We start from the raw sequence: 72,089 nt of genomic DNA on the forward strand, positions 1-72,089 counted from the left end.
TAATTTAAATAAAATAACCTTTATTGTTTTATAGTCAAATAAAACACATTTAATGCGTTTTTCCTTTAGCACTGAAGGGTTAATAGCCGAGTTTATGGAGCACAAAAGTAGCTGAAAACAATCAATTAATTACATTTAGCTAGCAATTAACTGTTAAATATACAAAGAATATGCACAGCCCCTTCCCAAATTGCCAGTGTAAAATGTTATGTACATGCACTGGATGGTGTTGACATTTCAACACAGCTAAAGGTTATTCAGAAATAAAGACACTAGACCAGTCTCCATAGCAACCACGTCCATTGGAAATGGCTCATTCTTCTTCATGGAATCAATGCAGTAGGTCTACGTGTATACAGTATAATAATATACTCCTCAAGTCATGATGCCTTTGGATGTATCTCTTATTGGGATAGCTGTACATAGAACAGAAAATCCCTAAACCCTCCATATGTAGAACCCTCTCATTGCTACTCAGACCGATTCAATATACGGCAGTGTTCTTGATTTAATATTGAACAACTTAAACTGGCATATATATCAAACTGTTCTCAAATCATCTAAAATACATATAAAAATCTATGACACAAATGAAGTTCAAGCCACACAATTGCAATAGTCAATTTGATGTTTTCCTTGGTTCTGAATTTGATAATCCAGTTATGGCCATATCTCACCACATTGATCTTCTCACAAACACAATTGTATACATTCTTATTTTACCAGTTTTATGGAAACTTAGTTTTATGCTTGTATAAAAATTACTTTGTTTTTTTTTACAGTGAAGGCAATCTCAGTCGGTTTCCACAACAGCAAGGGTATAGTCTATCACCTTTCCATACTGCTTTTTTTTTTAATGGGGCCCTTGTCATCCTTTATTCTCTGTGTTGACATCAGGCCCCTCACTTTGTCACCACTCTCTTATAGGTTATGACTACCTGGGTAACGCTGCACCATCTTCTCCACTCCCAACTCCTCCACCACCAGGTCCCGGATCTCCTTCACACAGTCCCGGGCCTTGGGGGCAGGCTCCCCAGCCTGGAGGGCCTCTTTGGCTCAGCAGGGAGGGTGGCTGGGGCTGTGGAGGGACGACATTCACATTGGCTGCTGATGCTATGGTTGAATCAGAACATGCAGTGACTTCAACACTAGGCGTTAACAGAGAAGCTAATGTTGCTTCAGCGACATGGTTAAGGGGAACAGGGTCCACCCTCTGATACTTCTATAAGGGGCTCGGTGGTGATGCTGACAGGTGATTCACTCACACTGACCTCTAATGCAAGGTCAGAGGTCACAGAAACACTAATCTCCTCTCTACTGCTTAGTGACACTTTGACCTCCTTGGCCGGGGCTGCTGCTCCTGACTCCACTGTAACATCTTCATTAGGGGTCTCAATGTGTGACGGGGGCCAACTCGCTATCTGTAACCATGTCCTCATTCCCATCATCGGGGATGGATGGGGCTGTCACAGGCTCCTCCACATCTTTGGTCTCTACTGCTGCAGCAAGTCTGGAGTCTGCATGTGGCACCGTTACAGGCTTCTCACCACTAGAGGGCACTGCTGGGTCACTGAGGAGGACTCCTCTCTCTATCAGCTTTTGGCTCAGTAGTGGTGATCGTGAGAGAAGCCATGCCACTGAATCTTCAACAACTACCGGGTCAATGACAGCTACATGGTTGACAACACAAACAGGGACAGGAGATGTGGGTCAAGGACAGGGGGAAGGAGCTTTGCTTTGTGCTACTGTGGTTGGGTGTCTACTTCAATGGATGTCTCTGCCTAGGTCGGTGTCCCTACTTTCTCATTTTCAACAGCGACTGGCTCTTCTACCGTCACTATTTCAGGGGCAATTGGATTGTCTACGTTCTCTGTCTCAACTGGAGGGCCTGTGTCAGCATGAGTGGTCTAAGATAGAGCAAGAATGTCCACTTTAGCTGCCTCAGTTAGGACAGGGATGTCCACTTGAGCTGTTTCCGTTGTAGCAGAACTAGCCACTTTATCTGTCTCGGCTGGGACTGGAGAGTCCCATTGAACTCTCAGTTGGTTCTCTATACAACAAGAGTACCGTCTACCTGGCATGAAAATGAGCCACGAGAAAAGCGTCCTCCATTTGCTATTTAATTGCATAGGTGACATGTATTTTTTTCCTGCTGCCCCTGTTTTATTATCACTTGTGAATGATGCCCAGCTTAAGGCAAAAAAGAAACAGCACATGCTTTTTTTCTTTTTGCAACTTTTTAAAAATCATGGTCACACACTTTGTGTAGCCTAGCCCATACGCTTGTATCGCAACTAAAGTGGCCAAATAACTTCTTAAAATGAAGCACATTAATCCACGTTACAACGGGTGTAGAGCCTAACTGGCATACACACACAGCGCCTGTGTCAAGTTAAGGAAAGATCATTTTCACCTTAAAATGCACCTTGATAATAAGACCTATAATAAAAATGCATAATCGCATTTGCAGTCTACTGCCGTGTGCACATTGTTGCGCTTATAATGTAAGAAAAAGCCTAACAGTTTATCAACATGGTAAGTTAAACGCTCTCATCTGTTGTGTCAGGCTCATTGCTTAAAAGTTTTTTTTTTATGCTAGTGGTTGTACTCATTTGGGATCTATCGCATCCCACAACCGTCCCAGACTATATTTTGAATATTTATTTATCGCACAGAATAGGTTAGCTTTTGTATTATTGGGATAGTAAATTGACATAGGCTAGTGCTTTTACTATTTATTAGGCCTACACATCTTGTTGGCTGTAGAAAATTACATGTGGACAGTTCTTTCAATATCTTCAGTATGTGCCTCGGAATTGGATTAGTACACGCGCAGTTACGTGCTGGATGTGTCTGTCTTCATTTGTAGCCTGTAATAAAGACCCTATCACGTGACAGAGAGCGGTGTGAATGAAAGGTGCTTCAGCACGCAGCAGGGAGAAGGGAATTATAATTATAATATTCTTCCCAAGGGCATAACGGCCCCTGGCCGCAAAAGGAATGGACTTTTTCAGGGGACATTATGGCCACACAAAGGGGATGTAGCCGGGAAATTCGAGGCATTATCAAGTGCTTGTCAAATTGTGAATGAGGGACTGATGTACCTTTCATGCAAAAAAAATCAAATCATCATTAGAGTTTGTATCATGCAGCCTTAGAATGTGCTAAAAATCAAATCACAAATTATGCATATAGAAGTACCTGTTTCTTTGTTTACTGCTCAACACAGAATAGCCACATGTGCGCACTCCCTCAGGTCTTATGGAGAAAATATCCTTTCTATTTTCTTCAGCTATGTTCAATTGTATTCTTCATTCTATAAAATAATCTAAAATAATGGCACTAAATTCTAAGCAAATCTTGTCTGCTAAATGAACTAATGTAGCCCACAGCCATATGGCATCGCCAGATCAGAGTATGCTATTCTGCTCTTCTGAAATAGACTACCTTTTCTAGATATCATGTTTCTTTAGACCTGTCTAAAATAACTCATGGATTCATTGTGATGATCTAGGCTATATTACATGGATTTATTAGACTTTTTCAAATGTAGATGTTCCAAAGGTCTGCATCAGTGACTTGTAGGCTGTGTGTGGAAGCCGGGAGATGCTAAATGTGTTTATGTTAAGTAACGGTCAAATACTGAGAACAGCAGTTATTTGCGTGACAATCACCGGCTCACAAAATTTCATGACTGCCACAGCCCTACCCTTGTGCACCCCCACCGACCACCCCCACCGACCACCATTGCCCTGAAGAGAAGAGGCGGGCTGGGCTGTTACCTCGGCTTCGGGCTGGGTCTGGAGCTGTCCGGGGAAGCCTAGCATCCTGGCTGGGTTGCTGGGGTGGAGATTATGCTGGAGCAGCTGGACTGGCTCAGGAGGTCTCTGGTGTCTGTGAACAGATTGTGTTTCTTCAGCCTGGCTGCCTCCTCCACCACTGTAGAGCAAACAGAGACATGTTTAAAAGCAAGCGCACTAATAATATTGGTGTGGGTGAGCAGAGAGAGTAACATTGTAGTAATACCTAAAATATGTATTACAATTGAATAAGATAAATTAATAACTCCAATATCTGGCAGAAACAATACCTTTGATGACTTCCTTGTCCAGACTCTGCAGCAAAATGCCCTCATAGATATTGTGAACATGGACAAAGTTGGAATAGTCTGCATAGATGAACTGTTTAAGACCCTGCATCTCCTAAAGACACAGAAACAACCATTTCAACCTGCGATTTTCTAAACAATAATGAGATTTTAGGACACAAAAAAATGTATGTAAAGGCCTGTGCTCTCAAAACACTTATTTTGGGGCAGTATACTTTATGCTGGCTTTCCCCCTATTTTCTTGAGTGTTTTGAAGGCTAGCTGAGAGACTCACTGTTTTGCAGGTGTGTAGCAACTGATAATGTAATAAAATACCAATAATGGAAGAGGAGCTAATAATGTAAGAACTTTTGCATGTGTAATAGTGTAATTACTTTAACCAATAATGTAATATACACTCTCTTTTACCCATACAAGCGAGACCCTCTGTCATCTACTAGTGCGACCATCACTGGTGCAGTGAGACCCTCTACAATGTCTACATCATCCACAAATGTGACCACCACCAGTGCAGCCATGGAAGATGATGAAATGGAGGAAGCACCGCTGGATCTCGGACCACCTGAGATTATTATGACCCTCATGGAAGTGACCACTGAGGACCTTGTTGAACAGGATGTGGCCGTGGAGACAAACCAGGAGAGACACGAAGAGGAACAAAGTCACACCAGGCGCCATCGGCGGAACCAGCCCCCAGATCCACTCATTTCAGCAGAGGCACCTCCAAGCTGTCAAGAGGGATACAGCCCAACCTGATGCTCACAGGAAGGAGGAGGAAGAGACCCTCTTTGCCATCAGCCTGGTGGCAACCCTAAAGAGGCTGCCTCAGCAAAGAAAAGCAGCAGTCAAGGTTCAAATTAATTAGCTGCTTTTTGATGCCGAGTTCAATGTTACGTTTTTTTCTTCTCTACAACACAGGTAGTGTCTTAAGTATTGCAACAGTGAAGTAAAGTAGGTCATTTTTACAGTATACTCATGTAGGCTAATTGGTATTACAGATCAAAGGATTCATGAGGCAAATGTATACAGTGGGGCAAAAAAGTAGTCAGACACCAATTGTGCAAGTTCTCCCACTTAAAACGATGAGAGGCCTGTAATTTTCATACTATGACTATGACAGACAAAATGAGAAGAAAAAAAATCCTGAAAATCACATTGTAGGATTTTTTATGAATTTATTTGCAAATTATGGTGGAAAATAAGTATTTGGTCAATAACAAAAGTTTCTCAATACTTTGTTATATACCCTTTGTTGGCAATGACAGAGGTCAAATGTTTTCTGTAAGTCTTCACAAGGTTCTCACACACTGTTGCTGGTATTTCCTCCATGCAGATCTCCTCTAGAGCAGTGATGTTTTGGGGCTGTTGCTGGGCAACACGGACTTCCAACTCCCTCCAAAGATAATCTATGGAGTTGAGATCTGGAGACTGGCTAGGCCACTCCAGGACCTTGAAATGCTTCTTACGAAGCCACTCCTTTGTTGCCCGGGCGGTGTGTTTGGGATCATTGTCATGCTGAAAGACCTAGCCACGTTTCATCTTCAATGCCCTTGCTGATGGAAGGAGGTTTTCACTCAAAATCTCACAATACATGGCCCCATTCATTCTTTCCTTTACACGGATCAGTCGTCCTGGTCCCTTTGCAGAAAAACAGCCCCAAAGCATGATGTTTCCACCCCCATGCTTCACAGTAGGTATGGTGTTCTTTGGAAGCAACTCAGCATTCTTTGTCCTCCAAACACAACGAGTTGAGTTTTTACCAAAAAGTTATATTTTGGTTTCATCTGACCATATGACATTCTCCCAATCTTCTTCTGGATCATCCAAATTCTCTCTAGCAAACTTCAGACGGGCCTGGACATGTACTGGCTTAAGCAGGGGGACACGTCTGGCACTGCAGGATTTGAGTCCCTGGCGGCATAGTGTGTTACTGATGGTAGGCTTTGTTACTTTGGTCCCAGCTCTCTGCAGGTCATTCACTAGGTCCCCCCGTGTGGTTCTGGGATTTTTGCTCACCGTTCTTGTGATCATTTTGACCCCACGGGGTGAGATCTTCCCAGATCGAGGGAGATTATCAGTGGTCTTGTATGTCTTCCATTTCCAAATAATTGCTCCCACAGTTGATTTCTTCAAACCAAGCTGCTTACCTATTGCAGATTCAGTCTTCCCAGCCTGGTGCAGGTCTACAATTTTGTTTCTGGTGTCCTTTGACAGCTCTTTGGTCTTGACCATAGTGGAGTTTAGAGTGTGACTGTTTGAGGTTGTGGACAGGTGTCTTTTATACTGATAACAAGTTCAAACAGGTGCCATTAATACAGGTAACGAGTGGAGGACAGAGGAGCCTCTTAAAGAAGAAGTTACAGGTCTGTGAGAGCCAGAAATATTGCTTGTTTGTAGGTGACCAAATACTTATTTTCCACCATAATTTGCAAATAAATTCATTAAAAATGATTTTTTTTCTCATTTTGTCTGTCATAGTTGAAGTGTACCTATGATGACAATTACAGGCCTCTCATCTTTTAAGTGGGAGAACTTGCACAATTGGTGGCTGAATAAATACTCTTTTGCCCCACTGTAGCTGTTGTTTCTGGGTTAGAAAATATCCTAAAACAAGTTTGTTGTCTAAACATTTGCCTGTCATATTCATCTTTTGATCTGAAATACAAATTCCATGAGTAAACAGCAAGAATTACCAATGTTACCATACTGTTCCAATATTTATGCCACTAACTACACTATACAAGCAGTATTTAGTTAACATAAATCTCACCTTTTATGGTGTTATTTTATGTAATGCTTGTAAGTGTTGTTTTTCTCTTCCCTTCCAGGGATGGAGTCAATTTAGCCGACCAGCTCACAGGAAGGACAGGAAGAGGTGAGCTGTCTGGTTGTTGTTTTGACCTTCTCCTCCAATGGGTTTTGAGCAGGAGGCGAGGAGAGGACGCGAGGAAATGCAACTGATATTTTCCAAGGGTCCTCACATGAGATTTTCTAACTTATTCCGCTTACTAATGTCCTTTCTTAGTAGGCTTTTTAGTATAAAATTAATGGAATTCATAAAGTAAATAGTTTCTCAATACTTACTGTAGGACAGCATTCATTATTAGTTGTACATAGATTGCATGAAAATTTACTGAATTGAAACTGACACACCGGAGAATTCAGATGCTATTGTTGTTCTTTTACAAGACTGAAGGTGAAATGTGTGTTTACCTGTATTGTGGCTACACATTCACAGACAGCCCTGCCCTCTTTCTCTTTATGGCCATGTCTGAAGTTCCCCTACTATGTCTAGGCTTTATGAATTGTCCCTGTATCTGTCTGCAGTTGTGCATGCTCTTGTTGTTCTTTTACAGATTACACAAACATTTTACACGCACATACATGGACACACACCTCTTTCAATAGTTTTTTATTTTTGGTAACATTTCTACAACACACATACCTGTCGTTCTTTCCTGTACCTGAATACTCATTAAAGTCTAATGTTTTCATAGTCAGTTGTTTCATTTGTTTATTAATATCTCATTTAGACTTAATCTGTTTATTTCTTCCCTACACCTTTGCAGATCTAAGACCAGATTAAAGTAAAAACACACTCTCTTCCTCACCTGCATTTTGTCAGACCAGTGAAGATGGTGGTAAACTTTACTATTTTTATTGTCCCTAGGTTACCTAGGGTCCATTGTTATCATACTAACTGTATGTCGTATAACCTTAATTAGAGCTCCTGCTCACCTGATGTACCATGCCAGGTGTGTATAATACTGATGTTAATGGGAGAGGGAAGGGGTTCATGTGTGGTCTTTACTCCCAAATTTCACTTAAATATAACTTTCAAATGAAGAGAGACAATGAGACATAAAATAATCTGGGAAAAAATATATATTTCATGGACAACGGTGGATGGTTCTTTAAATAACCTTGGTGTTAGGGGGCTCTTAAAAAAAGCTGTTTCAAGCCACGGCATACTGCCATGGGACTTCACCTGCTGGCGATGAGGAGTAGGTGGTCAGCTTCTCCCTCACCTGGAGTGCCTGTCTGGGGGCGTTGTTGGCACCTGGGGGCGTTGTTGGTGACATCAGGTAGGTGACCATTTGGCGTGCCCATCTCCATCCGGAGCGGCTCCTGGAATGACCTCCGCAGGTAGTTGTGGAGAACACGTGGCCTTCACGCAGGCATCGACATTTGAGGGGCTGAGACCAAGCACTCTCCAATACATTCTCCACCAGGCTGCCAAGAATCCCAAAGGCGCATTTAACATATAACCTTGCCCTGGATAGTTGTTTGTTAAAGATCCTTACAGGCTTTGGCAATGACAGCTGGCATCCAGCATAGGGCCTTGTGAGGTTGGTTCTCAAAGGCCTCAAAGAAGTGGGGAACGGGTCCCAGGTCTTCAGCCCCAGGGAGTGATGCAGGTGGTGGAGTCTCCAGGGTGCCATCCTGAAGTGCCTGGCTGAAGGCAGAGTCCCGGAGGGTCCCGCTATCACTTCCCTTGCCGTAAGTACCAAGATCGACGCCACGGAAACAGTAGACGGGATCTACAACAGCCAAGAGTACAACTGAATATGTAACTTTGTAGTTGTAGAATTGCGAACCCGAGCACAGTGGATCCTGGATTACTACATGTTTCCCGTCAATGGAGCCAAGACAGTTGGGAAAATTCCACCTCTCCAGGAACTCGGCAGTGATGGCCCTCCAGTCTTCCTCCTTGGGGACAGGCATGTATTCACCAACCAGACAGTTGGTCTCCAAGAATGTGAAATAAAATTCAAAACAATTATCAATATTGTGATGAACTTGAAATTCCACCCACATATTCTATCTACTCATATACAATACCGGTAAAAAGTTTTAGAACACCTACTCATTCCTTGTTTTTTTTTAATTATTTTCTACATTGTAGAATAATAGTGAATACATTAAAACTGTAAAATAACACATATGGAATCATGTAGTAACCAAAAAAGTGTTAAACCTTTTAAAATATATTTTAGATTCTTCAAATAGCCACCCTTTGCCTTGATGGCAGCTTTGCACACTGATATTTGGTATTCTCTCAATCAGCTTCACCTGGAAGCTTTTCCAACAGTCTTGAAGGTGTTCCCACATATGCTGAGCACTTGTTGGCTCCTTTTCTTTCCGTCTGTAGTCCGACTCATCCCAAACCATCTCAATTTGGTTGAGGTCAGGGGATTGTGGAGGCCAGGCCATCTGATGCAGCACTCCATTACTCTAATTCTATGTAAAATTACACAGCCTGGTCCTGTTGAAAAACAAATGATAGTGGGACTAAGCACAAACCAGATGGGATGGCGTATCGCTGCAGAATTCTGTGGTAGCCATGCTGGTTAAGTTTGCCTTGAATTCTAAATAAATCACAGACATTGTCACCAGCAAAGCCCACCCACACCATCACACCTCCTCCTCCATGCTTCACGGTGGGAAAAACACATGTGGAGATCATCCGTTCACCCATACCGTGTCTCACAAAGACACAGCGGTTGGGACCAAAAATCTCCAATTTGGACTACGGACCAAAGGACAAATTTCCACCAGTCTAATGTCCATTGCTCGTGTTTCTTGGTCCAAGCAAGTCTCTTCCTCTTATTGATATCTTTAGTAGTGGTTACTTGCAGAATTTTGACCATGAAGGAAGAAACCTTCAATGTTCTTGAAATGTTCCATATTGACTGACGTTCATGTCTTAAAGTAATGATGGACTGCTGTTTCTCTTCGCTTATTTGAGCTGTTCTTGCCATAATATGGACTTGTTTTTTTTACCAAATAGGGCTATCTTCTGTATACCAACCCTACCTTGTCACAAACGCATTAGGGTGGCTACTTTGAAAGAATCTCAAATATAAAATATATTTTGATTTAACACTTTTAGGTTATTACATGATTCCATATGTCTTATTTCATACTTCTGATGTCTTCACTATTATTCTACAATGTAGAACATAGTACAAATAAAAAAGAATCCTTGAATGAGTAGGCGTGTTCAAACTTTTGATTGGTACTGTATAACTGAATCTGTGCAGGTGTTTTAAAACTTTTGACTAGTAGTGTACCTACCTCATTACAGTTTATTATGCTCTACTAATTATATTGTCAATTATGTCATCAACCCTCATTAACAATGCCTTGAAACAGTACATTTCAGTCTATGACTATATCAATAAACTGTAGCCCAGGCCAACTCTACTCTTAGAAAAAAAAGGTGCTATCTAGAACTTAAAAGGGTTCTCTGGCTGTACCCATAGGAGAACCCTTTGAGGAACACTTTTTGGTTCCAGGTACAGTAGTACCCTTTTTGGTTCCAGGTAGAACCCTAGTCGGTTCCACATAAACTTTTCCCCAGAGGGTTCTACCTGGAACCAAAAAAGGTTATCCTATGGGGAAAGCAGAAGGACACTTTATAGGAACCCCTTTTTTCTAAGAATGTATGTGATTCCAATAAGAATGTCATGAATGACTGTAAATGTCTTGAACAACAAGTGGTCCTGGAGAAGACTAGCCTACCTTCATCAAGGCAGAAGGCACCCCAACTTTCTTTTCATTTGGTAACATTGCATCATTAAAAAAGAAAATTTGAACCAAATTTGGGAAAAGTTATAGTCCTAATGAACATTCTGAAGTACATCAATGAAGTACATCTGATGTCACACAGGGGCTATTAACTAGAGAGCCCTTTCGCTAGCTAGGTTGCACATAAAATATATCTAATATCAATCAATTATGGTATCAAAGACAAAAAAAAAAAATCACTAGAATTGAGCTTACCGGAGACAAATCGCCAGGCTTTCAACTGGGCTGATGGACTCCCGGTAGTTGGGGTCCATCTGGGCGATCCAGGCTCCAACCATCTGGAGTAGGTGATCAAACTGGCTTCGGTCCAGACGAAAGTAACTTCGAAATTCCTCTCCAAATAGTCGAAGCTCTTGGATGAGATGGTGGAACTTTGCTTTCAGAACTTCAACCATCTCTGGACCCACATAGACCTGCGCTTTCGACGGGGCTGGTCCCGGCCCAACAGCGCAATCCAGACCACTTCCTCAACGTTTGTCTCATTGTTGAAAGAGACTACTCTCTGCTGTCTTGGCTATTTGTTATTGTCACGTTCTGACCTTTATTTCCTTTTGTTTTGTCATTATTTAGTATGCAGCTGCCCCTCTGCCGGAGCCGCTGCCGGAGCCTCCCGCCTGTCCGGCGCCGCTGCCGGAGCCTCCCGCCTGTCCGGCGCAGCTGTCCCTCTGTCCCGAGCAGCTGCCCCTCTGTCCCGAGCTGCCCCACCTCTGTCCCGAGCGGCCCCTCTGTCCATTGGGGGTCATTGAGAAGGGTGGCCATGGTGAGAAAGCCACGGAGGCGGACAATAAGGCGGACTAAGACAATGGTGAAGTGGGGTCCGCGTCCCGCGCCAGAGCCGCCACCGCGGACAGACGCCCACCCAGACCCTCCCCTATAGGTCAAGGTTTTGCGGCCGGAGTCCGCACCTTTGGGGGGGGGGGTACTGTCACGTTCTGACCTTTATTTCCTTTTGTTTTGTCATTATTTAGTATGGTCAGGGCGTGAGTTGGGGTGGGCAGTCTGTTTGTTTTTCTATGATTTGGGTATTTCTATGTTTCGGCCTAGTATGGTTCTCAATCAGAGGCAGGTGTCATTAGTTGTCTCTGATTGAGAATCATACTTAGGTAGCCTGGGTTTCACTGTGTGTTTGTGGGTGATTGTTCCTGTCTCTGTGTTTGCACCAGATAGGACCGTTTTGCGTTTTCACATTTCTTGTTTTTGTTAGTTTGTTCATGTGAAGTGATTTATTAAAACATGAATAACCACCACGCTGCGCTTTGGTCCGCCTCTCGTTCAGATGAAGAAAACCATTACAGTTATTGCATTTCGCTCCAAAATTATGCATTTTGAAGGGAAATTATTTTATAGGCTCTAACAATACATTTTTTGATGTCATCGAATAAATAATATGTATGCTACTTGGCAAATAAATGAATAAAATAGGTAAAGAAATTATGCAATCAAACTGTTTTTATTATGTAATCCCCCCCTTTTTTTTACTGTATATGTGTGCAACAAAAATTTAACATTCACATTTTGCTACTTTCTGTCAAGTCTAAGCATACAATTTGATGCATACGTTCGATTTATCGAACGCACTGCAACTGGCTCTGCAACAAAACGCTGCAAGGCAAACGCAGCGTTTCCATTGGAAATGAGAATGTACTTCTGATGTACCAAAACGCAATGACACAGTCGGTGTGTTCGAAGCAGAGGCGGACCCTCTGATGCTCTCCCTCCGCGGAGACTGACCATCAGATGCAGGCACCGTCACTCCAGTAAAATAATGAAAGCAAATTATATACTTCAATTTATGATCACTCAACTGTGACTCACAACTGATACAACAAACTATAATATATTACCAGTGTGATCATATACCTGAAGTTTTTAAATATATTTTTGAAATGGTCTGAGAAGAACAACATTGCCAGGGCAATTCAAGCTTAGCCAATATGCATTCATAATGTATTGGGACTATAGCCTACTGCACAAACCTCATTGCTACAGAACTGTTTTTAATAGTTTTTAACCAATTCTGAGCGGTAGATCCCGGCCTAAGTGATAGTTGCTACAAGGTGGGGGCCGGGTTATGTGTATTTGTTCTAGTGTTAGGTTAAAGGGTAAAGTGTGTGTATTGACTCACTGTTTTGTAAGTGGGGGCCAGGGTCTTCTTGATGTGAGGGAGCGTGATCCCCACCAAGGCCTCACGAAAGATCCTTTTCCTCACCGTACTGCTGTCATAGTCATATTGCTGCAACACAGAGTTTAATCAGCATATAAAACATTCATTTTGATCAGTGCTTGTCTCAGTGAGTTCCTCTGTATGCCTGTGAAGTAACTGTACTTTATACACAGATGTGTAATAATGAATAAGCAGCGTACCTTGAGCACCCTGTGCCTGGACTTCTCCATGGCAGAGCACGCGTTGCCTGGGTTGTCCTCTATGTCCTTGTAGAGCAGCAGATGAAATGTGTACGCTGCATTCTCCACCAGCTGAACACAGGACATGGAGAAATTAACCGGGAGCTCGTCAATCAATGTCCATTGAAAATGAGAATCACTGTGCATACAGTACTAGTCAAAAGTTTGGACCCATCTACTCAGTTGTTTTATTATTTTATTTTTACAATGTAGAATATAGTGAAAACATCAAAACTATGAAATTATCCAATTTTATTCGTCACATTTAAAAAATAATTATTTAAAAAAAAAATTAACTAGGCAAGTCAGTTAAGAACAAATTCTTACATACAATGACGGCCTAGGAACAGTGGGTTGGTTACCTGCCTTGTTCAGGGGTAGAACGACAGATTTTTACCTTGTCAGCTCTGGGATTTGATCAAGCAACCTTTCGGTTACTGGCCCAACACTCTAACCACTTGGCTACCTGCCGCCCCTATGTGCTGAATAAATGTGCCAAATACAACAGGTGTCGACCTTACAGTGAAACGCTTACTTACGAGCCCCTAACCAACAATGCAGTTAAAAAAAATATGGATAAGAATAAGAAATAAAAGTAACAGGTAAATAAAGAGCAGCAGTAAAATAACAATAGTGAGACTATATACAGGGGGGTACCGGTACAGAGTCAATGTGCGAGGGCACCGGTTAGTTGAGGTAATATGTACGTACAGAACCTACACTGCCAATGCTTACATTGGAGGAACTCAATGCCTTCGATGAGAGACTTGGCCGGGACAGCCACTTAATTTATTTTTTTTACATACACTTAGGTTGGAGTCATTAAAACTCGTTTTTCAACAACTCCACAAATGTCTTGTTATCTTCTTCCTGGTTCGGTGTCGCTTCCACGGGACGGTTGAGCTAACGTAGGCTAATGCGATTAGCATGAGGTTGTAAGAAACAAGAACATTTCCCAGGACATATACATAACTGATATTGGCAGAAAGGTTACATTCTTGTTAATCTAACTACACTATCCAATTTACAGTAGCTATTACAGTGAAAAAATATGATGCTATTGTTTGCGTGCATAATTCTGAACATGAAAAGTTAATAAACACATTAGGCACATTTGAGAAGTCTTGATAAAGCATTTTTAACAGAAATACAATGGTTCATTGGATCAGTCTAAAACTTTGCACATACACTGCTGCCATCTAGTGGACAAATCTAAATTGCACCTGGGCTGGAATAATACATTATGGCCTGGAATAATACATTTTTTTAAAGAATAGTTGGTATTTTCTTTGTATTATCTTTTACCAGATCTATTATTTTATATTATCCTACATTCCTTTCACATTTCCACAAAGTTCAAAGTGTTTCCTTTCAAATGGTACCAGAAATACGCATATCCTTGCTTCTGGCCCTGAGCAGTTTGAATTGGGTATGTCATTTTAGGCGAAAATTGAAAAAAAGGTCCGTATCCTTAACAAACTATAGTTTTGGCAAGTTGGTTTGGACATCTACTTTGTGCATGACACAAATACTTTTTCCAACAATTGTTTACAGACAGATTATTTCTCTTATTATTCAATGTATCTCAATTCCAGTGGGTCAAAATTTCACATACACTAAGTTGGCTGTGCCTTTAAACATTCCCAAAATGATGTTATGGCTTTAGAAGCTTCTGATTGGCTAACTTACATAATGTGAGTCAATTGGAGGTGTACCTGTGGATGTATTTCAAGGCCTACCTTCAAACTCAGTGCCTCTTTGCTTGACATCATGCGAGAATCAAAAGAAATCAGCCAAGACCTCCACAAGTCTGGTTCAACCTTGGGAGCAATTTCCAAACACCTGAAGGTACCACGTTCATCTGTACAAACAATAGTACGCAAGTATAAACACTATGGGACCACACAGCCGTCATACCACTCAGGAAGGAGATGCATTCTGTCTCCTAGAGATGAACGTACTTTGGTGAGAAAAGTGCAAATCAATCCCAGAACAACAGCAAGGGACCTTGTGAAGATGCTGGAGGAAACAGGTACAAAAGTATCTATATCCACAGTAAAACGAGTCCTATATCTACATAACCTGAAAGGCTGCTCAGCAAGGAAGAAGCCAATGCTCCAAAACCGCCATAAAAAAGCCAGACTACAGTTTGCAACTGCACATGGGGACGTACTTTTTGGAGAAATATCCTCTGGTCTGATGAAACAAAAATAGAACTGTTTGGCCATAATGACCATCGTTGAGTTTGGAAGAAAAAGGGGGAGACTTGCAAGCCGAAGAACACCATCCCAACCGTGAAGCACAGGGGTGGCAGTATCATGTTGTGGGGGTGCTTTGCTGCAGGAGGGACTGGTGCACTTCACAAAATAGATGGCTTCATGACGAAGGAAAATGATGTAGATATATTGAAGGAACATCTCAAGACATCAGTCAGGAAATTAAAGCTTGGTCACAAATGGGTCTTCCAAATGGACAATGACCTTAAGCATACTTCCAAAGTTGTGGCAAAATGGCTTAACCTCTTGGATCTCTAGGGGCGCTATTTCATTTTTGGATAAAAAACGTTCCCGTTTTAAGCGCAATATTTTGTCACGAAAAGATGCTCGACTATGCATATTATTGACCGTTTTGGAAAGAAAACACTCTGAAGTTTCAGAATCTGCAAAGATATTGTCTGTAAGTGCCCCAGAACTCATTCTACAGGCGAAACCAAGATGATACGTCAACCAGGAAATGAGCAGAATCTCTGAAGCTCTGTTTTCCATTGTCTCCTTATATGGCTGTGATTGCGCAAGGAATGAGCCTACACTTTCTGTAGTTTCCCCAAGGCGTTTGCAGCATTGTGACGTATTTGTAGGCATATCATTGGAAGATTGACCATAAGAGACTACATTTTCCAAGTGTCCGCCTGGTGTCCCTGCGTCGAAATTGGAGCGTAAAGCCAGGTGCAATTATTTTTCCATTTGAGAGCAAGGAGAAACCAGGCTTCCACGAAGGATATATCATTGAAGAGATATGTGGAAAAACACCTTGAGGATTGATTCTAAACCACGTTTGCCATGTTTCAGTCGATATTATGGAGTTAATTTGGAAAAAAGTTCACGTTTTGAGGGCTGAATTTTCGTTTTTTTTTTTTTTTTTTTTTTTTTTTTGGTAGCCAAATGTGATGTACAAAACGGAGCTATTTCTAATACACAAAGAATCTTTTTGGAAAAACTGAGCATCTGCTATCTAACTGAGAGTCTCCTCATTGAAAACATCAGAAGTTCTTCAAAGGTAAGTTATTTTATTTGAAGGCTTTACTTGTTTTTGTGATAGTTGCCTGCTAAATGCTAACGCTAATGCTAAATGCTACGCTAGCTAGCTACTGTTACACAAATGATTGTTTTCCTATGGTTGAAAAGCATATTTTGAAAATCTGAGATGACAGTGTTGTTAACAAAAGGCTAAGCTTGAGAGATAGCATATTTATTTCATTTCATTTGCGATTTTCATGAATAGTTAACGTTGCGTTATGGTAATGAGCTTAGGTCTATAAATAGAATCCCGGATCCGGGTTTGGTCGTCGCAACAGGTTAAGGACAACAAAGTCAAGGTATTGGAGTGGTCATCACAAAGCCCTGACCTCAATTCTATAGAAAATTTGTGGGCAGAACTGAAAAAGTGTGCGCGAGCAAGGAGGCCTTCAAACCTGACTCGGTTACACCAGCTCTGTCAGGAAGAATGAGCCAAAATTCATCCAACTTATTGTGGGAAGCTTATGGAAGGCAACCTGAAACGTTCCACTGAGAATGTGATGAAAGAAATAAAAGCTGAAATAAATCACTCTCTCTACTATTACTCTGACATTTCACATTCTTAAAATAAAGTGGTGATCCTAACTGACCTAAGAGAGGGAATTTTTACTGGGTTTAAATGTCAGGAATTGTGAAAAACTGAGTTTAAATGTATTTGGCAAAGCTGTAGTTAAACTTCCGACTTCAACTGTAGGTAGAATTATTAAAGTGAATATGCTTGGATGATAACAACAGAGAGTAGCAGTGGTTTAAAAGTGGGTGGGGAAATGCAAATAGACTGGGTAGCCATTTGATTAGATGTTCAGGAGTCTTATGGCTTGGGGCTAGAAGCTGTTTAGAAGCCTCTTGGACCTCGACCGGTACCGCTTGCCATGCGGTAGCAGAGAGAACAGTCTATGAATAGGGTGGCTGGAGTCTTTGCCAATTTTAGGGCCTTTCTCTGACACCACCTGGTATAGAGGTCCTGGATGGCAGGAAGCTTAGCCCCAGTGATGTACTGGGCTGTTCGCACTACCCTCTGTAGTGCCTTGCTGTCTCGTTGTCGGTGATCAGGCCTACAATTGTTGTGTCATTGGAAAACTTAATGATGGTGTTGGAGTCGTGCCTGGCCATGCAGTCATGAGTGAACAGGGAGTACAGGAGGGGACTGAGCACGCACCCCTGAGGGGCCCCTGTGTTGAGGATCAGCGTGACGGATGTGTTGTTACCTACCCTTACTACCTGGGGGCGGCCCGTCAGGAAGTCCAGGATCCAGTTGCAGATGGAGGTGTTTAGTCCCAAGGTCCTTAGCTTATTGATGAGCTTTGAGGGCACTATGGTGTTGAATGCTGAGCTGTAGTCAATGAATAGCATTCTCACATAGGTGTTCCTTTTGTCCAGGTAGGAAAGGGCAGTGTTCAGTACAATAGAGATTGCATTATCTGTGCATCTGTTGGGGTGATATGCAAAGTTGGAGTGGGTCTAGGGTTTCTGGGATGATGGTGTTGATGTGAGCCATGACCAGCCTTTCAAAGCACTTCAGTGCTAAGGGTCGGTAGTCATTTAGGCAGGTTACCTTAGTGTTCTTGGGCACAGCGCATGCTCGCAGTTGGTCAGCGCATGCTCGCAGTACACGTCCTGGTAATTCGCCTGGTCCTGCGGCCTTGTGAAGGTTGACCTGTTTAAAGGTCTTACTCACATCGGCTGCGGAGAGCGTGATCGCACAGTCTTCCAGGAACAGCTGGTGCTCTCATGCACGTTTCAGTGTTATTTGCCTTGAAGTGAACATAGAATAAGTTTAGCTCGTCTGATAGACTCATGTCACTGGGCAGCTCCCGGCTATGCTTCCCTTTGTAGTCTGTAATGGTTTGCAAACCCTGCCACATCCGATGAGCGTCAGAGACGGTGCAGTACCATTCGATCTTAGTCCTATATTGACGCATTGCCTGCTTGATGGTTCGTCGGAGGGAATAGCGGGATTTCCTTTAAGCTTCCGGGTTAGAGTCCTGCTCCTTGAAAGTGGCAGCTCTAGCCTTTAGCTCAGTGCGGATGTTGCCTGTAATCCATGGCTTCTAGTTGGGGTATGTACGTACCTCATGAAGCTGGTTGAGAGAATTCTAAGAGTGTGCAAATCTGTCATCAAGGCAAAGGGTGGCTACTTTGAAGAATCTCAAATATATAAATATATATTTTGATTTGTTTAACACTTTTTTTGGGTCACTACATGATTCCATATGTGTTTATTTCATATTTCAGTGTTGATGTCTTCACTATTATTTTACAATGCAGAAAATAGTAAAAATATATAACAACCCTTGAATGAGTTGGTGTGTCCAAACTTTTGACTGGTTCTGTAGCTATTATTTTTCATCACCATCAACAGGTCAACACTGTCTGTCGGATTCACAACAACTGAGACTGTCTGATGAGTATTAAAGTGTGGGAAATCTTAGTTAGTCACTTAGTGTGTGTGTAATGTTTACCTGCTGTAGGTCTATCTGGGTGCTGTGGACCAGGCTGCTGATGTTGGAGAAGCCAAAGCGTTCCTGCAGGTCGTGCAGCTGGTCGTGGAGAGAGTTGATCCTCTGGTAACAACTCAACAGATTGGGCCTACTCAGTTTAGCTAGGGCCTGGAGAGAGGCAGAGGGGAAGAGGGGGGATGAGAGGAAGGAGAGAGAGGGTGATGAAAAAGGAAGCAACAGAAAGGGAGGACGGGTGATGGAGTTTGATAAAAAGGGAATAGATGAGAAAGAGGAAAAAGGGGTGAGGGAGAGAGGGAAAAGGTGAGAAGAAAGACCAAGCGGGATCAACAAAGTGGGGGTCAATAGTTTGAGTAAATGATAGCTCAGACAGGACTGTTTGTGAGAAGACGAGGAGAGGAAGTTTGCACCTGCTTGAGTTCATTGGTAACCCCGCCCTCCTGGAAGTCCTGACACAGTTGGTCCATCTGGCTGTCACTCAGGAGCCGTGCTTCCTGGAACCCTGAGCTGATTGGTCCCATCAGCTCCTCCAGTACGGAGGCCAGGTAGGGCTGCACGCTCTCCAAACAGAACTTCTCTGCTGACTCCAATACACTAGCTACAGTAGGACAGATACAGTCATTAGCTGCTCTGATAAACTGGCTACAGGAGGACAGATACATTCATTAGCTGCTCTGATAAACTGGCTACAGGAGGACAGATACATTCATTAGCTGCTCTGATAAACCTGCTACAGGAGGACAGATTCATTCGTAGATTCATGCATCAGATTCATTCATAGAACAAGATACAGTACTGTACATTGAATCATAGTTTAAGCTCTCTCTTGATTTAATCTATAGTGCTCCTGTTCCATTAATGCAATAAAAACAGTGTTTAATGAATATAAAACAAGTTATCTTTCTTAAGTGCTGCTGACTAAAATGGATAATTGTAACTCGTTGAACGGAGGGTATTGGGCTTGTGTGTAAACTGCCTGGGCACGAATATTGTATAAAGTCAATATTACAGTCATCAAATCTGCTGGGTGGCATTTACTGTCCCCCAGAGAGACATTCACTCTCCCAGGGAGTTAGCTAGGTATCAGTGTCAACAACACTGAACAGAACAAAAGAATAATGTACACCAACGCCCCAATACCACACCCTGACCTAAGCCCTGCTGGATCTCCAACAGGTCTACCCAGCCCCCTAATATCAGACACACACAATCTCACACGTACGCAAACGCAAGCACACATGCACGAACATGTGCGCACACAGTCTTGTATAACTAACCTTTGCGGGGACACACAATTCAGTCCCATTCAAAATCCTATTTTCCCTAACCCCTAACCTTAATCCGAAAACCTAACGTTAACCCTAAACCTAACCCTAGCTCCTAATCCTAAAACTAACCCTAGCTCCTATCACTAACCCTAAACCTAATGCTAACCCTAGCACTAATTCTAACCTTGACCTTATACCCTCTATAAATAGCATTTGACCTTGTGGGGACTAACAAAATGTCCCCAGTTAGTCCAATTTTTGGTTTGTTCACTATTCTTGTGGGGGCTTTTGGTCCCCACAAGTATAGTGTCATGACGTTGGCCTGGGGGGGTAGGTTTATGACAGTCATAAATACCTCTTTCCCCCTTTTTCCTCTCTCTACCCTACTGATGTTACATTTGCAAAACCATTGGTGAACATAGAGATTCTGGGAACATCAGAAGGTGGGGGGAAATGAACTATATTCTGGTAATCCGACCAATGGAACATATGCGGTGGTATATGCGGTGGTATGTCAGTTCGGTTGTCATCTGAGACATTCATCAATGATAAGATGGCAAACTCTACAGTGGAAAGTCTACTCAGAGTTATCGGATTCACATGGAATTGTTTTTCAATTTAAATGTTTGAATATTAAATTATTTGTGATGGGATGAAATGTGATTTTAGCTTCTAAAATGTGAGATTTGGGTTTTCATAAGATAGGGCTCTGCTCAATCAGTGGCCCGCCCCTGTGAAGGGACATGGGCTATAAAACTTTTCAAACACGCCCTCCTCTCCCTTCCTATATAAGCCCTTGACGACAATATAACCTCCTGTTCCGAGGATGTGAGGACGGCGGTCTGATGTCAGAATGGTTCAGATAATAACTACAGAACGAAGTCAAAATCAGCGTGAGCTTTGGTTGCGAATGGTATGAACTTTGAACTCTTATTCACTACAGAAGTGATACCTCCTAGCCGTTGAGTTAGCACCAGCAGATGCAAACGAGGGTTAGGAAGGAACAGACAGAGTATCCCGTCTATCACCCAACGACGTTACTACAACGTATCCAATTGACAACCAGAGACATTCTTCAAAGGACTCGGTTGGGCAACACGGCCTTCCATCTACCACTAACCTACCGAAGCGCAGCTCAGAATAAATATTTATTGCATTTTCCTTTTCCAAATGGGCGGTCATTTAGAATACATAAGATACTGTATTTACGATAGCACAGCTTCTTCCCTTTGTTCCTCAGTCTTCCCGCTCTTTCACTCAAACTCAGCCCCTTTTCTTTTGTGTAACAAGCTGTCATATCTGTTCCGCCCGCTAGGGACATTTTCCTTTATGACGTAATTTGTAATCAAGGTATGATGTCATTATGTGTAATTCTGTGTGATTAGTTAGGTATTTAGTAAATAAATAATTAAACCCAATTTTGTATTGCTGATTCAACTTGTGAGCCAGGGTTTGTGCAGATAACCAAGAATGTACAACTTTCAGATGAGACTGAATTAAGATGACGATTAATATTGACTGCTATTGAGGTAAAATATTACTAGGTCTGTAAGTGTTTATTCAGAAGATAACAGCTCTATAAATATTATTTTGTGGTGCCCGACTCTCTAGTTAATTACATTTACATGATTAGCTCAATCAGGTAATATTAACTACGGATAAATTATTTTATAGAATAGCATGTCATATCACTTAATCCGGCATAGCCAAAGACACGACAATAATTATGCATACACACACACACACACACAAAAACATGCAGTTAACCTGCCATGTTCACGCTCATATGGATCTATTCATGTAAAACAGTATCATGTGACAAATTACAAGTAACGGATTGCATTTGTACAGCCTGTTTGTCTTGTAGTGACTGAGAGCTGCATAGCCCTAACTCTCTTGCTGATTTCTAAATTAACCCTTAACCGTATACAAGTATAGTATGGGGGCAGATTTTGGATTGACTCTCTCTCCAGGGTTAGTCGGTACCTCGTAGTTTTCCCTCCAGGTAGGTTCTGGAGTTGAGGATCTGGTCCATATCAGAGCGTATCAGCACCTCCTGCTGGTGAGCTGCCTTCCTACACTCCTCCTTCAGAGCAGACATACCCTCAAATAGACACTCCTGCACCAGGATATAGGCCGCTTCTACGGTCTGTGGTGCAGAATAGAGAGGGGTTAGGGTTTAAGGAAACAAACACACGCATCATTATCATCATACTTTAGTATTGGTAGCGTGACCCACAGCGAACCACACTCTCTTCCTCTCTGTCTTCCTGGCTTTTAGATGAGGCAGCATGTCCTTCTCCAAAGAGGGCAATAGCTCCTCCATAACCAGGTTGGCCAGTACCTGTACACACACAAACACAAACATACAATGTATTTGTACAAATCTTACGAACCATGCATATCAAACATCCAAATCATATGACAACGTGCAGATTGATTTACCCCTGAAAAACATGCAGGTGAGTAATACTGCAAACACATGGTGAAACTACAGAGCAAAACTCTCTGGGAGCAACATCTCTACACTTGGCGTTGAAAACATTGATGAGATAGGTGTGAGAACAGACACACACACACAAATAAGTGAATGCGGAGGTGTGCGAGTGCAGTAGGACAGTGGCGGCCTCCTTGCAGTAATAGGGGTTGTTTCCTGCACCTCTAACTTAACTTCCTGGTATCACAAATGTTCCGTGACCACACAATTGCCCAATTATACTGCCATCAACACATCAGCTGATGTGAGTGTTTTAAGCATAGAAGCAGAACCAGTAACCTACCCTGACGTCACTGCCAATCAGCATTTTCCAGGAGTCATAGCTGCCCTTCTCCTGTCTGTAGAGGTGGACTGCTTTGAGGAAGGCCTGCACCTCAACTGTCTTCTTCTTTAGGAAGTCTGAGAGAGAGAGAGAGAGAGAGAGAGAGAGAGAGAGAGAGAGAGAGAGAGAGAGAGAGAGAGAGAGAGAGAGAGAGAGAGAGAGAGAGAGAGAGAGAGAGAGAGAGAGAGAGAGAGAGAGAGAGAGAGAGAGAGAGAGAGAGAGAGAGAGAGAGAGAGAGAGAGAGAGAGAGAGAGAGAGAGAGAGAGAGAGAGAGAGAGAAGAAATGTGTGATGCTTCTCTGTCTTAACAAGGATGTCAGAACTGGGCTGTGTTCCAATTGCCTACTTGTCTCCACAAAGTGTGCAATAAGAAAAACATGTTGAAAACATGGGCTAGAGGGAGTTTCCACTATGTCCCATATGGAATGGTGGATGGTGGAGAATTGGCGCACAGCCCTGGCCTTAGTTCTGACTGGGCCTTGTGTTTGCTCTCCTCCCTCAGGAGACCCTACATGAAAATGTTATTAAAAGTTATGCCTATGCATCTTTGCTTCAGTGCTGGTGTGGCGAACCTGCTACCATGGTAACCGTTCGTTCTGGCTGGTTAGTTACCTTGGTTCTGGTGGCGGATGCAGTCGGAGAGGATGGAGAGGAATTCAGCTTGGCGAGCATCCTGTCGGAAGCAGAAGTAGTAATCCCTACGGTACGGAAGCCTGAGGTACACAGGGAACTGTCCAGGCATGCCGATTATAGGAGGGGCAAACTTTTCATTCTCATCTGCAATGGAAACACACACATCATCATGTTGGTCATACCACATTGGCTATTACTATTACAAACATCATGCTGGGCCACACATACACCCACCCACCCAGACACACGCACCCACACACACGCACACCAGCCTGCCTGGTTTTTCTAGAGGAGCACACTGGCTATTGCAAAGGACGAAACATTTGATGATCAAGTATCTATTTGGAGGTAGTATTCATCTCTCATGAGAAAACATATGATCAAGTGTGATAAAAACAACAGCCATGATCTGCATTTATGACCGTCTGTAATAGGAAAGGTAATGCTGCTTCTCCCAGAGTAGCAAGGACTAAAAAAAAACGAACACCCACTCACTGTGCTCTCTACACATCTAAAAGCAGTTGAGGTGGGAGTTGGGAACAACAAAGTATTCGACTGAAATTTGGCAACTTTCAAAATAAGTGTTCGGAATGGCAACAGAAACTAAATGAAAGAATCTGCCAACAGATAGAGACAGCATGTATCAGTGCTCAGTGGATGGAATGGTATTATCAGTCCGGATATAAAGACTGGTTTCCCTACGCTTCTGTGTCCCTGTAGGCAGGATTGAACAGGTTTTAGGCCAGAATGTTTGTTTCCAGGGTATTTGCATTGACATTTCACTAGACAAGTAGGAAACCAAGCAAACCCTACATAGAGACTGTCTGCGAGAAGGGATTATCATTGTGAGTGCGCAATGTTGTGTAGCAACAGATAGGGCGTGTAACTTAAGCCATACACATTCATACTCACACACACACCCTACCTACTCATTCAAGGGTTTTTCTTTATTTTGACTATTTTCTACATTGTAGAATAATAGTGAAGACATCAAAACTATGAAATAACACATATGGAATGTTGTAACCAAAAAAGTGTTAAACAAATCCAAATATATTTTACATTTGAGATTCTTCAAAGTAGCCACCCTTTGCCTTGATGACAGCTTTTCACACTCTTGGCATTCTCTCAACCAACTTCATGAGGTAGTCACCTGGAATGGATTTCAATTAACAGGTGTGCCTTGTTAATAGTTAATTTGTGGAATTTCTTTCCTTCTTAATGCGTTTGAGCCAATCAGTTGTGTGGTGACAAGGTAGGGTTGGTATACAGAAAATGTCCCTATTTGGTAAGATACCAAGTCCATATTATGGCAAGAGCAGCTCAAAAAAGCAAAGAGAAATGACAGTCCATCATTACATTATGACATGACGGTCAGTCAATATGGAAAATGTCAAGAACTTTGAAAGTTTCTTCAAGTGAAGTCGCAAAAACCATCAAGCACTATAATGAAACTGGCTATCATGAGGACCGCCACAGGAAAGGAAGAACCAGAGTTACTTCTGCTGCAGAGGATAAGTTCATTAGAGTTACCAGCCTCAGAAATCGTCAATAAACTGCACCTCAGATTGCAGCCCAAATAAATGCTTCACAGAGTTCAAGTAACAGACACATCTCAACATCAACTGTTCAGAGGAGACTGTATGAATCAGGCCTTCATTGTTGAAATTGATGCAAAGAAACCACTACTAAAGGACACCAATAATAAGAAGAGACTTGCTTGGGCCAAGAAACAAGAGCAATGGACATTTGACAGGTGGAAATCGGTCCTTTGGTCTGATGAGTACACATTTGAGATTTTTGGTTCCAACCGCTGTGTCTTTGTGAGACACAGAGAAGGTGAACGGATGATCTCTGCATGTGTGGTTCCCACCGTGAAGCATGGAGGAGTAGGTGTTATGGTGTTGGGGTGCTTTGCTGGTGACACTGTCAGTGATTTATTTAGAATTCAAGGCACACTTGACGAGCATGGCTGCCACAGCATTCTGCAGCGATACGCCATCCCATCTAGTTTGTGCTTATTGGGACTATCATTTGTTTTTCAACATGACAATAACTCAAAACACACCTCCAGGCTGTGTAAGGGCTATTTGACAAAGAAGGAAAGTGATGGAGTGCTGCATCAGATGACCTGCATCGGAGGATGGTGCAGACAGAGATGGCAGCATCGCGACTAGCTGGTCTGACTTAGGAAGCGTGCACACCACGCACCACTCCCGAGTATTTTACTCGTCCTTACTAGGACATTACTAAGTGATCCAAAGCTTTGAACAGTAGTGTATGTCAGAGCAGCATTGGACTAAGATACAGTGGCATAGTATAGAGTACAGTAAAGTGGCCAGTGATTCCTAATTTATGTCTTTAGGCAGTAGCCTCTGATGTGCTGGAGATGGCTGTTTAACAGTCAGTGGTGTAGTATAGAATACAGTACAATATATACAGTTGAAGTCAGAAGTTTACATACACTTAGGTTGCAGTCATTAAAACTTGTTTTTCAACCACTCCACAAATGTCTTGAATTGAAGTGGGTCTAGGGTGGCAGGTAAGGTGGATGTGAAATGATCCTTGACTAGTCTCTCAAAGCACTTCTTGATGACAGAGGTGTGTGCCTTTGCTTTCTTAGGTACAGGGACAATGGTGGCCTCTTGAAGCATGTGGGGACAACAGACTGGGATAGGGAGATATTGAATATATCTGTGAACACACCAGCCAGCTGGTCTGCGCATGCTCTGAGGACGCGGCTAGGGATACCATCTGAGCCGGCAGCCCTGCGAGGGTTAACACACGTAAATGTCTTACTCATGTCAACCACGGAGAAGGAGAGCTCACAGTCCTTGATAGCGGGCCCTGTCAGTGGCACTGTATTATCCTCAAAGCGAGCGAAGAAGGTGTTCACTGAGACTCAACATTGTCCTTATACCGACGTTTAGCCTGCTTGATTGCTTTGCGGAGGGAATAACTACACTGTTTGTATTCTTCCATATTTCTAGTCTTCTTGCCCTGGTTAAATGCGGTGGTTCACGCTTTCAATTTTGGGTAGGTTTGAATTGTCACAGGGGATACATGTCCTATGCACTTCCTGATAAACTCATTCATCATATATGTGTCAATATTATTTTCTGAAGCTACTCTGAACATATCCCAGTCCGCGTGAACAAAACAATCTTGAAGCTCGGATTCCGATTGGTTAGACCAGGGTTGAATAGTCCATACCACGGGTGCTTCCTGTATGAGTTTCTGCCTATAAGCGGGTGAGAAGCAAGATTGAATCGTGGTCCGATTTGCCGAATGTTGGGCGGGCCTTATATGCATTCTGGAAGGTAGTATAGCAATGGTCGAGGGTTTTAGCAGCACGAGTACAACAATCAATATGTTGATAGAATTTAGGTAGCCTTGTTCTCAAATTTGCTTTGTTAAAATCCCCATGTACAATAAATGCAGCCTCAGGATATGTGGTTTCTAGTTTGCATAATGTCTAGTGAAGTTCGTTGAGGGCTGTTGTGGGGGGGGGGGGGGGGGGGGGGGGGGATAGTAAGGTCGGCAGGTAGCCTAGTGGTTAGAGCATTGAACTAGTAACTGAAAGGTAAAAATCTGCTGTTCTGCCCCTGAACAAGGCATTTAACCTACTGTTCCTAGGCCGTCATTGAAAATAAGAATTTGTTCTTAACTTGCTGTCTAGTTAAATAAAAAGGTAAAATATATTTTTTAAATGATTGTGAGATTTTCTAGGTCGGGTAAACAGAAGGACTTGAGTTCCTGTGTGTTATCACAGTTACACCATAAGTCATTAATCATAAAACATGTACCTCCAACCTTCTGCTTCCCGAAGAGATGTTTGTTCCTGTCTGCGCGATGTACTGAGAATCCAACTGGGTTTACAGAGTAAGACAGTATATCTCTAGAGAGCCATGTTTCTGTTAAGCACAGTATGTTACAATCCCTGGTGTCTCTATGAAAAGCAACTCTCGCCTTGACCTCATCAATTTTATTAATCAGACATTGGACATCAGCGAGTAAAATACTCGGGAGTGGTGGGTGGTGAGCATGCTTCCTAAGTCAGACCAGAAGACCGCCTCAAGTACCTCGTCTCCGCCTGTGTTGTTTTGGGTCAGCCTCTGGAATAAGTTCAATTGCTCTGGGGAGAGCAAACAAAGGATCCGCTCCAGGGAAGTTGTAATCCTGGCCGTAATGCTGGAAGTTCTGATGAGTGACAGCCGCTCTAATATCCAATAGTTCTTCCCAGCTGTATGTAATAACACAAAACAATTCCTGAGCTAATAACGTTTAAAAAAAGAGTACGTGAACAAACAAAATACTGCAGAGTTGCTTTAAGAGCTAGTCACAATGCTGCCTTCTCCGTCTGCGCCATCATTCGATGCAGGTCATCTGATGCAGCACTCCATCACTCTCCTTCTTTGTCAAATAGCCCTTACACAGCCTGGAGGTGTGTTTTGAGTTATTGTCCTATTGAAAAACAAATAACAGTCCCAATAAGCACAAACTAGATGGGATGGCGTATCGCTGCAGAATTCTGTGGTAGCCGTGCTCGTCAAGTGTGCCTTGAATTCCAAATAAATCACCTACAGTGTCACCAGCAAAGCACCCCAACACCATAACACCTACTCCTCCATGCTTCATGGTGGGAACCACACATGCGGAGATCATCCGTTCACTTACTCTGCGTCTCACAAAGACACAGCGGTTGGAACCAAAAATCTCAAATTTCTACTCATCAGACCAAAGGACAGATTTCCACTGGTCAAATGTCCATTGCTCTGGTTTCTTGGCCCAAGCAAGTCTCTTCTTATTATTGGTGTCCTTTAGTAGTGGGTTCTTTGCATCAATTTCCACAATGAAGGCCTGATTCACACAGTCTCATCTGAACAGTTGATGTTGAGATGTGTCTGTTACTTGAACTCTGTGAAGCATTTATTTGGGCTGCAATCTGAGGTGCAGTTTATTGACGATTTCTGAGGCTGGTAACTCTAATGAATTTATCCTCTGCAGCAGAAGTAACTCTGGTTCTTCCTTTCCTGTGGCGGTCCTCATGAGAGTCAGTTTCATCATAGTGCTTGATGGTTTTTGAAACTGCACTTGAAGAAACTTTTTGACATTTTCCATATTGACTGACCGTCATGTCATAAAGTAATGATGGACTGTCATTTATTTTTGCTAACTTGAGCTGTTTTTGCCATAATATGGACTTGGTATTTTACCAAATAGGGACATTTTCTGTATACCAACCCTACCTTGTCACAACACAACTGATTGGCTCAAATGCCTTAAAAATGAAAGAAATTCCACAAATTAACTTTTAACAAGGCACACCTGTTAATTGAAATGCATTCCAGGCGACTACCTCAATGAAGCTGGTTGAGAGAATGCCAAGAGTGTGCAAAGCTGTTATCAAGGCAAAGGGTGGCTACTTTGAAGAATCTCAAATATAAAATCTATTTTGATTTGTTTAACACTTTTTATGGTTACTATATGATTCCATGTGTTATTTCATATTTTTGATGTATTCAATATTATTCTACAATGTAGAAAATAGTAAAATAAAGAAAAACCCTTGAATGAGTAGGTGCGTTCAAACTTTTGATTGATACTGCATATATATTAATAAGGAGGCACAGCATAGGTAGTCAGTTTCGACATTGCTAGTTTGCTTCCTTTACCTAACTGAATCTGTGCATGTCATACACAAGTATGGATGCCCAAAACGGACATCCTATTACATGATATACTCACTGTTGGTTTCAGAAACAGGGAAGCATTTGTCCACCATGGCCATGTATTTCTCCTCTGTGGTGAGCACTGTGCCCCCTGTTGGCAGCAGCTTGTGGCGCGGGGGCACACCCTTCACAAAGGTCTGGAAGAAAGGAGTCACTGCACGAGGTCTATTTCCATTGTTCTGTTATTTATTTAGCTCAAATACTGTATACATTTTTCTTATGCTGCTTATTCATTCACCTATTCAGACAACATGTCTCCCCAATGACTATGTCCTCCTTATGGCTGTTAAAAAGAGTGTCATAAGAGTGTCCTGCTCACCTCAAAGCTGTTGTGGCACTCCAGACAGTAGTTGCCACGCACCACCACGTACCTCTCTTCCCACTTCCTGGTTGCTTCAAAATGAAGGACTTGTTCCTCATACAGCACCTCCCCCGCCTCCGGAGGACCCTGGATCAACACAGAGATTATGTCATGATACCATGTCCTCAGCGGTAATCAATGGAGAGATCCATTGAACACACACACACACACACCTTACCCTCTGTCTGAGGAGCTGTTTTATTTTCTCTTTTGGCTGCTCCAGCTCATCTTGGACTTGGGAGAAGAAGACCACAGAGTACTGTGTCCTGTAGTGGGGACCGAACTCTTTCAACTCTGCCTCTGCACAACCTACAAACAACATCACCCAAACATACAGTGAATAGCATTGTACACTAAATATACAAAACATTAAGTACACCTGCTCTTTCTATGACATAGACTGACCAAGCGTATCCACGTGAAAGCTATGGTCCCTTATTGATGTCACTTGTTAAATACACTTCAATCAGTTTAGATGAAGGGGAGGAGACAGGTTAATAGAGGATTTTTAAGCCTTGAGAAAATTGAGACCTGGATTGTGTATGTGAGCCATTCAGAGGGTATTTGGGGGGGATAAATGTAAGTGCCTTTGAACAGGGTAAGGAAGTAGGTGCTAGGTGGACCGGTTTGTGTCAAGAACTGCAACGCTACTGGGGTTTTCATGCTCAACAGTTTCCCACGTGAATCAAGAATGGTCCACCACCCAAAGGACATCCAGCCAACTTGACACAATTGTGGGAAGCATTGGAGTCAACATGGGCCAGCATCCCCGTGGAACGCTTTTGACACCCTGTAGAGTCCACGCCCCGACGAATTGAGGCTGTTCTGAGGGCAAAAGGGGGTGCAACTCAATATTAGGAAGGTATTCCTAATGTCTTGTACACTCAGTGTACAGTATGTAGTAGCAGATGTAATAGTAATACAGTATAGTGACTAGTAGAAGAATTGGTAATGGCAATGATAATTCATAGTGATTGTGTTAAGAATAGCACTGTAATTGAGCGGAAAAAGGGGAAGTTCTTTTTTAAGTTGGCAAATGAGATTTTATTGTTTAAAAAAACTTATAAAAGAAATTGGTGTTTTTTCACTATCTAATCATGACATGGGGTTATTCAATGACAGACACGTATTTGGTTCAAATCTATCACTTGATGGTTTCCTTTTAGAGAGACAAATAATCATGTTTTTTTTTTTGCACAACGCTACAGTATACACCCGCCTCACTTTTACAGTAACAAGTAGTACTGCTAGGTTTATCAACACCAACGTTAGTGCATTCACCTTAAGATAGCTAGGTGAGACAACCACATATCAGTCAAATATACAGGATATGAACATTCCATTCCAGCTAAAAAATATATATATATATATATATATATATATATATATATATAACAATTAGCAAAGAAATCTAAAATCTATTCGTAAAACATCTGAGAACAGTAACATTTTACACACACATAAGTAAAATAAATCATTTCTGGTATACAAATTCCCCTGGCTACGGAAGTGGATATCCTACCATTCCTCTTGGGGCGAGAGCCATGACCCAACCTGTAATGCTATTGCTTCCATTGCATTCAAGATTCTTGTTTGTGTGTGCGTGCGTATGGATACATTAGTGTGTGAATGAAAAGATTGGTTGTATCAAACAAATGATAAGCTTACTACCTAGATTTGATAACCTTACAACCTGAAATACCTGGATGTCCCGGACCTACCTCGGCCAACCTGTTTGAGGTGTGCGAGGCTGTTTTTCTCAGGTGTGTGTGTGTGGTGTGTCTCTCTACGTGTGTGTGGGGCACCCTTGTCCAGGTGTGTATAATGTTGGTGTTGGGGCAGCCTGCACTGTAAAAAAAAATGTAGTTGTTTCAACTAATTATTATTACTAAGTAATTGGTTTCACAGCCTTTTCTAGTTTACTCAACTTTTCAGAGGTTTTCCATTGCCTCACAAAGAAGGGCACCTATTGGCAGTGTCACGCCCTGACCTTAGAGAGCTGTTTTATTTCTCTATTTGGTTAGGTCAGGGTGTGATGTGGGGTGGGCATACTATGTTTTGTATTTCTGTGTGTTTGGCCGAGTGTGGAGGCAGCCGTCTATCGTATCTGATTGGGAATCATACTTAGGCAGCCTGTTTTGCCACCTAAGTTGTGGGTAGTTGTCTTTGTTAGTGGCCTGTATAGCCCTACTAAGCTTCACATTCGTTTTTGTTGTTTCTTGTTTTGTTGGCGACATTAATAATAAAGTAAAATGTACGCTCACCACGCTGCTCCTTGGTCCGGTCATTTCCCTGACGAAGTTCATGACAGAACTACCCACCACAAATGGACCAAGCGGCGTGGCCAGGAGGAGCAGCTATATTCCAGCTCCCCGCATCGGCCGGGCTAGAGTGGGCATCCAGCCAGGACGGATGGTGCCGGCTCAGCGCATCTGGCCTCCAGTGCGTCTCTACGGCCCAGGATATCCTGTGTCTCCGGTGCGCCTGCACAGCCCAGTGCGTCCTGTGCTAGCGCCCTGCATTTGCCGGGCGAAAGTAACCATCCAGCCAGTACGGGTTGTGCCAGCTCTACGCTTGAGACCTCCAGTGCGCCTCCATGGCCCAGTGTATCCGGTTCCTGCTCCACGCACCAGGCTTCCAGTGCATCTCCAAAGTCCGGTGAGACCTGTTCCGATTCCACGTACCAGGCCTCCAGTAGGTCTCCCCAGCCTGGTGAGCCCTGTGGCAGCTCCACGCACCAGGCTTCCTGTACGCCTTCTCAGTCCAGTGCGTCCTGTGCCTCCTCTCTGCACTGGCCCTGAGGTGTGTGTCATCAGCCCAGTGCCACCGGTACCGGTCCCACGCATCAAGCCTCAAGTGAATCGCCGCAGTCCAGAGCTTTCTGCGACAGTTCCCAGTCCAGAGCTTCCGGCTGACAGATCCCAGTCCAGAGCTTCTGGATTACAGATCCCAGTCCGGAGCCTCCGGCGACGTTTCCCAGTCCGGAACCTCCAGCGACGGGCCACAGTCCGGAACCTCCAGCGACGGGACACAGTCCGGAACCTCCAGCGACGGGCCACAGTCCGGGGCCTGCAGAGAGTGTCCCCATTCCCCATCTCTGCAGCGCTCCACCAATCAAGCCTTTATGGTAGAGTGGCCAGACGGAAGCCACTCCCCAGTAAAAGGCACATGACAGCCCGCTTGGAGTTGCCAAAAGCCACCTAAAGACTCTCAGACCCTGAGAAACAAGATTCTCTGGTCTGATGAAACCAAAATTGAACTCTATGGCCTGAATATCAAGTGTCACTTCTGGAAGAAACCTGGCACCATCACTACGTTGAAGCATGGTGGTGGCAGCATCATGCTATGGGGATGTTTTCAGCGGCAGGGACAGAGAGTAGTCAGGATTGAGGGAAAGATTAATAGAACAAAGTACAGAGAGATCCTTGATGAAAACCTGCTCCAGATCGCTCAGGACCTGGGGTGAAGGTTCATCTTCCAATAGGACAACGACCCTTGACTTTGGGACAAGTCTCTGACTGTCCTTGAGTGGCCCAGCCAGAGCACAGACTTCAACCCAATTGAACATCTCTGGAGAGACCTGAAAATAGCTGTGCAGCAATGCTCCCCATCCAACCTAACAGAGCTTGAGAGGATCTGCAGAGAGGAATGGGAGAAACTCCCCAAATACAGGTGTGCGAAACTTGTAGCATCATACCCAAGAAGACTCGAGGCTATAGTCGCTGCCAAATGTGCTTCAACAAAGTACTGAGTAAAGGGTCTTAAAACTTATGTAAATTTGATATTTCAGTTATTTATTTTGAATACATTTGTAAGAATTATTTTCTATCAATTTTAGAATAAGGCTGTAACAAAACAAAATGTGGAAAAAGTCAAGGGGTCTGAATACTTTCCGCACTGTGAAAACTTTCAAGCCTTGTTCATACAGTGTTGTTGAATAGGAAATACAAAATATCAAATATTTTTATCACATTTGTACTGTGTACTTGAGCTTGTGTCCTCAAAAGTGACGACATCTCAGCAATTTATAAATATTTTTTCAGAAAGGTGAGAATTTAAGCTTTCTTGGAGTATGCAGCATTACTAGCTATGGTTTATGGCCCCCTCATGATAAATAATCACTTTTGGGGATTACGTAGATTACATGTTTGATTATGTTTAGTTACATTTAAGTGGGTTAAAATACTGAGGTTGAATGTGATAGGAGAAAACTGAGGATGGATCAACAACATCATAGTTACTCCACAATATTAACCTAATTGACAGAGTGAAAGGAAGGAAGCTTGTAAAGAATAAAAATATTCCAAAACATGCATCCTGTATGCAACAAGGCACTAAAGTAATACTGCAAAAAATGTGACAAAGCAATTCAATGTCCTGAATACAAAGTGTTATGTTTGGGGCAAATCCAAAAACACATTACAGAGAATCACTCCACATATTTTCAAGCATAGTGGTGGCTGCAAACTGGGGAGTTTTTCAGGATAAAAAGGAAATGGAAAGGACCTATACACAGGCAAAATCCTGGAGGAAAACCTGGTTCAGTCTGCTTTCCACCAGACACTGGGAAATGAAATCACCTTTCAACAGGATAATAACCTAAAAAACAAGGCCAAATCAACACGAGTTTCTTACCAAGAATACAGTGAATGTTCCTGAGTGGCAGAGTTACAGTTTTGACTTAAATCTGCTTGAAAATCTTTGGCAAGACTTGAAAATAGCTACAGTGCCTTGCGAATGGTTTCATCCCCTTAGCAATTTTCCTAATTTGTTGCCTTATAACTTGGAATTTAAATGGAATTATCGTTTGATTTACACAACATGCCTACCATGTTGAAGCAACATATTTTTTATTGTGAAACAAACAACAAAATATGACAAAAAAAACTGAAAACTTGAGCATGCAAAACTATTCACTCCCCCAAAGTCAATACTTTGCAGAGCCACCTTTTGCAGCAATTACAGCAGCAAGTCTCTTGGGGTACATCTCTATAAGCTTGGCACATCTAGCCACTGGGATTTTTGCCCATTCTTCAAAGCAAAACTGCTCCAGCTCCTTCAAGTTGGATCGGTTCCGCTGGTGTACAGCAATCTTTAAGTCATACCACAGATTCTCAATTGGATTGAGGTCTGGGCCATTCCAAGACATTTAAATGTTCTCCTTAACCCACTCTAGTGTTGCTTTAGCAGTATGCTTAGGGTCATTGTCCTGCTGGAAGTGAACCTCTGTCCCAGTCTCAAATCTCTGGAAGACTGAAACAAGTATCCCTCAAGAATTTACCTGTATTTAGCGCCATCCATCGTTCCTTCAATTCTGACCAGTTTCCCAGTCCCTGCCGATGAAAAACATCCCCACAGCATGATGCTGATGGTATTCTCAGGGTGATGAGAGGTGTTGGGTTTGCGCCAGACATAGCATTTTCCTTGATGGCCAAAAAGCTCAATTTTAGTCTCATCTGACCAGAGTACCTTCTTCCATATGTTTGGGGAGTCTCCCACTTGCCTTTTGGCAAACACCAAACGTGTTTGCTTATTTTTTTCTTTAAGCAATGGCTTTTTTTCTGGCCACTCTTCCGTAAAGCCTGACTCTGTGGAGTGTACGGCTTAAAGTGGTCCTTTGGACAGATACTCCAATCTCTGCTGTGGAGCTCAGGGTTATCTTTGGTCTCTTTGTTGCCTCTCTGATTAATGCCCTCCTTGCCTGGTCCGTGAGTTTTGGTGGGCTGCCTTCTCTTGGCAGGTTTGTTGTGGTGCCATTTCATTTCCATTTTTTAATAATGGATTTAATGGTGCTCCGTAGGATGTTCAAAGTTTTGGATATGTTTTTACAATCCAACCCTGATCTGTACTTCTCCACAACTTTGTCACTGACCTGTTTAGAGCTCCTTGATCTTCATGATGCCGCTTGCTTGGTGGTGCCCCTTGCTTAGTGGTATTGCAGACTCTGGGGCCTTTCAGAACAGTTGTATATATACTGAAATCATGAGACAGATCATGTGACACTTAAATAAAGTCTACCTGTGTGCAATCTAACTAATTATGTGACCAGATCTTATTTAGGGGCTTCATAGCAAAGGGGGTGAATACATATGCACTCACCACTTTTCCATTTTTTTATTTTTATTTTTTTCATTTCACTTCACCAATTTGGACTATTTTGTGTATGTCCATGACATGAAATCCAAATAAAAATACACATAAGTTACAGGTTGTAATGCAATAAAATAGGAAAAACGCCAAGGGGGATGAATACTTTTGCAAGGCACTATAGCAATGATCAACAACCAACTTGAAAGAGCTCGAAGAATTTTCAACCAATAATGGGCAAATATTGTACAATCCAGGTATGCAAAGCTCTTAGACTTACCCAGAAAGACTCACAGCTGTAATTGTGGGTTATTGTGTGTAGATGGGTGAGAGAAAAAATGGCAAGCGGTACCAGAGCGCCAAGTCTAGGATCATAAGGCTTCTCAACAGCTTTTACACCCAAGCCATAAGACTCCTGAACAGCTAATCAAATGGCTACCCGGACTATTTGCATTGTGTCCCGCCACTCCCCCTCCGCCAACCCCTCTTTTACGCTGCTGCTACTCTCTGTTTATCATCTATTCATGGTTACTTTAACTACACATTCAGGCAAATATCACCTCATTTAGCCCAACTAATCGGTGCCCCCCGCACATTGGCTACCCAGACTATTTGCATTGTGTCCCGCCACCCCTCAACCTCCTCTTTTACGCTGCTGCTACTCTCTGTTTATCATCTATGCATACTCACTTTAACTAGATGTACATATTAACTCAATTAGCCCAACTAACCGGTGCCCCCGCACATTGACTCTGTACCGGTACCAACTATATATTGCCTCGCTACTGTTATTTTCACTGTTTTCTTTTTCTTTTGTATTTCTTTACTTATCTATTGTTTACCTAATACCTATGTTTTACTTCAAATTTGCACTTGGTTAGGACTTGTAAGTAAGCATTTCACTGTTGTATTCAGCACATGTAACAAATAAACTTTGATTTGACTTTGATTTGAAAATGCCACGGCACTATCTGATGTGTGGAGACATTTCACTGCAGTTAATGTGGAAGGAAAAGCTGTGTACATTTGCAAATACTGTGCCAAATGCAGAATCATCTGGCCAAGTGCATAAAGTTCCCTCAGCGCTCACAACAAGCAACCTCTGACAAAAGTCCCTCTACTTCTATGATGAATCACACACCTTATCAATAGCAACAGCTCACGGTCCTCCTGGAATCAGAAGTTTTTTTGACTCAATGGAAAAATGTAGTCAGAGAATTGCTGATGAATGTCATACTCGAGCTGTGTATGCAACTGGTTCACCTCTGATGCTCACAGGCAATGTGTATTGGAAGAGATTTCTGAATGTTCTTCACCCAGCATAGACCCCTCCAACCAGACATGCTTAATCTACTCATTTGTTGGATGCAGAGTTCAACAGAGTTCAAGTGAAGGTCAAGCAAATCATAGAGAAAGCAGACGGTAATTGCAATCATCTCTGATGGGTGGTCGAATGTTCGTGGGCAAGGAATAATTAACTACATAATCTCCACCCCTCAACTAGTATTCTACAAGAGCACAGACACAAGGGACAACAGACACACCGGTCTCTACATTGCAGATGAGCTGAAGGCAGTCAATGACCTTGACCCACAGAAGGTATTTGCACTGGTGACAGACAATGCTGCGAACATGAAGGCTGCTTGGTCTAAAACAGAGGCGTTCTACCCTCACATCACACCCATTGGCTGAGCTGCTCATGCATTGAATCTGCTCCTCAAGGACATCATGGCACTGAAAACAATGGATACGCTCTACAAGAGAACCAAGGAAATGGTTAGGTATGTGAAGGGTAATCAAGTTATAGCAGCAATCTACCTCACCAGGCAAAGTGAGAAGAATAAGAGCACCACATTGAAGATGCCCAGCAACACCCGTTGGGATGGTGTTGTCATAATGTTTGACAGTCTCCTGGAGTGGAAGGAGTCTCCAAGAAAGGGCCATATCACAGTCTGCTGATACGGACAGCCCCATCAAGAGGATCATCCTAGATTATGTATTTTGGGAGAGAGTGGTAAGCAGCCTGAAACCTATAGCAGTAACCATTGCACGGATTGAGGGAGACAATACTATCTTGTCTGATGTTCAGACTCTGCTTGCAGATGTAAGAGAAGAAATCTCTACTGCCCTGCCCACTTCACTGTTGCTCCAAGCAGAGGAAACTGCAGTTCTGAAATACATCAAAAAGCATGAAGACTTCTGCCTGAAGCCCATATACGCCGCAGTGTACTGTACATGTTGGACCCCAAGTATGCTGGCAAGAGCATCCTGTCTGGTGTAGAGATCAACAAGGCCTATTGTGTCATCACTGCCGTGTCTCTTCACCTCGACCTGGATGTGGGCAATGTTCTTGGCAGGATGGCGAAGTACACTTCCAAGCAAGGTGTTACGTTCCCCAGTTTCTGTGTTGTTGTGGGTTTGTATGTACTTATGTGTGTATTTCAGGAAATGGCTTCCTGAAGTCCTAAGCAGCTGATTGGTCGGCCCCATTGATGATTGGAGCTCTGACCCCGCCCTCTCGTCAGGAGATACAGCTGTTTTCAATTACCGACTCCATCTGCAGCTTTAAAAGCCAGTGTTCATTTGTTAGGAAGAGAGTGCTTCTTGGTATGTCTTGTGTTTTGTTGTTGGTCTGTATGACTTTTTGTAAAGTATGTTGTAGCTGGTCCTGCTGATGTTTGTGTATGCCATAGGACTGTGTTTTTGATAAGTGAAATTGTTCCCTTTATGTTTGTATTATTCTGTTTCATTTGTTCCCAGGGGGGAAGGCACCTTGGGCGTGCTTAGGCAAGAGGCCTGCAGACATAGATATACCTCTAGTATGTACTATGTTTATGCACACTAGGTAAGACCTGGGTGGCCCATCCCCTGTATTTTGGTTAGTGTGCCAGTTTGTGCTAGTTAGGTAGCCCCTTTTCCCCCAAATTACTGTGTGAAGAAAAATGTCCTGTTAACGGTAATATTTTGCCTCTTATCTTTTCCTGCACCTACAGTCACATACCTCTTTCACTCCACAGGGAGGTGAGTGTAGCAGGATGTTGCGTTCCCTCTCTAAGAGGCGTGCGTAACAAGGGCTTTGGGATGGAGATGCAATATGGCAGTCATGCCAACATATCTCATCAGCCACCTGGTGGAAGGGACTTTGTGGATCTGAAGCTCTTTCCCCTGTTGCCTCCATCATCCTCCAAATCCCAACATCAGCCGCCTCAGAGCGCAACTGGTACTTGTTTGGGAACACACACCAAAGCACGCAACAGGCTGACCAAGACAAGGGTTTAAAAATTGGTGGCCATCTGGAAAAATTTGAGGCTTTGAGCCTGACAACAATCTATCCTCAACAAGGTTGGACAGTGAAGATGAGGCCTCAGTCTGATGTTCAAGAGGTGGACATTGAGGGCCAGGGAGAAGACATGGAAGCCTGAGAGGAAGACAGTCTAGAAACTAAAGCTCTGGTTATCATTTAACAGATGTATGCTGGAAATGTTTTTGGGAGATGCGATTGATCATTAGGAATCATTCAATCATCCCATGTGAAGAGTCAACTAATTTCATTAAAGTCAAATTCGTAATTAAATTTATTTCTATTGGAAGGATTTAATCATTTGCAATTGTCTACTTAAGGTAGAAGGTTTGTCTCCATTTGATATGGAAATATATCCAATGCAAAAATAATTTAAATGGTATTAATTTGCATATTTCTGTTTATTCCCAGGGAAAGTTTCCACCTGAATATTCCTCAATGTGCAACCCTACTAGTCACACACTCCCCCGCTGGCTGCCAGCCTGTCCCATAGCGTTTGCATATCTGCCGAGCTTTGAAAGGTAAAATAATGATAAACAGTCGTGGTTTTACATGCTAAGCTTCCAGCGATCAGGCTGGCCAATCCAGAGCTGGCTCACAGGGGGGAAGTTTACAATTGTGTGTAAATAGTGTTCTGTTGAAGGAGGGCAAGCTCAACTGGCTATACCATTACATCATCCATCCACAACCCCATTTATTGCATTATGGAAAGGAGGTTCTGCAGCCTAATTCTGTGGAGTAGGTGTTGTCACAGTAAAAAGGGTTCTGTGCTCAGATGAGATTGTGAGGTGTGTTCTATTAATCGTCATGACCTGCTCCTCAGTATCAGTCACCAATAGTGTTGCTGTACTGGCGACCTCAAGTGATGTATTGACTGCGACACGTTTTCACTGCATGCTTCAGCAGTAGTAGATATGACATAGCAGGGTGTCATGGGATGCTGGGATTCATGTGTGTAATAAGAATGTAACATCAACATTGATATTGAATGACAGCCAGAAAGAAGCAAGTCTAATATTTCCCCAATTAAAAATATATCTCTGCACTATGTAATATAATAGGCATCTTTGTCCTCACAATGAGGAAACGCCTGGGATGTTGAGTAAGAGGGCTTTTGTGGACATGAAGTGTCTTTTCTTTACAACTACTGTATGCAGCACAACTTTAGAATTACAACCTGCAAGACAATGTATAGTAGTTCAGGATAGTGGAGAACAAATAGGTTTAAAAAAAACACCACCTGGTCCTAGCCACAGCCATACCTGAGCGGCTAAGCTCACATTTTTTGGGGGTGTGATACTGCTCCCGGTTTCACTATGAGCTTTGGAAGCTTTACATTTTCTCTTTATTGAGCCCAAGGTCATCCAGTCTCTGTCTCTTTGGCTCTCGCTCTCTCTCGCTCTCTCTCTTGCTCAAGGGGTCACAACCCACTGGGCACAAACTGGTTGAATCAGCATTGTTTCAATGTAATTTGTCAACATATTGTGACATGGAATCTTGTTGGAAAACACATTGGATTTGAAAAAAAGTAATCGCCTGTTTTGAGGGTGAAATTTCAAACACAGGATTATGTCATCAGGGTAACCAAATTTCAACAGACAAACTTTGCATAAAATATGTTGAATTTGTACCCTTAACTACTGTGCAGAATCTCAAATGGATTTGTTCACTTGCACCTAAATGTACAGTACCAGTCTAAAGTTTGGACACACCTTCTCATTCAAGGTTTTTCTCTTTCAACATATATTACCAAATTATCCATGTTGAAATGACGTAGTGTGCCTAGGGCTGTTGCGGTGACCTTATAACCGCCACACAGGAGGTCACGAAGGCAGTCAAATTCCACGTGACCATTTAGTTGTGGTAATAAGGCTCCTCCATGCTCTGATGCTGCTGATGGTCATTGGTATCCTACCAGTCTTGCTAACTGCCTGGTACTCAGCACTCTATCATCCCTCTCTGACATTATTGCAAATGTAATCAAAAATCTAATCAAACACTTAATGAGAGCCCATGAGCTCATGTTGCGCAACATTTCTATAGGCTATGCAATTGTGAGAGAAAACAGAGTGATTGCTTCTATTAAAATGAGAATGATCCCATCAGCTTTCTATAGGCTAGGCATAATATATTTATGTATTAACTTTCCTAATATCAAGCACATTGCTTATCTTTATAACATTAGTATAGCCTACCTGGCTGGCATGAAAATGAACCACGGGGATAGCGTCCTCCATTCGCTATTTAAGTGAATAGATGACATGCATTTTTTCCCCGCTGCCATTGTTTCGAAACAGGTGCATGATAATGGTCCATTCTAAATCAAAATAAATGTCACACATATATTATTTAGTGTATGTAAAGACAAGATGAAATCAAAAATAGTCTGAGTGACAATATTAGCCTATCACTTGTGAGATGGTGCCGACAGAGATGGTTGCCTCGCTTCGAGTCCATAGGAAACTATGCAGTATTCTGTTTTTTATGTATTATTTCTTCCATCGTTACCCCAGGAAATATTCATTCTTATTACATACAGCCGGGAAGAACTTTTGGATATAAGAGCGACATCAACTTACCAACAGTACGACCAGGAATAAGACTTTCCCAAAGCAGATCCTCTGTTTGGACCACCACTGAGGACAATGGACCTAATCCCAGAAGCAGACCCAAAACAATAGGCGCTGCAGAAGGGGCAGACGGAAAGGACTCCTAGACGTACACATTGCCAACTGCTCCCGAATATACTACTTGTCAATGTCCAGTCTCTTGACAACAAGGTAGACAAAATTCGAGCAAGGGTTGCCTTCCAGAGAGACAGAGATCGTAACATTCTCTGTTTCACGGAAACATGGCTCTCTCGGGATATGTTGTTGGAATCGGTACAGCCACCGAGCTTCTCCATGAATCGCGCCGACAGAGATAAACACCTCTCTGGGAAGATGAAGTACAGGGGTGTATGCTTCATGATTAACGACTCATGGTGTAATCATAACAACATACAGGAACTCGAGTCCTGTTCACCCGACCCAGAATTCCTCACAATCAAATGCCAACCATATAACCTTCCAAGAGAATTCTCGTCAGTTATCATCACAGCTGTGTACATTCCCCCTCAAGCAGACACCAAAATGGCCCTCAAGGAACTCCACTGGACTCTATGTAACCAGGAAACCATATATACTGAGGCTGCATTTATTGTAGCTGGGGATTTTAACAAAGCAAATTTGAGAAAATGTATAAGGAATTGCATTGGAGATGTTGTACCCACTGTGACTATTAAAATCTACCCTAACCAGAAACTGTGAATGGATTGCGGCATTCGCGCAAAACTGAAAGCGCGAACCACCGCATTTAATCATGGAAAGAGGTCTGGGAATATGGCTGAATATAAACAGTGTAGTTATTCTCTCAGCAAGGCAATTAAACAAGTGAAATGCCAGTACAGGGACAAAGTGGAGTCGCAATTCAACGGCTCAGACACGAGACATAAGTGGCAGGGTCTACAGGAAATCACGGACTACTAAAACAAAACCAGCCATGTCACGAACACCGACGTCATGCTTCCAGACAAGCTAAACACCTTTGCCAACTTTGAAATAATACAGTGCCACTGTCGCGGCCGACTGACAAGAACTGCGCCTCTCCTTCTCCAAGAACTGCGCCTCTCCTTCTCCGTGGCTGACGTGAGTAAAATATTTAAATATGTTAACCCTTGCAAGGCTGCTGCCCCAGACGGCATCCCTAGCCGTGTACTCGGAGCATGCGCAGACCAGCTGGCTGGTGTGTTTACAGACATGTTCAATCGCTCTCTACCCCAGGCTGCTGTTCCCACATGCTTCAAGATGGCCACCATTGTTCCTGTACCCAAGAAGGCAAAGATAACTGAACTAAATGACTACTGCCCCGTAGCACTCACTTCTGTCATCATGAAGTGCTTTGAGAGACTAGTCAAGGATCATATCACCTCCACCTTACCGGCCACCCTAGACCCACTTCAGTTTGCATATCGCCCTAACAGGTTCACAGACAATGCAATCACCATCACACTGCCCTATTCCATCTGGACAAGAGGAATACCTATGTAAGAATGCTGTTCATGGACTACAGCTCAGCATTCAACACCATAGCACCCTCCAAGCTCATCAACCCAGGTGGTGAAGGTAGGAAACAACATCTCCACCTCACTGACCCTCAACACTAGGGCCCCACAAGGGTGCGTGCTCAGCCTCCTCCTGTACTCCCTGTTCACCCACGACTGAGTTTGGGAAACCCTGATCCAAAGATTAGTGACGGCCTTAACTCACATATTTTCATCAGACCCTTTTTCTTTGTCATATCATATATGTAAAGGAATCTTTAGCATCAATTTGTAGGGATGCACGATATATCGGTTAACATATCGGAATCGGCCCGATGTCTATCTAGTTTAACACCGATGTGCAAAACCGATGTCAAAGCTGACGTGTATACCTATATAACGTAGGTACATGACGTAATGACGCCACGTAAAATTTGGCGCTACACATGCAACACAGCATTCCTAACCTAGCCCACAATGTCTGCTGTGTGGATTGAGCAGTCAACAAGTTGAGCAGTCATTTGAAAGGGTAAGAAAATTTCAGCGAGACGACTCAAAGGCGAAATCCATTAACGTCAAGATAATGGAATTCATTGCCCTTGACAATCAACTGTTCTTTGTCGTGGGTGATGTTGGCTTTCGCCGCCTGGTCGAGCACCGGTACACATTATCAAGTGAGCTATTTTTCAGATGTTGTCCTACCGGAGTTACACAGTAACTGCTATTAGCTTCACGACTGACAATTTGGACCAGCGATATCAGCCCCATGAGCATGCTGAGTCTGACAGCACAGTGGCTCGTCGAGGATTTCGTACTGAGGAAAGTCGTATTGCATGCTCAAGAATGTGCTGCTTGTCATACTGCTGCTGCCATTTCAATGGCATTTGAGAACATGTTTGAAATATGAACACACTAGCTAGCTCCATTCAATCAACTGACTCGAGAAATAAACTCACCAACTGCGCCTGCAGCCGATGTGATACCCTCCGTCATGGCATTGAAATGCCTGCTCAGCAAAACTGTCGACAGACTGTGCACAAGCGATTCGGTGGCATTCTCTTTTTACTGTGTCGCCACCATGCTCGATGCTATGTACAAGGACCTCTACTTTGATGCAGACAAGAAACATGGTTTATGTGAAATGTTACATACACAGCTGGACAAGATGGAATCGGACACAGTGACAGTGCACACCGAGGAAGAGAGGCCACGGACAGACAGAGCTAAAACTTCACTGCTTGACATGTATGATGAAATCCTGGTTGAGAATGAAACGACTGAACAAATGCACAATAAAACACAGCAAGTTAGTGAAAGAAAGAGGTTTTGATGATGTTTTACTGGTAATGGGGACATACAAACTATTTAACTGTACTAGAATGTACTAGAATGTACTAGAAAAAGGCAGCTAAAATTTTAAATATCGATTATCGGTATCGGTTTTTTTGGGGGGGGGGGGAATATTGGATATCAGTATCGACCAAAAATGTAATATCGGCACATCACTATTAATGTACAATTATGGAAATCACTTATTATTATTCATTTCAGATAGTTGTTTATGGTAGAGAATGACATGGCCAAAGCTTAACATCCGCAAGCGCTGTCCATTAGCACCTGCCATCTTGAAGCACACACACACACAAACAATGAATGAGAGAAAGAGAGAGATAATAATCCTTTGTCCACAGTCCCCACCCATAAGTTTCTCAATAGACACCATGGTAACCTGAAGAGAGAAAGGTAAAACAGGTCCAGGAACTTTTTTTTTGACTGCTTCTCACTTTTCAGCTGCCTGCACAGCTAGAAGGGGTGACCTGACTTGATAAAGCCCTGCCAGATACAGACAAACAGCAGAACCAGGACTATGGTGAAACTCCAAAAGGTTATTTCAGGAAGGTTCCATTAGTTCCATTCCCCGGCTACTGTATAATTCCCATGACATCCTCCGATGTATATTTATTTGCTGTTCTCTCCACATCCCCAGTCTCTCAGGCTAGTGATGTAGCATGATGTATCCTACAGCCACATCACATCACACCAGTGACCATCCACGCCTCCTGCAGATCTGGAACTTTTGATCTTTCTCAGATGACATTGACCAAGCAATTGGTGATTTGATCTTTTTACATAGTAGGATCCTCAAGTGCTAGTCAAACATACAGTACCAATCAAAAGTTGACACACCCACTCATTCCATGGTTTTTCTTTATTTTTACTATTTTCTACACTGTAGAATAATAGTGAAGACATCAAAACTATTAAATAACACATATGGAATCATGTAGTAACAAAAAAGTGTTGAACAAATCTAAATATTTTTAATTTTAGATTCTTCAAAGTAGCCACCCTTTGCCTTTGACAGCTTTGCACACTCTTGGCATTCTCTCAACCACCTTCATGCATTTCAATTAACAAGTGTGCCTTGTTAAAATAACTTTCCTTCTTAATTTTTTTGTGGGTATGACGCTACAAGCTTGGCACACCTGTATTTGGGGAGTTTCTCCCATTCTTCTCTGCAGACCCTCTCAAGCTCTCTCAGGTTGGATGGGGCGCATTGCTGCACAGTTATTTGTTTTTAGGTCTCTCCAGATCGTTCGATTTGACTTGTCCCGAAGCCACTCCTGTGTTGTCTTGGCTGTGTGCTTAGGGTCGTTGTCCTGTTGGAAGATGAACCTTCGCCCCAGTCTGAGGACCTGAGTGCTCTGAAGCAGAATCTTGTTTCTTTAGATGCCTTTTTTTGCAAACTCTGGCTGTCATGTGCCTTTTACTGAGGAGTCACTTCTGTCTGGGCCCCTCTACCATAAAGGCCTTATTTGGTGGAGTGCTGCAGAGATGGTTGTCCTTCTGGAAGGTTCTCCCATCTCCACAGAGAAACTCTAGGGCTCTGTCAGAGTGACCTTCAATGCAGTAGAAATGTTTTGTACCCTTCCCCAGATCTGTGCCTCGACACAATCCTGCCTCGGAGCTCTACGGACAATTCCTTCAACCTCATGGCTTGGTTTATGCTCTGACATGCACTGTCAACCTTATATAGACAGGTGTGTGCCTTTCCAAATCATATCCAATCAATTGAATTTACCACAGGTGGACTCCAATCAAGTTGTAGAAACATCTCAAGGATGAACAATGGAAACAGGATGCACCTGAGCTCAATTTCGAAGCTCAACGCAAAGGGTCTGAATACTTATGTAAATAAGGTATTTATGTTTTATATTTTTAATACATTTGCAAAAAAATCTAAAATCCTGTTTTCGCTTTGTCATTATGGGGTATTGTGTGTAGATGGGTGATGCTTTTTTTGTTAATCAATTGTCGAATAAGGCTGTAACATAACAAAATCCAGAAAACGTGTGGAAAACTGATTGGATTTGCAAAAGTCATTAACATAAGGGAATTTCGGATTATTATTTTTTTACACCCTTTACACCTAAATCCAAAAACAACTCAAAACTAAATCAAAACTAGACGTTATACTCACGTCTTTGCCCAGTGGGTAGCAGCCTATGCGACAGTGGAACAAAATATTGAAGACGGTGTGAAATAAATAAAAAGTTAAATCAATTGGTTTGTCAAATTTGTCAGCGGAAATCAGAGTTGCATAATCTTGTCACTCTCGCAGGTACAGACTGCCACGCAACCGCGTCTGGAGCAGACAAAGTATGAGCACATATAATACTTTTGGAAAAGTGTTCCTTTACCTCGTATGTAGTTGGATCCATGTTCATCTAGGAGACTAGAAGGTGATAACCCCATGTTGGCGAGCTGGTTTTGGAGAAGAGTCTACTCTCCGCAGGTATCGTTCACTCCTCAGGTGTACTGTGTCGCATCAATCGTGGCGCCGCACCGTGGAGACGCCTCTCTGTCTACCGCTCAGTGACTGTCATTCAATGACAGGCGGCGTGGATTGAGTGGACATTTCAGCTGTTATTGTGAACTCCCCATCCCACAAGCGCGACTTCCTCGTTCTCGTTCATCATCTCGTTTATTCATCGGCCCCTAAAGATGTAGATTCGTATTGCTTCACGCCAGGAGGCAAAATAATAACCTCAGTCTGGTATGGAAAATACAAGACACCAAACAGCCGATTCCCACAAAATGGGAGCAGGCAGCTTCAATCAATCTTTCATTTAGGGGGGAGCTTGTCCAACTCAAGCTGTCATAAAACAATATCACCCCCCTCCCCACAATTGAAAAATGTTTTCACATGACCTTCCCCTTGTACTGTAAAAATGAATTGAACAGGTTCCCCCTCATAACATTTACTCAATATAATGTTTAAGACCAGTTGGGGCTTGTCCAACTCAAGCTGTCATAGAACAAATATCCCCCCCCCCTCCCCAACTTGAAAAATATTTTCACATGACCCTCCCCTTGTACTGTAAAATGAATTGATCACCCTCCCCCTCATATAATGAACTCAATATAATGTTTATGACCACGAATAACAAATGTAACGACCCTACGTTTTTAAACATTGATATCAGCTTTGCAACATGCTATTGTGGCACAATTGATGCCAGGCAGGGCTACGACCTGAAGGTTCAGAGTTAGCCGACCACCACAGATGGGCTCACTCGCCCTGCCTGTTTCATTACTTCATGACCAGAGCTGGTTGCAGACAATGATCAGCTAGGGGGAACAGATTTTCAAAATGTTGATGCCACATTTGTAATTGTATAAAATATATGCAACAAATTTTCCACCAACAGGTTTCTGTGCAAATGCATCACACAACCAATAAACAAAACACCTACTTCGGGCACTTCATTATCATGGTCTGGGTTTTCAACACTACAATAAATAAACTATGTCAATCTCGACAATGTAACGGTTCTCCTCGTCATCTGAGGAAGAGTAGTCAAGATCGGACCAATGTGCAGCGTGATATGTGTCCATGTTATTATTTAATAAATCAACTGAACACTGAATAACAAAACAACAAAGAGAGTGAACGAAACAGTCCTGTAAGGTGCAAAAACAGAAAACAACTACCCTCAAATCAAGTGGGAAAAACAGGCTACCTAAATATGGTTCTCAATCAGAGACAACGATTGACAGCTGCCTCTGATTGAGAACCATACCAGGCCAAACACATAGAAAACCAAAACTAGAACACATAGAATGCCCACCCCAACTCACGCCCTGACCAACCTAAACAAGAAACATAACAAAGGAACTAAGGTACCCCCCCCCCCCCCCCCCCCCAAAGGTGCGGACTCCGGCCGCAAAACCTAACCCCATAGGGGAGGGTCTGGGTGGGCATCTGTCCGCAGTGGCGGCTCTGGCGTGGGACGTGGGACCCCACTCCACCTTAGTCTCGGCCCACATAAGTGCCGCCTTTGGAGCGGCTGGGGACTCTTGCAGCGGGCCCCGAATAGACGGGTGGCTCTGGCAGCGCCGGAGTGAAGGGAGGCTCTGGCAGCGCCGGACAGGCGGGAGGCTCTGGTAGCGCCGGACAGGCGGGAGACTCTGGAGGGAGGAGACAGCCTGGTGCGTGGGGCTGCCACAGGAGGCCTGGTGCATGGAGGAGGCACAGGATACACAGGGCCGTGGAGGCGCACTGTAAGTCTCGAACTAATGGCCTGCACAACCCGTCCTGGCTGGATGCTGACTCTAGCCCGACACGTGCGGGGCGCAGGCACAGGACGCACTGGGCTGTGCAGACACACAGGAGACACAGTGCGCAGCGCTGGCGCAGGATATCCTGGCCCGAGGAGACGCACTGGCTGTCTGGAGAGCAGGGCTGGCACCATCCACCCTGGCTGGATCCTCACCCTAGCCCGGCAGATGCGGGGAGCTGGGATGTAGCGCACCGGGCTAAGTACGCGTACTGGGGGCACCGTGCGCTCCACCGCATAACACGGTGCCTGACCAGTACGACGCCCGCCAAGGTAAGCATGGGGAGTTGGCTCAGGTATCCTACCTGACTTAGCCAAACTCCCCGTGTGCCCGCCCCCAAGAAATTTTTGGGGCTGCCTCTCGTACCTGTTGTGCTGCCGTGCTAACTCCTCATATCGCCGCCGCTCGGCTTTAGCTGCCTCCAGCTCTTCCCTGGGGCGGCGATATTCCCCAGCCTGTGCCCAGGGTCCCTTACCATCCAGTATCTCTTCCCATGTCCATTTCTCCAGATAGTTATGCTGCTCCTGGTTACCACGCTTCTTGGTCCTTTTGTGGTGGGTAGTTCTGTAACGGTTCTCCTCGTCATCTGAGGAAGAGTAGTCAAGATCGGACCAAAACTAGAACACATAGAATGCCCACCCCAACTCACACCCTGACCAACCTAAACAAGAAACATAACAAAGGAACTAAGGTCAGGACGTGACAGACAAACAGAAAACACATCCCGACCCTATCCTGTAGGCTTACCCAGTATCGAAGGCTTGGCTTGACAATTTCTGAATGTCATTAAAAATAAATATTTTTCAGGCTAGGGTCCTTTTTTCTCAATTTCCGACTTGGAAAAGTGTGTATGCGCGAGCAACGAAGAGGACGCACACCTGCTAATATCGCTTTCCTATTGAACATACTTCTTTCTGTATGAAATATTATAGTTTAATTACATTTTATGGTATCTGAGGATTAAGTAGAAACGTATTTTGACTTGTTTTAACAAGGTTTAGCGGTAGGTTTTGGATTCCTTTCGCTGCAGAATGAACGAGTGGATTACTCAAATCGATGGCAACAACTAAACAGACTTTTTGGGATATAAAGAATTTTATCTAACAAAATGACACTACATGTTGTAGCTGGCCAGCATCCTGGAGTTGCCTCTCCACTGTTGACGTTGAGACTGGTGTTTGCGGGTACTATTTAATGAAGCTGCCAGTTGAGGACTTGTGAGGCGTCTGTTTCTCAAACAAAACACTCTAATGTACTTGTCCTCTTGCTCAGTTGTGCACCGGGGCCTCCTGCTCCTCTTTATATTCTGGTTAGAGCCAGTTTGCACCAGTCTGTGAAGGGAGTACTACACAGCGTGGTACGAGATCTTCAGTTTCTTGGCAATTTCTCGCATTAAATAGCCTTCATTTCTCAGAACAAGAATAGACTGACGAGTTTCAGAAGAAAGTTGTTTGTTTCTGGACATTTTGAGCTTGTAAATGATCCCACAAATGCTGCTTCTCCAGATACTCAACTAGTCTAAAGAAGGCCAGTTTTATTTATTCTTTAATCAGGACAACAGTTTCCAGCTGTGCTAGCATAATTGCAAACAGGTTTTCAAATCAAATCAAATTTATTTATGAAGCCCTTCTTACATCAGCTGATATCTCAAAGTGCTGTACAGAATACCAGCCTAAAACCCCAAACAGCAAGCAATGCAGATGTAGAAGCACGGTGGCTAGGAAAAACTCCCTAGAACCTAGGAAGAAACCTAGAGAGGAACCAGGCTATGAGGGGTGGCCAGTCCTTTTCTGGAGATTATAATAGAACATGGCCAAGATGTTCAAATGTTCATAGATGACCAGCAGGGTCAAATGATAATAATCACAGTGGTTGTCGAGGGTGCAACAGGTCAGCACCTCAGGAGAAAATGTCAGTTGGCTTTTCATAGCCGATCATTCAGAGTATCTCTACCGCTCCTGCTGTCTCTAGAGAGTTGAAAACAGCAGGTCTGGGACAGGTAGCACGTTCGGTGAACAGGTCAGGATTCCATAGCCGCAGGCAGAACATTTGAAACTGGAGCAGCAGCACGGCCAGGTAGACTTGGGACAGCAAGGAGTCATCAGGTCCTCAGAAAGAAAGGAAGAAAGAAAGAAAGAAAGAAAGAAAGAGAATTAGAGAGATTATACTTAAATTCACACAGAACACCGGATAAGATAGGAGAAATACTCCAGATATAACGGCTTTTCTAATGATCAAATAGCCTTTTCGAATGATAAACTTGGATTAGCTAACACAACGTGCAATTGGAACACAGGAGTGATGTTTGCTGATAATGGGCCTCTGTACGCCTATGGAGATATTCTATTTAAAGAATCAGCCATTTACAATAGTCATTTACAACATTAACAATGTCTACACTGTATTTCTGATCAATTTGATGTCATTTTTAATGGACAAATAAACGTGCATTTCTTTCAAAAACAAGGACATTTCTAAGTGACCCTAAACTTTTGAATGGTAGTGTATATGTATATATATTCTTAAACCATTCCTTGCTTAGATTTTGGGTATGTGTTGTGACACTGTTAAATATTACTTGTTAGATATTACTGCACTGTCAGAGCTAGAAGCACAAGTATTTCGCTACCCCCGCAATAACATCTGCTAAATACATGTATGTGACCAATAACATTTGATTTGATTTACACTTATGGTACTTCCAAGGCCGTTTCATGGGGATTATTATGGTTGTCTCAATCATGTTATATACTTAGGCTATTGTAACAAGGCATATGCTACCACTGTAGGCCTACTGCCACTGACCAAGGGCATACCAGGCTTTCAATGCAACTGCCATTAGTGCTCACTTTGCCACCAATGAACCCTGGTTCGAGTCTCTGTTGCAGCTTTTACTTTCTTCCACTACATTGGTGGCAGCGTTGGGATCACGTCCAGCTCACATCTAGTTCTAGTTCTAGTTGTGATCTAGTGGTGGGAAGCATTCTGTTTTTCAACATTGTGTTGGGTTTAATTACATTGATATATCTAGTGAACAATGGATAAGCAACAATGGGCGTGATGGATAGAAGTAATCACTACAGGTGATCAAGCCTTACATCAAAGTTGCCTGAAACTGAATGGAAAGTGCTATGCACTGACCAGTTATTCAGAAGAAAATCCTCTGTGACTGTCTAATTACATAAGTTAACTAACCAGTGTGGACCCAAAACAAACACATTCTACACATTTACAAACTGTTTAAAGTGTTGTTATGACCATGGTGTTATTTTGTTACTGAAGCTTATATATCAAATAACCTGACAATGATCCACATCATATTGGAAGACAAATCATTTAAGTGTGTTATCGTCTTGAGACTAGGGGGCAGTATTTCGATTTTTGGATGAAAAATGTACCCAAAATGAAACTGCCTTTTTCTTACACCTAGAATCTAGAATATGCATATAATTGTCAGATTAGGATAGAAAACACTAAAGTTTCCAAAACGGTCAAAATATTGTCTGTGAGTATAACAGAACTGATATTGCAGGCGAAAACCTGAGGAAAATCAAACCAGGAAGTGGCTTCTATTTTGAAAGCTCCATGTTCCATAGCCTGCCTTCGCTCCATTTAAAGGGATATCAACCAGATTCCTTTTCCTATGGCTTCCTCAAGCGGTGAACAGTCCTTAGACATAGTTTCAGGCTTTTATTTTGAAAAATGAGCGAGAAAGAACCCATCGTGTCAGTGGATGGCTGGGTGCCAGTAGAGTTTTTCATACGCAACAGCCATTTTCTTTCTCTCGCCTATGGAAGAAGCTACATTCCAGTTAACTTCTTGGATATAGGTGGCGCTATTTTAATTTTTGGATGAAAAACGTTCCCGTTTTAAACAAGATATTTTGTCACGAAAAGATGCTCAACTATGCATATAATTGACAGCTTTGGAAAGAAAACACTCTGACGTTTCCAAAACTGCAAAGATAATGTCTGTGAGTGCCACAGAACTGATGTTACAGAAAAAACCCAGATAAAAATCCAATCAGGAAGTGCCGCATTTTCTTAAACCGCCTCATGGCAATGACTCCTTATATGGCTGTGAAGGCGCTAGGAGTCAGTTTACGTTTTCCACGTTTTCCCCGTTTTCCCCAAGGTGTCTGCAGCATTGTGACGTATTTGTAGGCATATCATTGGAAGATTAACCATAAGAGACTACATCTACCAGGTGGTTGCTTGGTGTCCTCCGTCGCAATTATTGCGTAATCTCCAGCTGCAGTATTTTTCCGTTTTCTTCTGATGAGAAGGCAACTGCCACCACTGATAGATTATCGAATAGATATGTGAAAAACACCTTGAGGATTGATTCTAAACTACGTTTGCCATGTTTCTGTCGATATTATGGAGCTAATTTGGAAAAAAGTTTGGCGTTGTAAGTGACTGCATTTTCCGGTGTTTTTCTTAGCCAAACGTCATGAACAAAACGGAGCTATTTCGTCTACACAAATAATCTTTTTGGAAAAAATGAACATTTGCTATCTAACTAAGAGTCTCGTCATTGAAAACATCCGAAGTTCTTCAAAGGTAAATTATTTTATTTGAATGCTTTTCTTGTTTATGTGAAAATGTTGCCTGCTGAATGTTAGGCTTAATGCTATGCTAGGCTATCAATACTCTTACACAAATGCTTGTGTAGCTTTGGTTGAAAAGCATATTTTGAAAATCTGAGATGACAGTGTTGTTAACAAAAGGCTAAGCTTGTGTTTGAATATATTTATTTCATTTAATTTGAGATTTTCATGAATAGGAAACGTTGCGTTATGGTAATGAGCTTGAGGCTATGATTACACTCCCGGATACGAGATTGCTTGACGCTAGAGGTTAACATATTATCGATTATAGAAAATGTTATGTAGGCTCCACGAAATATGAAGTGCGTTATGAAGAAAATCGTTTAGGTCTACTGTTGCCTACACAAAAAAAATAATCTTTCTGACTACAAGTGCACCAGTATCACAAAGTATTAAGCAAAAACAAGCATAGGAAACAGTATTGGCATTAATATATATATATATACTTTTTAAAGGCTACTATTATATTATAATTATTTCAGTGACAACCTTAGTGATTAACAATATATATATATATATATATATATATATTTAATATATATGAATAAAAATGTGGGACAAAAAAAGGCAGTGTAGAACACCATTGCCCATCATGCACTGCTCTAAAAACTTTCAAAAGATTGTTCCGAAGTTTGCCCCCCAAAAATGTATTTACCTATTAATGAAGATGCAAACATGTTTCTTTTCCTACGAATTAAATCACACAACACTGTGTGTTTTCACTCAAATTAAGCCACACAAAACGCACAAAATCTGTTTTGTACACATATACACACGAATTGAGCGTGAGATTGTGTTGGTAGCCCTGGGAAAACACACCTCATTCAGCTCATTGAGGGCTTGATGATTAGTTGACAAGTTGAATCAGGTGTGCTTGTCCAGGGTTACAATACAAATGTTTACTGTTGGTGGTACTTGATGAACAGGGTTGGGAAACACTGTACAGTAATATAAGGAATAAATGTGTGTCTAATTTACACATCTCGCTTTGGCTTTCATGAGTCAACTTATTTTTTTAATTTTAAAGATTTTTTATTTATTTCAGTTGTAGAGTTTTAAAACAGCACATCACTTGAATATTGTTGCTTTAAGTCAGAGTGCATGCGAGTACTTTCATTGTTTCTCTCTCTCTCTCTCAATTCCATTCAAATTGCATCCAAAATAGATAATCCTGTTCAAAATTGATGTGTATAAATATACACACCTAAGTATATATACAGTGAGGAGAACAAGTATTTGATACATTGCTGATTTTGCAGGTTTTCCTACCTACAAAGCATGTAGAGGTCTGTAATTTTTTATCACAGGTACACTTCAACTGTGAGAGAAGGAATCTAAAACAAAAATCCAGAAAATCACATTGCATGACATAAGTATTTGACACATCAGAAAAGCAGAACTTAATATTTGGTACAGAAACCTTTGTTTGCAATTACAGAGATCATACGTTTCCTGTAGTTCTTGACCAGGTTTGCCCACACTGCAGCAGGGATTTTGGCCCGCTCCTCCATACAAACCTTCGCCAGATCCTTCAGGTTTCGGGGCTGTCGCTGGGCAATATGGACTTTCAGCTCCCTCCAAAGATGTTCTATTGGGTCCAGGTCTGAAAACTGGCTAGGCCACTCCAGGACCTTGAGATGCTTCTTAGGGAGCCACTCTTTAGTTGCCCTGGCTGTGTGTTTCGGGTCGTTGTCATGCTGGAAGACCCAGCCACGACCCATCTTCAATGCTCTTACTGAGGGAATGAGGTTGTTGGCCAAGATCTCGCGATACATGGCCCCATCCATACTCCCCTCAATACGGTGCAGTCGTCCTGTCCCCTTTCCTCCAAACAATGCTAGTGGATTTTAGACCAAAAAGCTATTTTTGTCTCATCAGACCACATGACCTTCTCCCATTCCTCCTCTGGATTATCCAGATGGTCATTGGTAAACTTCAGACGGACCTGGACATGCGCTGGCTTGAGCAGGGGGACCTTGCGTGCACTGCAGGATTTTAATCCATGATGGCGTAGTGTGTTACTAATGGTTTTCTTTCAGAATGTGGTCCCAGCTCTCTTCAGGTCATTGACCAGGTCCTGCCGTGTAGTTCTGGGCTGATCCCTCACCTTCCTCATGATCATTGATGCCCTACGAGGTGAGATCTTGCATGGAGCCCCAGACCGAGGGTGATTGACCGTCATCTTGACCTTCTTCCATTTTCTAATAATTGCGCCAACAGTTGTTGCCTTCTCACCGAGCTGCTTGCCTATTGTCCTGTAGCCCATCCCAGCCTTGTGCAGGTCTACCATTTTATCCCTGATGTCCTTACACAGCTCTCTAGTCTTGGCCATTGTGGAGAGGTTGGAGTCTGTTTGATTGAGTGTGTTGACAGGTGTCTTTTATACAGGTAACGAGTTCAAACAGGTGCAGTTAATACATGTAATGAATGGAGAACAGGAGGGCTTCTTAAAGAAAAACTAACAGGTCTGTGAGAGCCGGAATTCTTACTGGTTGGTAGGTGATCAAATACTTATGTCATGCAATAAAATGCAAATTAATTACTTAAAAATCATACAATGTGATTTTCTGGATTTTTGTTTTAGATTCCCTCTCTCACAGTTGAAGTGTACCTATGATAAAAATGGCAGACCTCTACATGCTTTGTAAGTAGGAAAACCTGCCAAATCGGCAGTGTATCAAATACTTGTTCTCCCCACTGTATATCAATTGTATACATATTCAATGAAGTTATTAGCCTTATATTTAGTTCATCAATGATGGGCTATAAATAAGCATATAACTTATCGCCTCTGTCGCTTGTGCAATATGCACCATGCCTTCTGCTGGCATCTCCTTAAAAATGTTTCCTTTGTTCTTGGAGTCCCAGGAAAAGCTAGACTAGAATACCTTACTGGAATAATTTATTTTTAGCATTTGTTATACTGATAGACTATTGGAAGAGGGATACAAGCTCTTGTTTGCTGAACCCATGGCCACGGACTGGGGAGTTGGAAAGACGAGAGAAAACCTAATGGAAGTAGACTATATACTGTAAAACCGGATAAGTTCTGCCTACTCAAACATTTTGAGGAAACTGATTACCTAAAAAAAAAAAAGAAGTTAAGAAACTTAAATAGCTGAAGTGAGCAGTACTCCCTTCATATGAGTAATACAAATGCAGTTTTTTTTTGTACGGTATACTTAAATGTAATGCCCCCACTAAGCCACGCCTCCAATAATTTCCCAGTGTGAATTGAATTAATTCATTTTCAGTCCTGTGGCCTTCAACAAGTGAGTTCCTAGGTGAACATCACATTGTAATTTAACCATTACATATATCATAAGGCCTTATACAGTGGCTTGAAACTCATAGTTTACAAGCCACATCAGGTCTGCAAGTCGCAAAATTCCACAAACAAGGATTTCTGGGAAATCTAGGAAATTTACCAGAATTTTGCAACCCTAACTGTAAATCACATTATGCTGGCTTGCAAAGTGATGTGTAATTCTTATTGGGATCTAGCCAGCGTAAGGCTATCCAACAGTTGAAATGTGTATTCACCTGCACTCATAATGACTACCAGGGTTAAGCACAAAGGGAGGAAACTACCTAAACCATTTAAACTGGAACAACCATTTCAGTAAAGGTGCAAAAATTCAATGATTGGATTAGTTTAGAAATAATGTCTTTATCTTTGTGTAGCACAACATTTAATCAATCAATCACCTCAATGTACATGCAAAAACACAGATATTAAAAACAATAACCAAAAAATCAACCTGCAGTAGAGCATGCTGGGGAAAAAAAGTACATTTGTTATCATAACATTCAAAAATAGAGTACATGTGACTTCTCATTTAGTTTTGAGTCAGTACCACAAACATTTTAAGTAAAAATGACTTTGAGTACCACTTACTAGAAGTATTTGAGTTAAAAACGTATTGGGGTTTACAGTGGTTATTTGTTCAGACTCCTAACCATTAAATCTTCATGAAGAGAAAATAAAGCCATCTGCATCTTATTGTAGTCCTATATTATTCAAGCAGGTCATTACAATGATGAAAATCAGGACAACGAAACATTTCATCTAACTGTTGAAAGCAAGGAAGGAATGAAGCAACAATTGAAAGAGGAGGTAGGTAGGCTAATACACACTTTGTACAACATTAGGGTAAATATTATAAATACACTGCTCAAAAAAATAAAGGGAACACTAAAATAACACATCCTAGATCTGAATGAATTAAATATTCTTATTAAATACTTTTTTCTTTACATAGTTGAATGTGCTGACAACAAAATCACACAAATTATCAATGGAAATCAAATTCATCAACCCATGGAAGTCTGGATTAGGAGTCACTCTCAAAATTAAAGTGGAAAACCACACTACAGGCTGATCCAACTTTGATGTAATGTCCTTAAAACAAGTCAAAATGAGGCTCAGTAGTGTGTATGGCCTCAACATGCCTGTATGACCTCCCTACAACGCCTGGGCATGCTCCTGATGAGGTGGTGGATGGTCTCTTGAGGGATTTCCTCCCAGACCTGGACTAAATCATCCGCCAACTCCTGGACAGTCTGTGGTGCAACGTGGCATTGGTGGATGGAGCGAGACATGATGTCCCAGATGTGCTCAATTGGATTCAGGTCTGGGGAACGGGTGGGCCAGTCCATAGCATCAATGCCTTCCTCTTGCAGGAACTGCTGACATACTCCAGCCACATGAGGTCTAGCATTGTCTTGCATTAGGAGGAACCCAGGGCCAACCGCACCAGCATATGGTCTCACAAGGGGTCTGAGGATCTCATCTCGGCACCTAATGGCAGTCAGGCTACCTCTGGTGAACACATGGAGGCCCCCCAAATAAATGCCACCCCACACCATGACTGACACACTGCCAAACCGGTCATGCTGGAGGATGTTGCAGGCAGCAGAACGTTCTCCACGGCTCTCCAGACTGTCACGTCTGTCACATGTGCTCAGTGTGAACCTGCTTTCATCTGTGAAGAGTACAGGGCGCCAGTGGCGAATTTGCCAATCTTGGTGTTCTCTGGCAAATGCCAAACGTCCTGCACGGCGTTGGGCTGTAAGCACAACCTCCACCTGTGGACGTTGGGCCCTCATACCACCCTCATGGAGTCTGTTTCTGACCGTTTGAGCAGACACATGCACATTTGTGGCCTGCTGGAGGTCATTTTGCAGGGCTCTGGCAGTGCTCCTCCTTGCACAAAGGCGGAGGTAGCGGTCCTGCTGCTGGGTTGTTGCCCTCCTACGGCCTCCTCCACGTCTCCTGATGTACTGGCCTGTCTCCTGGTAGCGCCTCCATGCTCTGGACACTACGCTGACAGACACAGCAAACCTTCTTGCCACAGCTCGCATTGATGTGCCATCCTGGATGAGCTGCACTACCTGAGCCACTTGTGCGGGTTGTAGACTCTGTCTCATGCTACCACTAGAGTGAAAGCACCGTCAGCATTCAAAAGTGACCAAAACATCAGCCAGGAAGCATAGGAACTGAGAAGTGGTCTGTGGTTACCACCTGCAGAACCACTCCTTTATTGGGGGTGTCTTGCTAATTGCCTATAATTTCCACCTGTTGTCTATTCCATTTGCACAACAGCATGTGGAATTTATTGTCAATCAGTGTTGCTTCCTAAGTGGACAGTTTGATTTCACAGAAGTGTGATTGACTTGGAGTTGCATTGTGTTGTTTAAGTGTTCCCTTTATTTTTTTGAGCAGTGTATATATAATTATAAAAAATGTAAAATAGGCCCTGTTATATTTCAAAATGTAAATCAAATTCGCTAGCCTATAATTGTAACTTTGTAGGCCGCATGTACTGCACCAGCATCACATGTTCTCTCCCAGGTCCCAGGTGCTTAATTCCAGTCCATAAACACTGAAAACATACATATAAATGTAAAGTGTTGGTCCCATGTTTTAAGAAAGAAAAATCCCAGAAATGTTCCATATGCACAAAAAGCGTATTTCTCCCAAATTTTGTGCACACATTTGTTTGTATCCCTGTTAGTGAGAATATCAAGAAGCTGATAAAACAGCATGCTCATTACATAGGTGCACCTTGTGCTGGGAACAATAAAAAGCCACTCTAAAATGTGCAGTTTTTTCACACAACACAATGCCACAGATGTCTACATTTTTGAGGGAGCGTGCAATTGGCATGCTGAATGCAGGAATGTTTACCAAAGCTGTTGCCAGAGAATTGAATGTTAATTTCTCTACCAATGCCGATTTAGTGAATTTGGCAGTATGTCCAACTGGCCTCACAACCACAGACCACGTGTAACCACGCCAGCCCAGGACCTCCACATCCGACTTCTTCACCTGCGGGATAGTCTCTGGAGGGGGGGTGGGGGGGGGGGGGGCTGCCGAGGAGTATTTCTGTCTGGAATAATACCCTTTTGTGAGAAAAAATCATTCTGATTGGTTGGGCCTGGCTGGCAAGTGCCCAGCTGCCAAGTGCCCTCCCAGGCCCACCCATGGCTACACCCCTGCCCAGTCATGTGAAATACATAGATAAGGGCCTAATGATTTTTTATAAATTGACTGATTTCCTTATTTGAACTTTAACTCAGTAACATCTTTGAAATTCTTGTATGTTAAATTTATATTTTTGTTCAGTATAATACAATACAGCAATACAGTCCACACTCAAAATGATTAGCTTACTGGAGCTTGTTTCATTTACTTACCCAAGAGAGCATAGCCCCAGTATGGGCTTTCATGTTTTTATTCCATGCATAATGTGCGGTAGGCCTATGATAGGCTATGTATTGGATAATGGCACAATCATTTGAGCTTTTTTGGGCTTGGGATCATAACATGTCTTTAATGTATGGCTCATCAGACTCCGGTAGCATCAGACTTGAATTTTTTTCACCACGATCCAAGCTCTAATCAAAATATTCAACCCTAATCTGCATCTCATTCTATAGATGTTTGGGGCTTCTGGTGAACCATGATTTGCAGGCATGATCAAAGTGACACTGGACTAGCGCACTTGCCACAGTATTTAGGGTGTCTATATCCATCGATATTGTGAGTTCAGTGACCAGCCGGAGGAAGACGACACGACAGCACCCTCCTCAGGGGATAGGTACTCAGTGCAAAGCCAAATAGTACACACCTGGGCCCACTAATTGCTTTGTTAATTCCTCTATATAGGTGTGCCAGGAGAGCAGCTGGGGGAGAATGGGGAATAGAGACAGGGAGCTGGGAGGACGTCGGATTTTCCTATCTCAGAGAAAGCTTTGTTTACTGGGGCACCTTGGTTCTCTGTTAACCAAGGCAGGCTTTAGGTTCCTAATGTTACTATTATGTTTAGATGATAGTCTAAAGACAGGAGTAGCTGTTTATTTATTTTGCTCTCCCTTTTTGGCCACGGCCTTTTGGTCAAAGGCTTTGTTTATGTTTATTTACCCTGTACTGGAGTTATTTTGTCGGGTGAAAGAACCTGTTTAGTAAACATTCAACCGAATCGCTTCTAGTCATCTCCTTCCAGGATTTTTCTTCTCTTGACTTTATATTGCGATTGGCAACTTTCATAAATTAGGTGCATTACCGCCACTGACCTTGTTCGTCTTTCAGTCACCCACATGGGTATAACCAATGAGGAGATAGCACGTGGGTACCTGCTTCTAGAAACCAACGAGGAGATGGGAGAGGCAGGACTTGCAGCGCGATTGCGTCACAAATAGAACTGACTTCTATTTTAGCCCTTGGCAATGCAGACGCTCGTTGACACACGCAAGCAGTGGGTAGAATATTTTAATAATATAGATATCTAAATTTATTTTGCAACGCTCAGGCACGCGACGCAAGCGGTGTAGTCAGCCTGTGATATTAATATACAGTACCAGTCAAAAAAATTCAGTACCAGTCAAAATATACAGTACCAGTAATTTTTTTAAATTTAAAGTAGCCACCCTTTGCCTTGATGACAACTTTGCACACACTTGGCATTCTCTCAACCAGCTTCATGAGGTAGTCACCTGGAATGCATTTCAATTAACAGATGTGCCCTGTAAAAAGTTAATTTGTGAAATGTCTTTCCTTAATGCGTTTGAGCCAATCAGTTGTGTTGTGACAAGGTAGGGTCGGGCTCCCGAGTGACGCAGTGGTCTAAGGCACCTCATCTCAGTGCTAGAGGCATCACTACAGACCCTGGTTCGATCCCAGGTGGTATCACAACCGGCTGTGATCGGGAGTCCCATAGGGCGGCACACAATTGGCCCAGCGCAGTCCGGTTTAGTGGAGGGTTTGGCCAGGGTAGGCTGCCATTGTAAAATAAGAATTTGTTCTTAACTGACTTGCCTAGTTAAATAAAGGTTAAATAGGGGTGGTATACAGAAGATAGCCCTATTTGGTAAAAGACCAAGTCAATGTTATGGCAAAACAACTCAAATAAGCAAAGAGAAATGACAGTCCATTACTTTAAGACATGAAGGACAGTCGATCCGGAAAATTTCAAGAAGTGACAGACACATCTCAACATCAACTGTTCAGAGGATAACCCAAGAATCAGGCCTTCATGGTCAAATTGCTGCAAAGAAACCACTACTAAAGGACAGCAATGAGAAGAAGAGACTTGCTTGGGCCAAGAAACACGAGCAATGGACATTAGACAGGTGGAAATCTGTCATTTGGTCTGATGAGTCCAAACTTTAGATTTTTGGTTCCAACTGCCTTGTCTTTGTAAGACATAGTGTAGGTGAACGGATTATCTCTGCATGTGTGGTTCCCACCATGAAGCATGGAGGAGGAGGTGTGATGGTGCTTTGCTGGTGAAACTGTCTGTGATTTATTTAGAATTCAAGGCACACTTTTAACCAGCTTGGCTACCACAGCATTCTGCAGCGATACGCCATCCCATCTGGTTTGCACCTAGTGTCACTATCATTTGTTTTTCAACAGGACAATGACCCAACACACCTCCAGGTTGTGTAAGGGCTATTTGACCAAGGAGAGTGATGGAGTGCTGCATCAGATGTCCTGGCCTCCAGAATCACCCGACCTCAACCGAATTGAGATGTGTTGGGATGAGTTGGACCACAGAGTGAATTTGTGAACTCCTTCTGTTGTAAAATACTCTGGTAGAGAATGCCAAGAGTGTGCAAAGCTATCATCAAGGAAAAGGGTGGCTACTTTGAAGAATCTAAAATCTAAAATATATTTGGATTTGTTCAACACTTTTTTTTAGTTACTACATGTTTCCATAAGTTATTTCATAGTTCTGATGTCTTCACTATTATTCTACAATGTAGAAAATAGTAAAAAATAAATAAAAAACCCTTGAATGAGTAGGTGTTCTAAAACTTTTGACTGGTACTGAATAAATCTTTTAATATAGCCTATATAAAGGAAGAGAAGCTTAGGCCTATCCCTAGAGCGAGCGATAGAGATATGCCAGCAGCTTGCAATACCACCGACATGCACTTCTTTATGGCAGATGGCTACTGCATCTGCTATACAGATATACTTACAGAAAGAGGTTAATTGCACATTTTTTTATCCAAATATTTTGTATGAAGATAAGCATTATCTATAAGCATTATATTGTTAGATTAAAGGTATAAATCTGATAGGCCTGAAACATTCTTCCTCACATCAAGTTCAACTGTCGGAGTCAGTTGGAGCGCTGGTGTGCACTGCCTTCATATCATAGGCTTAAAGTAGCTAAAGCTTAATAATAGCCACACCACGGCAAACCTTCACAAATGTTTCTAAACTTTATTAGGGTAATATCAAAAAGTAAGTCAAGCCATTTTTTATAGGGAATATAGGAGTAGGCTATTATATTACGGCAAACACAACATTACATTTTGAACTTAATTAGGCAAAAGAAAATGACTCAACAAAATGAAATATGGTTTAAACCTTTACAAAGCTCTGAACAGGCCATATTGCCGCAATTACCAACAAAAGCAAGTGCCTATCCTACTCAACAAATGACCGAAATAGGCTAATGTTATTTATTTTACAACATACCTACTTATAACCTAACTAAATATGGAGCACACATATAAAAAGACAGATCAAATTTAACTTAACCAATGAAAATGTCTCAACAGAATTAAACATAACAGGTTTTGCATATTTAAAAAATCTGGTTTCGATTAATAAATAGGCTTACAATAATAACAATGACATACAGCAATAATAATACAAAAATATATATATTATAAATAAATGTAAGTAAAAAAATTGCATCCCACCTGAATATGGAGTTGCACAGTAGCCTGCATTTGGCAGTGCCAACATTCTTCTCATCTTCCAATACAACATTAAAACATATTTTCCCCTTGTAGGCTTTTCACTATAGGCATATTCTTTTTCCTCTAACTTTTGTTTTACTTCAATGAAAACGCATCCATCATCACAATCAAGTGGCCTATGCCAAGGGTCACTACCTCTCTCCTAAGCAGCAGAGTTGTGTTTCCATCCAATTGACTTGTGTGTAAATATGTAGTGCATATAAAAATCAAGTTTGAGGTTAAATTCCCATGTGCCGAATAAAAAAAATACAGGTTAAATGAGTTTCTATCGCATTTTCAACTCAGTGCCTACTGATGGTTTAGTCACAACAAATGTTGCTACGTAGCCAATAGTGAATGTGCACACTGGTATTGGTATGTGCGCTCTAGCCAACAGCTTGCAGATACAGTGCGGGTTTAGCCTAGTACATGACAAAAGTGCAAAATAATTTTTATTTGACAAAGAATTTATCATTAAGTCACAAGAATAAGACCCTCCATATTTATTGAAAGGAGCAACAACCTTATCACTGTGCACTTACACCACCTTGTGAAGTTCTTCATAATGTATTTAATCGGTAGCCTAATAAACTGCATCCTTTCCCTTGATGTGACATTTGGATGGAAACATTTTTAGTGTCAAGCCATTTTGAGGATAATGGAATTATATTTTGGATGAAAAAGGAAAGAAAAAGAAAAGGGAAGAAAAAGGAAAGATCTGAATGATTGTCTCTACCCAAAGTGGCCCCCTTACAAAAAAAGAGTTACTCTGGCATAGACAATGAGACAGACCTGCCCAGCAGCTCTGACTTTGTTTACATTAAACACCTTGTGCATTTTTTAACTTGAGAAATACTGCACCAAACACATTAGTTAGATATAAAATTAAGCAACTTCAACACAGTGGTGGAAAAAGTACCCAATTGTCATACTTGAGTAAAAGTAAAGATACCTTCATAGAAAATGACTCAAGTAAAAGTGAAAGTCACCCAGTAAAATAGTACTTGGGTAAAAGTCTAAAAGTATTTGGTTTTAAATATACTTAAGTATCAAAAGTAAATGTATTTGCTAAAATAAACTTGAGTATTAAAAGTATAAATCATTTGAAATTCCTTATAGTAGGCAACCAGATGGCACCATTTTCTTATTTATTTTCTTACGGATAGCCAGGGGCTCAATCCAACACTCAGACATCATTTACAAACGAAGCATTTGTGTTTAGTGAGTCCTCCAGGTCAGAGGCAGTAGGGATGACCAGATATTTTCTCTTGATAAGTGCATGAATTTGACTGTTTTCCTGTTCTGCTAAGCATTCAAAATGTAACAAGTACTTTTGGGTGTGAGTGGAAAATGCATGGAGTTAAATGTACATTATTTTCTTTAGGAATGTAGTGAGGTAAAAGTTGTCAAAAATATAAATATTAAAGTAAAGTACAGACACCCCCAAAACTACTTAATTATTACTTTAAAGTATTTTTACTTAAGTAACTTACACCACTGCTAAAACATCCTTGGCAAAAACGTCAAAATTAATTACAGATTCCATGAATTATCTTAGATTCATTCTGGGGATTTTGAGGAAGTAAAATAGGCTGAATAGGTGAATGGGGGGACAAACATAATTAACCAAATGCAGAATCGGTCAGGAAGCGGTCCAAGACTGAAATTCAAGACTGAAAGGGATAACGACCTTCTCCTGTTCCCCCTCCTCCCTTCTGTAGCCCTCCTGACCACACCAGTCGTTCAATACATCTACACCTGTCTGAAGACCCAATCACCTCGCGTCTGGGGCCAGTTCATGAAGCAGGCCTCACAAAGCAGCCGTGAGTCCCTTATGACAGCCCTATGTCAGCTCTGTCTGCTGATGTCCACATCCCCTCCCCACCCCCATGTATTCCCTCCATTGGCACCGACTGAATGATAATTCCTCTGTACTGCCACCAGGTGGCAATAGCGGCATAGTGATATTCCACCCAATGCATGCCGTGTCACAAAATTACTTGTTTCAAGGACAAGCATTCACACTAGTAAAAGCTCACCCTCTCTGCAGCTCTTACAAACTCCATTTTACATGTCAGCAGTAACTTAGCAGGTTCACTTTAGCCGACAATGAAGCCTTTCTGTGTCTTCAGTGCTGAGGTGATGGTCAGGTCATGACTCACGTCTCCTGTCCTCTCTCACTCTTTGACAGATGGACTAAATACTGAGAATAATGATGACAGAGTGCTTCTGTGCTGCTTGCAGTACCGTAGTCTCTACCTAGAGGGAGTGCTCATCCTCTGCACATGAGTCCCCCCCTCCCTCCTCCCTCCACCTCCAGTATAACCTTCACTGCTGCTCATTGCTGCAGTCTCTGTCTGACTCTCCTCTGCAGATACATGTATGCTTGACAAGTGTGTGTGTGCGCATGTGTGTCTGCAGATAGCTCTTCATATGATATGGTGGTGTTTGTGGGTTTGAGAGAGAGACTGCTTGTTCATCTGTAGTACTCACTTCTTCATTTCACAATAGCAAAGGGCTGTCTCTCTCTATGCAAGCTGAGTCTCACGCTGTCTTCTCACACTGTCTGGTCAGGCGCACACACACACACACTCTCTCTGTCTCACTGTGTGTCAAATGCATTTGTAGAGTACTTTGCTTATAGAGGTTGATTTAATGTGATTGTGTGTCTGTTCACAGTAATGATAAGAACCTGTGCATTAAGGCCAGGCTGAGTGGGGTGAAGGCCCTCAGTAGGGTTAACCACAAATCAGCCGGGCTAGACAATCTGGACCCTTTCTTTCTAAAATTATCTGCCGAAATTGTTGCAACCCCTATTACTAGCCTGTTCAACCTCTCTTTCGTGTCGTCTGAGATTACCAAAGATTGGAAAGCAGCTGCGGTCATCCCCCTTTTCAAAGGGGGTAACACTCTTTACCCAAACTGCTATAGACCTATATCTATCCTACCCTGCCTTTCTAAGGTCTTCGAAAGCCAAGTTAACAAACAGATCACCGACCATTTCGAATCCAACCGTACCTTCTTCGCTATGCAATCTGGTTTCAAAGCTGGTCATGGGTGCACCTCAGCCACGCTCAAGGTTCTAAGCGATATCTTAACCGCCATCGATAAGAAACAATACTGTGCAGCTGTATTCATTGACCTGGCCAAGGCTTTCGACTGTCAATCACCACATCCTCATCGGCAGACTCAACAGCCTTGGTTTCTCAAATGATTGCCTCGCCTGGTTCACCAACTACTTCTCCGACAGAGTTCAGTGTGTCAAATCTGAGGGCCTGTTGTCCGGGCCTCTGGCAGTCTCTATGGGGGTGCCACAGGGTTCAATTATTGGGCCAACTCTTTTCTCTGTAAATATCAATGATGTTGCTCTTGCTGCTGGTGAGTCTCTGATCCACCTCTACGCAGATGACACCATTCTGTATACTTCTGGCCCTTCTTTGGACACTGTGTTAACCTCTCTGCGCACCGAACCCGTTAGCGGGATGAAATTCGACAACATACGGTGATCGCTACATAAATAGTCATATTAAACATTCATGAAAATACAAGTGTCTCACATGTTTTGAAAGCCTAGAATCTTGCTAATCCAACTGCGTTGTCAGATTCAAAAAAGGATTTACTGCGAATGAATTACGATGCAATTATCTGAGGATAGAGCCCCATAAAAAAACAACTATTTCAACCAGCACAGGCGCAACAAAAATCACAAACTGCAATAAAATACGTTGTTTACCTTTGACGATCTTCCTCTGTTTGCAATCCCAATGCTCATTGTTACACAATGAATGGTCTTTTGTTTGATAAAATCCATTTTTATAACACGAAACATTTTGTGAACCGCTTGTGTAGTGGATTCCGTCTCATTCCATTTTCGATGACACATTCGATGTAAATACACACACTAAATGTGACTTTTCGCAATGAAACCAAACCTGATTGGTCATTTCGCGTGACATATTGACTGAAAGAAACCGATTTGAAGACAACAAGTAATGACATCATTGTGCACCAATGATATGACCGCTGTTTCATTGATTGACTGTATTTTAACACAATGACCACTGATCATCTTGAAATCTAGCTGGGTAGATAGCCAATGAGCTGAGGTAAACGGCAATAGGTAATGTTTATGTGTTGGAAGACCAACCCATGTAGTAAACTCCGGCGTAAAGAGGTTCATTCGCCATTGAAGATTCATACTGGAAGGAGCCACGCATGTTACGCACAGCATTGTTTTGGTAAAGCGCATCTTCAGCTGTTTATATATCAATCAGTATGGCGACTAAGTCAGGGAAAGCTAAATCTAAGTCTAGATATACAGATGTACACACAATTTTCGAAGAAATTGATCGGGAAAGTGAATCAGAGATTGTTGGAGGACGATTCATTTAGCGATTCCCAAATGGAGGAGTATTTTTTGAACGGAGAGGACATCGTTTTGGACTGGTAAGTTCTTCTCATGCTAATGCCGCTGTTTGAAATTAATAATATAAAATATTATTTGTGAAATGAAATAGTCTATTTGAGGCTTTTGAGGGGAGGGCAGACCCACAACAATGGCCAAAGTGAAATAAAGACAGTAGATCTAGCTGGTCTGTCAAACTATAATAGAGACAGTAGATCTAGCTGAAATGTCATAATATAAAATAGACAGTAGATCTTGCTGGTCTGTCATAAAATAAATGAGACAGTAGATCTAGCAGGTCTATAATAATATATTCAACCTTATGTTCCCTGTACTCTCTCTCTATATACATATCTGTTTATTATACCTGTTGATACAGGGCTCATATGTGAAACTATTCTAACTGAACATTTTCTTTCACAGTGACACTGACTCCAAATGGGAGCCCCCAGTGCCAAGGTGTCCATCCCCCACTGAAGCTGGTTCATCCAGCTCCTGCCACAAGTGGTGTTCATCTGCCCAAATTTATTTCTGCAGGCATGGATGTGCCTCAGGGCCAAAAGGGCACAGCATGGAGATGTCGCTGTGTTTTTTGCTAAATTAAGTCCCCCCATCACCTGCACCACATGCTTGGTGACCCTCTGCTTTACAGCAGAAAGAGACTGCTATGGCACCTGGCATCAGCAGCACAATATTGTGTAGAGGATTGAGGGTCTTCCAAGTATTAATAAGTGTTATTTTGTAAATGTATTTTTTTTCTTCATGGGGGTGTTAGAATACCATTTTGGTATTTTGTATATAGTTATTCAATTCAAAATGTATAACCTCACCAATTTGGCCACTTGGGTACATTTGGGCTACTTGTGTAGGACACCTGGGTGACTTCATGATAAATGTCATGTAGCACACTCATTTTGGAAGTTATCATTCTGAAACTTTGCACAAGTACTGTTGCCCTCTTATGTTTTTCACTGAAATTGTCCCCATCGTCCTATCTGAATGTTTGTTTTGTCTTATTCATTTCAAAGATGATGATACAACAATAAAAATGAAAAAACGTTTGTTTTTTTCATTGTATTATCTAAACCAGATCTATTGTGTTATATTCTCCTACATTCAATTCACATTTACATAAACTTCAGAGTGTTTTCTTTCAAAGAATATGCATATCCTTGGTCCTGTGCCTGAGCTACAGGCAGTTAGATTTGGGTATGTCTTCAGGCGGAAATTGAAAAAAGTAAGGGGGTTGCTGTAAGAGGTTATTAACAACCCTCCAGACAAGCTTCAATGCCATACAACTCTCCTTCCGTGGCCTCCAACTGCTCTTAAATACAAGTAAAACTAAATGCATGCTCTTCAACCGATCGCTGCCTGCACCTGCCCGCCCGTCCAGCATCACTACTCTGGACTGTTCTGACTTAGAATATGTGGACAACTACAAATACCTACATGTCTGGTTAGACTGTAAACTCTTCTTCCAGACTCACATAAAACATCTCCAATCCAAAGTTAAATCTAGAATTGGCTTCCTATTTCGCAACAAAGCATCCTTCACTCATGCTGCCAAATATACCCTCGTAAAACTGACCATCTTACCGATCCTCGACTTAGGTGATGTCATTCACAAAATAGCCTCCAACACCCTACTCAACCAATTGGATGCAGTCTATCACAGTGCCATCTGTTTTGTCACCAAAGCCCCATATACTACCCACCACTGCGACCTGTACGCTCTCGTTGGCTGGCCCTCGCTTCATACTCGTCGCCAAACCCACTGGCTCCAGGTCATCTACAAGACCCTGCTAGGTAAATTCCCACCTTATCTCTGCTCGCTGGTCACCATAGCTGCACCCACCGGTAGCACGCGGGTATATCTCACTTGTCACCCCCAAAGTCAATTCCTCCTTTGGCCGCCTCTCCTTCCAGTTCTCTGCTGCCAATGACTGGAACGAACTACAAAAATCTCTGAAACTGGAAACACTTATCTCCCTTACTAGCTTTAAGCACCAGCTGTCAGAGCAGCTCACAGAACACTGCATCTGTACATAGCCCATCTATAAATAGCCCAAACAACTACCTCTTCCTACGGTATTTATTTATTTATTTATTTTGCTCCTTTGCACCCCAGTATTTCTACTTTGCACACTCATCTACTGTCAAATCTACCATTCCAGTGTTTTAATTGCTATATTGTATTTACTTTGCCATCATGAGCTATTTATTGCCTTTACCTCCATTATCTCACATCATTTGCTCACATTGTGTATAGACTTATTTTTCTACTGTATTATTGACTCTGTTTGTTTTACTCCATGTGTAACTCTGTTGTTATATGTGTCGAACTGCTTTGCTTTATCTTGTCCAGGTCGCAGTTGTAAATGAGAACTTGTTCTCAACTTGCCTACCTGGTTAAATAAAGGTGAAATAAAAATTTAAAAAATAAGAAAAAACCTTGTGGAGGAGGTGGACAGGCTCAAAACTATTGGTGTCCACAATCTGACTCTCCTCCATGCACAAATACACACACAGACCTCTATAAACACAGGGACACAGATCCCCATCCTCACACAAATCAAATCAAATGTTATTGGCTGCATACACATATTTAGCAGATGTTATTGCGGGTGTAGCGAAATGCTTGTGTTCCAAGCTCCAGCAGTGCAATAATATTTAATATCAGTGCAGTAACACTGTCCCAGACCCGTGACCACCAGAAACACAGACCCTCCCCAGGACAGCAGCAGAAGGAACAGATGAGGGATGATGGAGGGAAAGAGAGAAGACTGGATGAGGAGAGAAAGAATGTTGCAGAAGAGGCCCGGGAGCTGAGAAGATGTGTGTCCGTACTCTAAAGGAGGCGCTGTTTCAGGTGCTGGAGGTTGAGATGTAGAACTGTGGTAAGAGCTAAATGCCACAATCTCCTGGTAAATTCCAAATCAACCCTTAGCCTCTGCCCCAGACATTCTCAATCGGAAATTATTAGACAGGGCAGGTGTAACATTTGTTGAACTCAGATGAAAAAACAATCAAATATTATGTATGCACTTTGCACTCTTTGATAGATACCATTACATGTGTATGCTGAAGAAATGCTGTTAGCCATTAATAATTGACAGTGCATTTGGAAAGTATTCAGACCCCTGGACTTATTCCACATTTTTTCACGTTATTCTAAAATGAATTAAATGGTTGTTTTCCCTCATCAATCTACACACAATACCCCATAATGAGAAAGCAAAAACAGGAGATGTGGCTTCGGGACATTCTTTTCTGTACCATCAACACCAGGCTGGATGGGGCCATGGACTCATGCTGCTTACGCCAAATCCTGACTCTGCCATCAGCATGACGTAACAGGAACTGGGATTCATTGGACCAGGCAACATTTCTGCACTCCACAATTATCCTGTGTTGGTGATCACGTGCCTATTGGTGCCGCTCTTCTTGCTTTTAGCTGATAGGAGTGGAATACGGTGTTCGTCTGCTGCAATTGCCCAATGTGCAGTGAAAGGTCTTTGTAATAATAGCATGCCTGGGCAGGTCTCTGGTGCATGACCCTGCCTGGGAGTCTAGTTTCACCTCATTGTGTCATCACAATCGTGTCATCACATCACAATCGCCATGCTAGACATTTTAAACTATTGTGATACTGATTAACAGCTGAATTATTCATCACAGTGTCCAACTCTTTCTGGAAATGCCCAATTGCTGTGACCGTAAAATGGCATAATGACAAACAGACACACACAGACACACACACACAGTTTGATGAGTGGTTAAATGAGTTCTAGACGCTGTGTTCTTCCATCCTTGTATCTATTGGCTGGTCATCATATCAAGGTTTTATTATTAGTTAGAATGTCTTGTACTGTACACATGCACAGCTAAATGCTGAATTGCAGTATACATGGGGGGGGGGGGGGGGGGGGGGGGGGGGATGGATGGGAAATGCTTAATTCTTTATTCCCACTGATGGTGAAGAAAGGTGACAGCTGTTGGCTTTAAGAAAGAGAGTTCCACAGATGACACTGAATGCAGGCCTAGTTATTTATTCA

The 72,089-nt window shown here is 42.4% G+C and overlaps 1 protein-coding gene across 1 annotated transcript; it reads right to left on the minus strand.

Moving 5' to 3' along the window:
* Positions 1 to 240: 240 nt before the first annotated feature.
* Positions 241 to 46,909, minus strand: LOC139407986 (protein Niban 1-like). Its single transcript, XM_071151836.1, is given in 18 exon segments — positions 241 to 1,069; positions 1,071 to 1,078; positions 1,429 to 1,670; positions 3,710 to 3,847; positions 3,850 to 3,939; positions 4,091 to 4,202; positions 12,825 to 12,932; positions 13,064 to 13,174; positions 18,861 to 19,007; positions 19,268 to 19,455; positions 22,112 to 22,274; positions 22,365 to 22,469; positions 22,906 to 23,021; positions 23,556 to 23,720; positions 29,325 to 29,445; positions 29,628 to 29,756; positions 29,848 to 29,978; positions 46,840 to 46,909. Coding segments are annotated over 18 exon segments (2,277 nt in total). The 5' UTR covers positions 46,895 to 46,909; the 3' UTR covers positions 241 to 921.
* Positions 46,910 to 72,089: the final 25,180 nt, after the last annotated feature.

Source organism: Oncorhynchus clarkii, chromosome 4 (assembly GCF_045791955.1).
Source record: "Oncorhynchus clarkii lewisi isolate Uvic-CL-2024 chromosome 4, UVic_Ocla_1.0, whole genome shotgun sequence".
NCBI lineage: Eukaryota > Metazoa > Chordata > Actinopteri > Salmoniformes > Salmonidae > Oncorhynchus > Oncorhynchus clarkii.